The sequence below is a fragment of the Convolutriloba macropyga genome, chromosome 12 (assembly GCF_964194025.1).
Source record: "Convolutriloba macropyga chromosome 12, txConMacr16.3, whole genome shotgun sequence".
NCBI classification, from domain to species: Eukaryota; Metazoa; Xenacoelomorpha; order Acoela; family Convolutidae; genus Convolutriloba; species Convolutriloba macropyga.
The window spans coordinates 35,938,233-36,010,321 of NC_134479.1; the positions used below are offsets into that span (position 1 = coordinate 35,938,233).

At 34.8% G+C, this 72,089-nt stretch overlaps 4 protein-coding genes across 4 annotated transcripts; 1 reads left to right on the top strand and 3 right to left on the bottom strand.

The window, feature by feature from the left end:
- Nucleotides 1–15,553: 15,553 nt before the first annotated feature.
- On the top strand, nucleotides 15,554–23,158 carry LOC142351248 (putative transporter SVOPL). The gene is made up of 2 exons (XM_075403395.1): nucleotides 15,554–16,398; nucleotides 21,616–23,158. Exons 1-2 carry the CDS (start codon nucleotides 15,894–15,896, stop codon nucleotides 22,644–22,646), a joined length of 1,536 nt encoding a protein of 511 aa, XP_075259510.1. The 5' UTR covers nucleotides 15,554–15,893; the 3' UTR covers nucleotides 22,647–23,158.
- A 369-nt stretch (nucleotides 23,159–23,527) lies between these two features.
- Nucleotides 23,528–47,963, bottom strand: LOC142351132 (uncharacterized). The gene is made up of 6 exons (XM_075403227.1): nucleotides 47,637–47,963; nucleotides 47,300–47,455; nucleotides 45,397–45,522; nucleotides 36,651–36,931; nucleotides 36,011–36,316; nucleotides 23,528–24,044 (listed from the first exon to the last, which is right to left on the bottom strand). Exons 1-6 carry the CDS (start codon nucleotides 47,940–47,942, stop codon nucleotides 23,663–23,665), a joined length of 1,557 nt encoding a protein of 518 aa, XP_075259342.1. The 5' UTR covers nucleotides 47,943–47,963; the 3' UTR covers nucleotides 23,528–23,662.
- Nucleotides 47,964–61,525: 13,562 nt separating this feature from the next.
- On the bottom strand, nucleotides 61,526–61,966 carry LOC142351133 (uncharacterized). Its single transcript, XM_075403229.1, has one exon. The coding sequence runs from the start codon at nucleotides 61,953–61,955 to the stop codon at nucleotides 61,626–61,628; it is 330 nt and encodes a 109-aa protein (XP_075259344.1). The 5' UTR covers nucleotides 61,956–61,966; the 3' UTR covers nucleotides 61,526–61,625.
- An 85-nt stretch (nucleotides 61,967–62,051) lies between these two features.
- LOC142351024 (uncharacterized) lies at nucleotides 62,052–64,207 on the bottom strand. Its single transcript, XM_075403081.1, has one exon. It carries the CDS (start codon nucleotides 64,046–64,048, stop codon nucleotides 62,363–62,365), a length of 1,686 nt encoding a protein of 561 aa, XP_075259196.1. The 5' UTR covers nucleotides 64,049–64,207; the 3' UTR covers nucleotides 62,052–62,362.
- Between the last annotated feature and the right edge of the window lie 7,882 nt (nucleotides 64,208–72,089).

Genomic DNA, 72,089 nt, shown 5'->3' on the forward strand with positions numbered 1-72,089 from the left:
ATATACACAGTTTAATTAACACTGCTAATTAGATTTCTTCAACTTCGTAAATTTTCTCTGGACTGAAATATTAAAACCTCTCAAACAGATTGATTTTGTTTTGTCTTCTTGATTCAAATGAACTTGTTCGTATCCTACTTTGCACATCTGTGAACTTTGATGAACCGACTGTTCAATGATTAAATTTTTGTCGCCGTTTCAGGGTTAAAATATGTAACGAAAACGCCGATTTTTGATAATTTTGACAAAAATCTTCATTTTGGTTTTTTACAAAAATTTTTCAAACCACTTTATTTGAGGGGTAGTCTCCTTTTACCAATTATTGTAATCTCCCACTAAAAGTGATCTCAAATCGGCAACAATTGTAATATCGTAATTCTCGTGCATTTTTGGGCTGAGGGGTTAGGGCAAAAAATTTATTACTTTGAATAAGCTATTCAATGGTCTCTTTTGCGTTTATTTAGCTATTTATTTCTGTTATGCAGCATGCTATTAAGAACAAATGCTCATATTCTCCTCAAAACAATGTGTTGTTGCACCGAATTTTTGTGGTGCATGAATCTAAGTGTTTTCATTTTTCTAGTGATAAAAATCTTAATTTTAATTTGTTAAAATCACTTTTTTGAAATTCGTCTACTTCAAATGGCTTTTTTAAAAGAAATAGTCCTACCGATTTAAACGTTAGCTAGACAATCATGGAGAAAGTGCTAGACGGACAAAATCTCAGCATGAAAAAATATGTACATAACTTTAATGTGGAGCTTAGGTTAGTTAGTTAAATAATAATAATAACATAATGACAAAGTTTCAATGTTTTCTTTTTTGTTTAAATAAAATACAGTGTTATCTTGAAACAGGTCAAATCGATGAGATATAAATGTGGTTGACATTCAAAAATGCTAGTGGATTTATGTTTCAATTTTTAATTCGTTGAACTACTGCTCAAAGAGTGTTATAGAAAGGTGAGGTCAACTCTTGTTATTTTCTAGTCAAAGTTTACGTTTGAAAGCGTTTTAATTTTTTAACTTTTTCGTTTACATTTTTTATTGCTGCAAAATGAACTAATTGTGTCTGAACTTTTTGTCAATAGCCAAATTTCACTGTTATTTTCGAAGAACTTAGTTTGCAGCTGCTGAAATGAAATGATTCGTCATGGCGCCCCATTCTTGTTGTCATGATGGCTCAGACTAGTGGTAACTCGGTTACTGCTATAAACACACGTTAGACTCAGACAGATACCAGAAACTAGCTAGGGCAGAGTCAAGGTCCCCATCAATGTCTCACTGATAATGCGTATTTTTATCCTATAGATAACCACTTGATGCAAAACTCTCGGTTCAACTGTCTACTTTTCTCACCAATATTTCAATCCTAACATGGCGCTGCGAGCAGAAAAAAATGACGGGAGAAACTTAATAAATTCCCATTCTGTGAGGGCATGACGTAACGAGGCAGATTTAAATCTCAATGATGATAGGGAAAAAGAAATTGTAAATATGGCATTGACTTACCAAAATGAACCAGAAATAGTTAACTACAGATATAGAAAAGACAAACTCACGACAAATAGCAAAGGACCCAGGAAAATCCTTACGAACAGAAATACAGTTCCGTGGAAAGTTGTTTTGACAAAAAAATCATTCTCTATACTCTCTTTTCTAGGATTTAACTAGCTGCCCACCAGCTGACCACCGCGAGTTCGAGAAAACCTCTCTGGTGTTACTGTAAACTAAAATTTACAGTAGACGGGTTGATAATTTTAAATTTTAAAGCAATTTAAACTTTTTCGTTTACATTTTTTAATGCTGCAAAATGAACTAAACATATCTGAAATTTTTTCAATAGCCAAATTTCACTTTTATTTTCGAAGAACTTAGTTTGCAGCTGCTGAAATGAAATGATTTCTCATGACACACCGATCTTGTTATTGTCATGATGGCTCTGACTAGTGGTGGTTTGTTCAACGCTAAACACACATTAGAGTCTGACAGATACCAGAAATTAGCTAGGCGAGAGTCAAGGTCCTCATCAATGTTCCACTGATAATGCGTATTTTTATCCTATAGATAACTACTTGATGCAAAACTATCGGTTCAACTGTCTACTTTTCTTACCAAGATTTGAATCCTAACATGGCGCTGCGAGCAGAACAAAATGACGGGAGAACCTTAATAATTTCCCATTCTGTTAGGACATGACGTAATGAGGCAGATTTAAATCTCAACGATGATTGGGAAAAAGAAATTGTAAATTGGGCATTGACTTACCCAAAATAAACCAGAAATAGTTAACTACAGATATAGACCAGACAAACTCATGACAAATAAAAAAGAACCCAGGAAAAACCTTCGAACAGAAATACAATTCCGTGGAAGGTGTTTCTGTCAAAAAAAACCTTCTCTATACTCTCTTTTCTATGATTTAACTAGCTGCCCACCAGCTGACTACCGCGAGTCAGAGAAAACCTGTGTGGTGTTGCTGTAAACTAAATTTTACTTTAGGCGCGATGATAAAATTAAGTTTTAAAGCGTTTTAAACTTTTTCGTTTACATTTTTTAATGCTGCAAAATGAACTAAATTTGTCTGAATTCTTTTCAATAGCAAAATTTTACTTAGATTTTCGAAGAACTTAGTTTGCAAGTGCTGTAATGAAATGATTTGTCATGGCACTCCAATCGTATTATTGTCATGATGGCTCTGACTAGTGGTGACTTGTTCACCGCTAAACACATATTAGAGTCTGACAGATACCAGAAATTAGCTAGGGGAGAGTCAAGGCCCTCATCAATGTTTCACTGACATTACGTATTTTTATTCTATAGATAACTACTTGATGCAAAACTCTCGGTTCAACTGTCTACTTTTCCTAGCAAGATTTCAATCATAACATGGCGCCGCGAGCACAACAAAATGACGGGAGAAACTTAATAAATTCCCATTCTGTTATGACATGACGTAATGAGCCAGATTTAAATTTCAATGATGATTGGGGAAAAAAATTGTAAACTGGGCATTGACTTACCAAAATAAACCAGAAATAGTTAATTACAGATATGGACGAAACGATCTCACGACAAATAGTAGAAGACCCAGGAAAATCCTTGCGAACAGAAATACAGTTCCATGAAAATTTTTTCTGTCAAAAAATCTTTCTCTATACTCTCTTATCTAGGATTTAACTAGCTGCGCACGAGCTGACTACTGCGAGTCAGAGAGAAACTCTGTTGTGTTGCTGTAAACTAAAATTTACAGTAAACGGGTTGATAAATTTGTTTCTAAGTAGGGATCCTGAAAGTTTAATGTGCGTTCCCAGAACAAAAAGAAAAAGGTAACCGAAACAGATCCAAGGAAATTGTCTCGAAATATTTAATGATAAAAAGTCGTTTCCTCCATCCCATATTATTTCATTCTCAGTGTAAAATTTGACTTTTTTAGAACTATTAGAGGTTTGCGGGTTTTATTTGCGCGCACTTTTGTCACAAATTTTTACGGGCCGTCTTTTTTACTGAAAAATACACGTGTCTCGCAAATAACCAACCTCATCAAGATAGATCGGGCAACATCTTTGCAAATGGCGCTTATCTTGCAAGGATTCTACAAGATCATGCAAAATAGGCGTCAGAAAAGGTTAGACAAAAAGGTTCGGTCTTATAGACAGATTAATTTGAAGATCATTTTCTTTTATGAGTTCAACCTATTGACAAAAGGTCTTGGTTCAAAGCAAAGCTACATATCAACTTTTGTTTTGTTTTTGAAAACGCTTTTTGAAAGCGTTTTTGAAATTCTCATTTCAGGAAAAAAATGATAAATGATCATTTTAATGTTTTATTTGAAATTCTTTTTTTTTGAAACTCGTCAAATTCAAATGGCTTTTATTAAAGAAATAGTCGTACCGATTTAAACTTTAGCTAGACAATCATGGAGAAAATGCTAGATGGACAAAAAGTTCAGCATAAATATGTACATAACTTTAATGTGGAGCTTAGGTTAGTTAGTTACATAATAAAAATAACATAATGACAAAGTTTCAATGTTTTCTTTTTTGTTTAAATAAAATACAGTGTTATCTTGAAACAGGTCAAATCGATGAGATATAATTGTGGTTGACATTCAAAAATGCTAGCGGATTTATGTTTCAATTTTTAATTCGTTGAACTACTGCTCAAAGAGTGTTATAGAAAGGGGAGGTCAACTCTTGTTATTTTCTAGTCAAAGTTTACGGATGAAAGCGTTTTAATTCTTTAACTTTTTCGTTTACATTTTTTATTGCTGCAAAATGAACTAAGTGTGTCTGAATTTTTTGTCAATAGCCAAATTTCACTGTTATTTTCGAAGAACCTAGTTTGCAGCTGCTGAAATGAAATGATTTGTCATGGCACCCCAATCTTATTATTGTCATGGTGGCTCTGACTAGTCGTGGCTTGTTCACCGCTAAACACACATTAGAGTCTGACAGATACCAAAAACTAGCTTGGGGAGAGTCAAAGTCCACATCAATGTTTCACTGATAATGCGTATTTTTATCCTATAGATAACCACTTGATGCAAAACTTTCGGTTCAACTGTCTACTTTCCCTACCAAGATTTGAATCCTAACACGGCGCGGCGAGCAGAAGAAAATGACGGGAGAAACTTAATAAATTCCTATTCTGTTAGGGCGTGACGTAACGAGGTAGACTTAAATCTCAATGATGATTGGGAAAAAGAAATTGTAAATTTGGCATTGAATTACCAAAATGAACCACAAATAGTTAACTGCAGATATAGACAAGACAAACTCACGACAAATAGTAAATGACCCAGTAAAATCCTTACGAAGAGAAATACAGTTCTGCGGAAATTGGTTTTGACAAAAAATCTTTCTCTATACTCTCTTTTCTAGGATTTTACTAGCTACCCATCAGCTGATCACCGCGAGTCCGAGAAAACATCTCTGGTGTTACTGTAAACTAAAATTTACAGTAGACGGTTGATAAATTTAAATTTTAAAGCAATTTAAAATTTTTTGTTAACATTTTTTTAATGCTGAAAAATCAACTAAATTTGTCTGAATTTTTTTCAATAGCCAAATTTCACTTTTATTTTCGAAGAACTTAGTTTGCAGCTGCTGAAATGAAATGATTTGTCATGGCACCCCGATCTTATTATTGTCATGGTGGCTCTGACTAGTCGTGGCTTGTTCACCGCTAAACACACATTAGAGTCTGACAGATACCAAAAACTAGCTAGGGAAGAGTCAAGGTCCTCATCAATGTTTCACTGATAATAAGTATTTTTATCCATCAAAGCAAAGCTACATACCAACTTTTGTTTTTGAAAACGCTTTTTGAAAGCGTTTTTGAAATTCTCATTTCAGGAAAAAATTGATAAATGACCTTTTTAATGTTTTATTTGAAATTCTTTTTTTTTGAAACTCGTCAAATTCAAATGGCTTTAATTAAAGAAATAGTCCTACCGATTTAAACTTTAGCTAAACAGTCATGGAGAAAGTGCTAGACGGACAAAATTTCAGCATAAAAAATTATGTACATAACTTTAATGTGGAGCTTAGGTTAGTTAGTTACATAATAATAACATAATGACAAAGTTTCAATGTTTTCTTTTGTTGCTTATATAAAATACAATGTCATCTTGAAACAGGTCAAATCCATGAGATATAATTGTGGTTGACATTCAAAAATGCGAGTGGATTTAAGTTTCAATTTTTCATTTGATGAACTACTGCTAAAAGAGTGTTATAGAAAGGGGAGGTCAACTCTTGTTATTTTCTAGTCAAAGTTTACGGATGAAAGCGTTTTAATTCTTTAACTTTTTCGTTTACATTTTTTATTGCTGCAAAATGAACTAAGTGTGTCTGAATTTTTTGTCAATAGCCAAATTTCACTGTTATTTTCGAAGAACCTAGTTTGCAGCTGCTGAAATGAAATGATTTGTCATGGCACCCCAATCTTATTATTGTCATGGTGGCTCTGACTAGTCGTGGCTTGTTCACCGCTAAACACACATTAGAGTCTGACAGATACCAAAAACTAGCTTGGGGAGAGTCAAGGTCCACATCAATGTTTCACTGATAATGGGTATTTTTATCCTATAGATAACCACTTGATGCAAAACTTTCGGTTCAACTGTCTACTTTCCCTACCAAGATTTGAATCCTAACACGGCGCGGCGAGCAGAAGAAAATGACGGGAGAAACTTAATAAATTCCTATTCTGTTAGGGCGTGACGTAACGAGGTAGACTTAAATCTCAATGATGATTGGGAAAAAGAAATTGTAAATTTGGCATTGAATTACCAAAATGAACCACAAATAGTTAACTGCAGATATAGACAAGACAAACTCACGACAAATAGTAAATGACCCAGTAAAATCCTTACGAAGAGAAATACAGTTCTGCGGAAATTGGTTTTGACAAAAAATCTTTCTCTATACTCTCTTTTCTAGGATTTTACTAGCTACCCATCAGCTGATCACCGCGAGTCCGAGAAAACATCTCTGGTGTTACTGTAAACTAAAATTTACAGTAGACGGTTGATAAATTTAAATTTTAAAGCAATTTAAAATTTTTTGTTAACATTTTTTTAATGCTGCAAAATGAACTAAATTTGTCTGAATTTTTTTCAATAGCCAAATTTCACTTTTATTTTCGAAGAACTTAGTTTGCAGCTGCTGAAATGAAATGATTTGTCATGGCACCCCGATCTTATTATTGTCATGGTGGCTCTGACTAGTCGTGGCTTGTTCACCGCTAAACACACGTTAGACTCAGACAGATACCAGAAACTAGCTTGGGGAGAATCGAGGTCCCCATCAATGTTTCACTGATAATGCGTATTTTTATCCTATAGATAACCACTTGATGCAAAACTTTCGGTTCAACTGTCTACTTTCCCTACCAAGATTTGAATCCTAACACGGCGCGGCGAGCAGAAGAAAATGACGGGAGAAACTTAATAAATTCCTATTCTGTTAGGGCGTGACGTAACGAGGTAGACTTAAATCTCAATGATGATTGGGAAAAAAATGGTAAATTTGGCATTGAATTACCAAAATGAACCACAAATAGTTAACTACAGATATAGACAAGACAAACTCACGACAAACAGTAAATGACCCAGTAAAATCCTTACGAAGAGAAATACAGTTCTGCGGAAATTGGTTTTAACAAAAAATCTTTCTATATACTCTCTTTTCTAGGATTTTACTAGCTGCCCACCAGCTGATCACCGCGAGTTCGAGAAAACATCTCTGGTGTTACTGTAAACTAAAATTTACAGTAGACGGTTTGATAAATTTAAATTTTAAAGCAATTTAAAATTTTTTGTTAACATTTTTTTAATGCTGCAAAATGAACTAAATTTGTCTGAATTTTTTTCAATAGCCAAATTTCACTTTTATTTTCGAAGAACTTAGTTTGCAGCTGCTGAAATGAAATGATTTGTCATGGCACCCCGATCTTATTATTGTCATGGTGGCTCTGACTAGTCGTGGCTTGTTCACCGCTAAACACACATTAGAGTCTGACAGATACCAAAAACTAGCTAGGGAAGAGTCAAGGTCCTCATCAATGTTTCACTGATAATAAGTATTTTTATCCATCAAAGCAAAGCTACATATCAACTTTTGTTTTTGAAAACGCTTTTTGAAAGCGTTTTTGAAACTCTCATTTCAGGAAAAAATGATAAATGATCATTTTAATGTTTTATTTGAAATTCTTTTTTTTGGAAACTCGTCAAATTCAAATGGCTTTTATTAAAGAAATAGTCCTACCGATTTAAACTTTAGCTAGACAGTCATGGAGAAAGTGCTAGACGGACAAAATTTCAGCATAAAAAATATGTATATAACTTTAATGTGGAGCTTAGGTTAGTTAGTTACATAATAATAACATAATGACAAAGTTTCAATGTTTTCTTTTGTTTCTTATATAAAATACAATGTCATCTTGAAACCGGTCAAATCCATGAGATATAATTGTGGTTGACATTCAAAAATGCGAGTGGATTTAAGTTTCAATTTTTCATTCGATGAACTACTGCTCAAAGAGTGTTATAGAAAGGGGAGGTCAACTCTTGTTATAAACTAGTCAAAGTTTACGTTTGAAAGCGTTTTAGTTATTTAACTTTTTTGTTTACGTTTTTTTTATTGCTACAAAATCAACTAAATTTGTCTGAAATTTTTTGTCATTAGCCAAATTTCACTGTTGTTTTTGAAGAAATTAGTTTGCAGCTGCAGAAATGAAATGATTTGTCATGGCGCCCCGATCTTATTTTTGTCATGATGATTCTGACTAGTGGTGGCTTCTTCACCGCTAAACACACATTACAGTCTGACAGATACCAGAAACTAGCTAGGCGAGAGTCAAGGTCCTCATCAATGTTTCACTGATAATGCGTATTTTTATCCTATAGATAACTAATTGATGCTAAACTTTCGGTTCAACTGTCTACTTTCCTTACCAAGATTTGAATCCTAACACGGCGCGGCGAGCAGAACAAAATGACGGGAGAAACTTAATAAATTCCCATTCTGTTAGGGCGTGACGTAACGAGGTAGATTTGAATCTCAATGATGATTGGGAAAAAGAAATTGTAAATTTGGCATTGAATTACCAAAATGAACCACAAATAGTTAACTACAGATATAGACAAGACAAACTCACAACAAATAGTAAATGACCCAGTAAAATCCTTACGAACAGAAACACAGTTCCGCAGAAAGTTGTTTTGACAAAAAATCTTTCTCTATACTCTCTTTTCTAGGATTTTACTAGCTGCCCACCAGCTGATCACCGCGAGTTCGACAAAACCTCTCTGGTGTTACTGTAAACTAAAATTTACAGTAGACGGGTTAATAATTTTAAATTTTAAAGCAATTTAAACTTTTTCGTTTACATTTTTTAATGCTGCAAAATGAACTAAACATATCTGAATTTTTTTCAATAGCCAAATTTCACTTTTATTTTCGAAGAACTTAGTTTGCAGCTGCTGAAATGAAATGATTTCTCTTGACACACCGATCTTGTTATTGTCATGATGGCTCTGACTAGTCGTGGCTTGTTCACCGCTAAACACACATTAGAGTCTGACAGATACCAAAAACTAGCTTGGGGAGAGTCAAGGTCCTCATCAATGTTTCACTGATAATGCGTATTTTTATCCTATAGATAACTACTTGATGCAAAACTCTCGGTTTAACTGTCTACTTTTCTTACCAAGATTTCAATCATAACAAGGCGCGGCGAGCAGAACAAAATGACGGGAGAAAGTTAATAAATTCCCATTCTGTTAGGGCGTGACGTAACGAGGTAGATTTAAATCTCAATGATGATTGGGAAAAAGAAATTGTAAATTTGGCATTGAATTACCAAAATGAACCACAAATAGTTAACTACAGATATAGACAAGACAAACTCACAACAAATAGTAAATGACCCAGTAAAATCCTTACGAACAGAAACACAGTTCCGCAGAAAGTTGTTTTGACAAAAAATCTTTCTCTATACTCTCTTTTCTAGGATTTTACTAGCTGCCCACCAGCTGATCACCGCGAGTTCGAGAAAACCTCTCTGGTGTTACTGTAAACTAAAATTTACAGTAGACGGGTTGATAATTTTAAATTTTAAAGCAATTTAAACTTTTTCGTTTACATTTTTTAATGCTGCAAAATGAACTAAACATATCTGAATTTTTTTCAATAGCCAAATTTCACTTTTATTTTCGAAGAACTTAGTTTGCAGCTGCTGAAATGAAATGATTTCTCATGACACACCGATCTTGTTATTGTCATGATGGTTCTGACTAGTCGTGGCTTGTTCACCGCTAAACACACATTAGAGTCTGACAGATACCAAAAACTAGCTTGGGGAGAGTCAAGGTCCTCATCAATGTTTCACTGATAATGCGTATTTTTATCCTATAGATAACTACTTGATGCAAAACTCTCGGTTTAACTGTCTACTTTTCTTACCAAGATTTCAATCATAACAAGGCGCTGCGAGCAGAACAAAATGACGGGAGAAACTTAAAAAATTCCCATTCTGTTAGGGCATGACGTAACGAGGCAGATTTAAATCTCAATGATGATTGGGAAAAAGAAATCGTAAATTGGGCATTGACTTACCAAAATAAAGCAGAAATATTTAATTACAGATATAGACAAAACGAACTCACAACAAATAGTAAAAGACCCAGGAAAATCCTTGCGAACAGAAATACAGCTCCATGAAAAGTTTTTCTGTCAAAAAATCTTTCTCTATACTCTGTTTTCTAGGATTTAACTAGCTGCCCACAAGCTGACCACCGCGAGTCAGAGAGAAACTCTGTGGTGTTGCTGTAAACTAAAATTTACAGTAGACGGGTTGATAAATTTGTTTCTAAGTAGGGATCCTGAAAGTTTTATGTGCGTTCCCAGAACAAAAAGAAAAAGGTAACCGAATCAGATCCAAGGAAACTGTCTCGAAATATTTAATGATAAAAAGTCGTTTCCTCCATCCCATATCATTTCATTCTCAGTGTAAAATTTGACTTTTTTTAGAACTATTAGAGGTTTGCGGGTTTTTTTTTGCGCGCACTTTTGTCACAAATTTTTACGGGCCGTCTTTTTTTACTGAAAAAATTCACGTGTCTCGCAAATTCCTGTGCACCTTTCAAGAGATTTTGTTACCATACATTTTGAGAAAAATTTAAAATAAGCACAATTTTTTTGTTGAAAAGAAAATTAGCTCATAAATGTGTATAGATACTAAAATTGACCTGAAATTAAAAATCTTATTTTTGTGAACTTTTTGCTGCAATTGTTGTAAAAAACAGTGGTGACCAAACTTAGCTTATTATGTTCTATTGAGCTCTTCTGTCAGAGGGAATTGGTTGAATTGACAATAAATGTTAATTGTTTTTTTGTGTGCCAAGAATCCGCTCTTATTATTATTTGAAAACAGTAAAAAAACACCGAAATCATAATATTAAAAAAAATTTCCAAAAAAATCTGTGATCACAGATTGTTTTCCATCGTATAGACAATTGCACTTCTTTTTGCAAATGCGGTATGTTAATGAGTAAAGACAGTGAATGATAATGATTTACTGACGGTTCAAACGAGCATTAGGTTTCCATAGCATAATTGCACTCTAAAAAATATAAGATAAATTTACCTAACGGAGTTAAGGTAAACTGTTGTTAAATAAAACCCAAGGTAAAATATACTTTCACTTCACCTTAACTTGTGTTAAGGAAAAATAACCTTAAATTGCGTTAACTTTTTTGGCAACAATCTGCAGTACATAGCTGTGTATTTTTAGTAAAATTACCAAAGAAAATGTTGACCTTTGCCCAACAAAAACATACACGCTTCCGAATCTTCTCTTCAGGTCGTAAACATAGATGAAGGAGTCAAATTCCCATCCTCATCAAGATAGATCGGGCAACATTTTTGCAAATGGCGCTTATCTTGCAAGGATTTTACAAGATCATGCAAAATAGGCGTCAGAAAATGTTAGACAAAAAGGTTCGGTTTTATAGACAGATTAACTTATAGATCATTTTCTTTTATGAGTTCAACATATTGACAGAAGGTCTTGGTTCAAAGCAAAGCTACATATCATCCTTACCGTCCAAAGCGTTTTTGAAATTCTCATTTCAGGGAAAAAAATGATAAATGATCATTTTAATGTTTCATAAAAACCCTAACTTGCCTAATTTTAAGATAAATTTCTGGCTTGGTTAAGGCAAAGTTAAGGAAATTTTTAAGGTAATGTTAAGGTAATTAATTAAGGTAATTTTAAGGCTAGTTAGAGTAGTTAGAGTAAAATTTAGGGTTTTTTTTAATGTAGTGAGGCCTTAACTTTTCAGGTAAAGTAAAAGTAAATTTAGTGTTAGTTAAGGTGAGTTATGGAAAAGAACATCTACCTTAACAGTTGAGTAGAGTTAGGATATTTTTTAAAGTCAAATCACCTTAACTGTATTTGGTGCGGGCAATAAAGACAGTAAATTAAATTTAACGTGCTATAACAATGCGCTAAAAAGGCACAAATAGCTGAAGTAGCTCCGTGTGGGGTCGGCGGCGCTGGTCTTGGAGTGTTTTGAGGCTCTGCTCCAATAACCCACCAGTAATTACCGGATTACCCACAGTGAATCAGCATTCGAAGGGTGGTCCGCTATCGCGCTCAGCTGTTGTGATTAGCGAACCGGATAATATTAGCTTTTCTGAATTGTAGGCTAACGTGGACATATTTTCAACCAGGTAACGTGCTATTATCTGTTTTTGCATATAACGTTCCCACCCCGCTATTTCATATTCTTGGCGTATTTGTCTCCAAATGAAGCTGAGGTTGGAAACTTTTAATATAATACAGAGTAATGGGTTCTTAAAAGATTAGTTTCCTTATTTTAATTCGCTAGCATGAAAAAAAATGAACTGGGCCATACATTTCAAAAATAATGAAATCAAGCTGACACAATATTGGACGCTGAAAAAAAGCAATTTTCTCAAACTACAAAAAATGAGACTCTGAATTCAAATTCTATCCAATTCAACATTCGAAAAAGAATTGATTAATGAAATCCACAGATACACTTTTTGATATTAGCAGTTTTTTATTTTCAAGAAAGCTATGACCCTACATACGCGTAAATTAACATATAGACCAGGAAAAAGTTAAAAAACTCCATTTCCTTTGGAATCTAGTGAGGTTGAAGTAGATAATATTGTGTAGATGAATAGCGCAAAAATAGCTAATCCAATAAGAAACTAAAAAATCTTAAAAGAAACATTACACCCTCAGTAAAACAACAATAGAGAGTTTGAACTAGGGGAACGTAATTGATTTGAAAAATGATACAACATAGCCCCGACGAGACCTGCAATTAATGCAAAATGGGAAAACTGTTAGAAGTAAACTAAAAAACTGAAGAAAAAAACAGCTTTTGCTGCAAAACCGGTGGCACCTGTCATTAGGGGATAATGAACTCCGAAGCAACAGAAATTACAAAAAGAAAAAAAACCTAAAAAGTGGAAGCAGAGATCCTTTTACTGAGATAAATTGCTTCATCAAAAAATTTATCACACAAATTTAAAAAAATACACCAAAAAACAGTACAAAATAGTCTTGAGGCACACAAATTCAAATGATGAGTAGTAGAAGAAATCAACAAAAAGCCTTTTGATGTCTTGCCAAGTGATCAGATGTTTGTAGCATTTATCGAAGAAGACGATTTATAATAAAAACAAATCAAAAAAGCTTCACAAGTCCTGAATTACAACCCAAACAACCAACAAAAACTACGAAATTCAAATCAGGCTTTTGTACGGCAACAAAAATTATTGATTTTCAAAATAATTGTGACTATAAATGCACGCTGGACAAAACGCAGAAAAAAAACGCGGTGTTTTTTTAAAAAAAATCCGAACAATCACTAAGTTGTTTGAGAAATTGTCAGTTCATAACATTCGGTTAAAACTGAAGAAAAATGAATAAAATGAAATTGCAAAATTTTCAACCAGTTGCTACAGCAAGATTGAATTTGTACCCAAACTCAATTTTATTCATTAAAAAGCAGCAATGTCGAAAAAAAGGTAAGATTTAATGTAAATACCCTAAAGAAAATCAATTCCCTATATATTGAAACACAGCACATGAAACCTGTTTTTAAATAAACTTGATTAAAATATAGACTTATTCAGAACGACAAGTAAATCCGAAAAATAGAAAATTCTCAGTTTTTGAAATGCAAAAAATAATGTCATATATCTTTTTACTCTAAGCTGAAGTGATTGCATATGTAAACTTAAGCCTGTTCACAACAAAATGAAATCTATCAGCAATGAGAATGAAAAAAAAAAGACTACAGAAAGAATGAAAAGTACCGGTTATAATGAAAAGTAATGGTTATAATTTCAAGTTTATTGGGATCTATTAAAAGCATAAGCAATTTAAAGAACACAATTAATGAGCTTCAATCTTCCTATTTAGCACGTCAAGAGGACCTGCCTTGTATGAGACTACACGAGAAGACAATGAAAATGGAAAACGCGCTCAGATCATCACTCTTTACTTATATTTTTTCTAAATTAAAATACAGTGTTAAAGTAATTTAAACCAATAGAGGCTAATGGCAGCAAAAAAAACAAGCAGTGCAGTAAAATTGCCTACAACTGACAAAAAGTTCTCTAAATACAAAAATTTTGTCGAAACACCAACTTTTCGTTGAACTTCAGAAATTTCAAAAATTGCAGCTCTAGAACTATTCTTTGTGCTGTTTTGTTTACTGATCAACCATGATTAAATTTTAAACTTGAAATTCAGAAAGATGTGAAAATATCTTAATATAGAAGACAGTATCTCATATAAGTCATCATGCATTTTGGAATGTGTGATACACAAAATGGGGGTAAACTATCCTCATTTTTGTTTATCAAGATTCTTTGTGTAGGTTTCAGGGCAGTGTTCATGAGAATTAAAGACTATTTTAGCTTAAGTAACAGATTTGGCGCTAGTTGCTATAAAAGTTTAAGTTACCAGAAAAATGAGTCAAAATTTGTGCAAAAATATGACACCAACAGATTCAGAGCCCTGCCCCGCAGTGAAAAGTTTTTAAGGTCATTCATTATTTAATGAATCTTCATCATTTTTAGTATTTTGGCACACTTAATCACAGTTTCAGTCAACTTTCAAAATGCAAACAAAAATTAAGTCAATATTTTCTAAAAAGTGCTTCGCTTGACGCGCTTTCTCATGGTACCACCCAAAGCTCTGTGCGGAAAATTTATCGTGGGGCCAAAAATGACGCGGGGAACAATATATTTCAGCAAAGCTTATACTCCCCCCCCCCCCAATAAGGTGGGTCAGAAATAGTTTTGAATTATATTGAGCGGTAGGTTGTTTTCTTGGCTCCAAATAGTGAAGAAGGGGACATTTTGAACAATTTTTGTGTGGCATTCTATGTCGGAAGAATGCAGGATTATGCATCGTTTAGTACAGCAAAATTTAAACACTAAGATTGCTTGATCGAGAGTGAACTCAAAGGTCATCAAGAAACAAAATCCTGTCCAATATTATTCAATTAATTAGGTGAATTGATATCTGTTTTACTTGATCATTTTAAAATAACATTATTACTGCACCATTTACAAACGTTGAGAAAAAGTTAAGTTATTATGTTCATATATTTGATTGTTATCTGTTGCCTGATGATCATAAAATTACATAATAAAAGCGAAAATTAAAAACTGAGAAAAAGAGCCGAACCTCTACATTTACGAGAAACACAAATATGTTTTTTATGTATGGTTGTTATTGACATTCCAAAGCATGAAAAATAAATCGTGAGTTATTCTCCTAAATTCACAATATTTTAATGAAAAGAAGCTGTTGAAAATTGGGTGTCAAAACCATATGGTTATATTGGATTATATTTGCTTTTAATCAGTTATTTTTGAGATGATGGTAAAGACTTTACATGTAAGCAGTTGGCGCAGCGTCACACAGAAGCATAAGTATGAGCACGTTTTTGCATGTTTCTTGCGGCAAGTTATTAGTTATAAAGACTTATAAAATAATAAAACATTGTTAAACTATAACAATCTACGTTTGCGCATGCGATTAATTGAATTCTTTTTTCGTTAGCATAAAATTTTGGTTTTACAACTTTGCAGTTTTTACAGAGTTTTTTCTGACTTTCTAATTAAAAACAGGCTCAACAAATTAAATCGATCATTTTGATGAGTTTTTGGTGTTCGACTTATAATCCCTTACTCTTGTTTCTTGTTACGCGTGCATTCAAAACAAAAAATTTGAGTTGGAGGGAGAAAATGAACTAAATTTTGCACACTTAAACTTGTTTAACTTTTATCTTTGACCGCGTCAGTAATTTACTAACAATAATTACGACACAGAATGAGTAAAATCAAAGAAGAAAAAGACAATCTTATTTTACCGGAAGACCACAATTACGGTTCTGTCACTCAAAAAGAAGCGAAATTGCCGTCTCCAAAAAATCCACCAACAAATCCACCAGACAATCCACCTTTGCCACCGCAATGCACGACTTCCGACGTGATCAACTTCATTGGGTTTGGCAAATATCAGATTATCATTCTGTTTGTAATGTTTATGGGATTTTGCTGCGAACACGCTCTTCTGGACATGATTCCAGTTTTGTCGACCAGACTTTACGTAGAGCTTGATTTAACGCCCGAGCTGGAATCAACATTGGGAACGGTTACCTTTTTTGGCCTGACTTTCAGTATAATTATAAACGGTTTCTTGGCCAACAAGTTTGGACGCAAAACGAGCACCATTGCCAGTTCAGTCTGGATGATTTTTTGGAGTATTCTCTGCAGCGTTTCCTGGAATGACGCTTCGCTAATTGCGTTCAGGTTCATGTTTTCGTTCGGAGGCGGTAAGAAATTTGTTTCGCTATACTTAACTCTGATAATATTCATAATCTGGTTTATTTCATTTCTCCTGAGCGGTTATACAAAAAATAAGGGTAACATTCTAACATGAACTCAATGGTTATTTTTAATTCCAATTCTTTTAAGGCTATGAACACTGATTTCCTCTGTTAATCTTGGTTGAAGCGATTTCGTTCTTTTTGACCGAATGCTTTCTTTTTCTTTACCTGTTGTTAGACAATCAAGGCAACTAATTACAAACTGGTTTCTCAGTACTTCAATATTTTTTGAAGAAAACAAAAATACGACATTCCTCAACAGGGTAAATTTTTTTTACGTAGTAACCAAGTCCCATCCCATTTTAATATAAAATATCCCAAAGATCTGTTCTCATTTTAACCTAACAGAATCGAAAGTAGCTTTGCTGCTGGCCTCATATACTAAAAACCAGAGCTAATATTGGTTGGGTATAAACTTTGTACTTCGTTAAAATTTACTTTGTGTCGTTAAAATGGATCTCAGTTGATAGAAAAAGTGTTACCTGTCAGCCAAACAAGATTTCGTGAAAACATTGTACACAAAAGAGAGAATCTTCATTGTTCCGACCCACTTTAGTGGGGGAGGAACTATATACTCAAATGGGTTTTTTTTGTTCAGACAATTTTTGCCGGTCGATATAATCATCGTAGAGAATTGTGAGTGGTATCATTAGAAAGCCCGTCCAGCGTAGAATAAGGAATTAAAAAGATTTTTTGATTTTCAATTTTTAAAGGGAGTTACCGAGGTTCAAATTTTGTGAATAGCAGACAATATTACCTTGTTTTAATTCACATTTTCCGTATTTTTTCCCAAATTTTCGTTTTTTTTTTAGTAAAATATGTTAAAATTGTTAATGGTAGTGTACTTTATTTTGTCTCTAAAGATAGGGTAGGGTTGCTGAAATGTTCGATTTGTGTTTTTGACTAGAATAAAGGCTAATTTTTTTCATAGTTCTGACTTTTTTCCGTCAAAAATGGGAGCAAATACGCTTTTTAGCCAACTTTCTTCGATTTTGCTGAAAGTGGTCACCTTGAAATTAAATTCATATTCTTTGTATGCTCCAAAAAGAACTAGTGTTACTCCTGTCGGCCTTAACGGTCTTCTGGAATTATAATACTGCGAATTTTTGGCTATTTTGAACTCAATAAACATAAAAAGATCATGATTTCTTTTTGATATAATAGAAAATTCTGTTTAAAACTCAATCTATTTCGCCACCACTTGAACGTATGTGTGTATTTTTGGTCGCGCAGCAATATCAAGGCTGATCTTGATCTGACCATGGATCCTTACGGTTAAACAAGTCTTGGATTTTAATGAGGCGCTGCCTTTCTTTAAAAAAATATTTGCGCATTTATAGTTTTTTATATAAATTAAAGTCAATAATATTAAACCAGGACTCAATTATTGACAATCTTATTTACAAGAAACGCCCAATGATAGAGGACCTATGATTTCATAGTAAAGCTTTTCGTTTTTATGGCTGAACAGTTGTTTTCGTAAAATTTAATGGACTTCCTATGTTTTGCTGTCATTTGTTATGCTTTTTGCAGTCCAATAACTTAGTCTCTCCAATCAAAGAGCCAATTTTTTTTCAAGAAATACAATTGAACCTAGACATAGTTTTCAGTTGTTATCTAATGTCTCTTATGAATGTGAATTCATTTGTTTTTAAGAAAACGTCGTTGAATTTTTGAACTTTTGAACTAATTTATCTTACTTATCTCAACTTCAGGCGTATTCTCAGTAAAAACAGGAAAAACCCGTTTCCTCCGAGTTGTGTACTATTGTTTCTAAGGTTTTATAATTAACTGAAAGTTTCTTGGTTTTGATACATCGAGTTTTGAATTTTTTTAATTTGAGCATAATTGAATATTTTTAAGTTCATTTTCTTTCCTTGTCCAATTATCACATTGAGAAAGAATTATTCCCAATTAAAAGACAGGATAATTAGGAACAAAGCACAGGCGTTGAGAAAAGGCGTATCTGAAAATGTTAATTGTTTTTATTGAATATTTTATGCTTTTTGGCTGAGACACAGTTCTCTCGCAAAAGTTTGTGGATTTTTTTTTATATTTGCCTATGTTTGTCTTTCTTCTTGTTGTTGTACGACATATACCTGATAATGATAAGTCTCAATGGCATTCCCGGGACGTATAATTGAAACTTTTCAAAGACTTCGGTTTATAGCTATTTGTTTTGTTAATTTCAATTTAACTTTTTTTAAAAGAAATTTTTTCAACTCTCCCGTTTTTGCTTATTTTTGTCATCAAGCAATCAACCTCACTAATAAAAAGTCTCAACTACTTTTATTAATTGAAAGATTATTTTCCTGATTGGTTATATGTTCTGACTGATGACTTCGATCATTTAGTTTCATTAATAAATTTCGATATTTCCATACTGTTCAAATTTTGGGTCTGTTTTTGTTGTGATCTCTACGTAGTCCTTTCATAAGGAAGTACCGTTGATGCTAAGATGAAAAGCAGGTGATTATTTTCAGTTCTTGCAAATAACAACCGGAAATTATTGTGCCCTGAACACATTGATGTTGTAAAACTGTTTGTCAAGTTTGGGCATCTGCCTTTGTTTTGAATTTGTAGTCTTGTAACTTAGTCTCGTCAATATCCACCGCAATTGACTTTTTGAGGTGTTGCAAACTAATTAATGGAAATTTTGAATTCCTATGTCCGTTACGGCTTTTGAAATCTTTGTTTTCAAAAACATGTTTGGACTTTTGAGCTTCGCTTTTTTTTAAATCAATTTTTGGTCGATTTGAAGCTTGGTCTCTGTAAAGACAGATAAGAACGCGTTTCCAGTGAGCGATACTTTATTCTTTTACGGCTTTAGTTTCAATCGTTTGTTTCTTGGCTCTGTAATTACTCTTACTAAAAGATTTTATGAAATGTTTGAGATTATAAATTTGTACATTTTAAAGGATTTTTGTTTTCTTTTTAAATTAAAACATTAGTGGTAGGTCGCACTGGCTTTGGACTATTGTGTAATATGAAAATTTTGATGCTCTTAGTGACAGATTTATGGTTTTAACTGCTTCACAGCAATTTTTGCGCAAAATTTGCTTAAAAGTTTTTGTTTTGACGGTATTTTTTCTTCTTTTTGTAGTGGTATGACCTATACTGGATAATGACAGGTCTCAATGGCTTTCCATGAAGACATAAATGACCACGTCATTGTTTTCAGTTATTTTTTTTTTATATTAATCACTTTGTGTAGTTTGTTTTCAAAAATGGAAACGTATTTTTGAACTTCGCACCTTTTTCCTTTTTGCTCTTTTTTGTCGACCTGCTCCCCGCATTGAGGACAGGTAAAAAAAGCTATACCTGTCAAAAAAACTATACTTCAATAGAAAAGATTTTGGACCTGTCCTCAATGCAACCTATACCTGTCAAAAAGCCGTGTAACAGGTCGACCAAAAGGAGCAAAAAGGTGCGAAGTTCAAAAATAAGTTTCCTTTTTTAAAAACAAGTTATACAAAGTGATTAATATAAAAAAACAATAACTACAAACAATGATGTGTTCATTTAACTGAAAACAAGGGAGTGTTCAATGAAGTGTTCATTTTTGTTGCATTGAGGACAGGTCCAAAATCTTTCTAATGAAGTATAGCTTTTTGTTGTTTTGTTTAGGTTTTATCTGATGTGAGTTTGATTTGGTTGTTAATTTTTTAATATAGAGATCGAACATTGAGGACAGGTCCAAAGTCTTTTCTAATGAAGTATAGCTTTTTAAATTTTTTTACGTTTTATCTGATGTGAATTTGATTTTGTTGTTAATTTTTTAATATAGCGATCGAGTTTTGGTCGTAATTAATGTTTGTTAATTGACTTTTTTATTGTATTTTCTAGAAGTCCTATTAACAACAGCTCCATCGGCCCTCTAGCATGGCTTTATGGTATCGCATTTGTGGTTTATTGAACGATATGTATGTTTTTCAAGTTCTCGCTTTCATTTGGTAGCCAATTAAGCCAAGAGTGTGGATGAGCGGGGTCGGAACATTATGTGCGTACGCACATTAACGAGCCTCCTTGTTTAGATAAACAATCAAACGGAGTCACGCTTTGGACAAAAATAATTTGATAATTAAAATGATTTAAGTTCACTTCCGCTATTGAAAAATTATCTATCAGCCAAATTAACAAGCAGTGGAAAACAAAGCACTAACAACTAACTTCTGGCAAAGTGCTCTCAAGCGGCAAGCAAGCGGTTGGCTTCGGTAGAAGCCAGTTGGGGCTTAGGGATTCTAGCATCAGAGGGTGGGGTGGAGCAGAGTGGGCTTGGGGTTAAGCAAGGAGGTATGGTTTGGAGGGTCTGATAAGAGGGGGTACAAATGGCTAGAGTCGTACAAAATCATGATGAAGAAGAGGGTGGTCTGGGCAATGAATAGCATTTTTAGAGACTAGTAAGGATCTAAAAGAGCTGCTCAGCCACCCAATGCGTTCCCCAAATTAGCTGTTTTTGATGAAGAAGGGTCAGACAAAATCGCTCCAGCAAAAAATCATTTTCAAAGACTAAAATATTTGCTACAAACTTCGTTTGCGTGCAATTTAACAAGAAAGGCGAAATGATAACCCTTCATCAATGTTAACATGGATATATAATCCGTTTTGCATCAAATTTTTCGGGCGTATTTTTATACAAGAAGAATTAAATAAATTTCCTCATCTAACTTACGCAATTACTGGTGCATTTCCGAAGCAACGAAGTTTTAAGTCTTTTTCAGGCATTACATTTTCGAAAGTGATGCAAGCCTAGGAACCAAATCAGAATTATTATAATTTATCAAGAACAGTATATTGACGGTAATTTGGTAAGGTGGATACAGGCATTCCTCAACAGTCAAAGACTTCTATCAATGTCATAGAAGTAAATTTTTTGGCAAAATAACCTGATAGATCTTACCAGGAGTGTTAGTATTTAATAAAACATCTTAAAAGTACGTAATGTTTCTGGTACCAAAGTATATTGGCACGTACCAAAGAGGCATGGACGTCAATTGCGGTTGGCAATCATGTTAGCTTAATATCGGAAGTTAACTACGCCATTATGATTATAAGCATAGCTAAGAGTTAGCATACTACGAAGTTGGAAATGATAGTTTGTCTGAAGTAAAACACGGTAGTAGATATTGTACTGTTTTTTTAAGTACTGCCTTCTATTTGCAGGTTGTATGCACGTGTTCCAACCTCACATATATGAAGCATTCCCTCCAAATTTGATCTGGGTTGCTTTACTGATCTCACATTACATCGGAGAAGGCTCCGGACGACTGCTCACATACATTCTGGGATTAGCCATTTTCTCGACAAACGATCACGAAAACACCTGGAGGCTCTATATAATTATTCTTTCCCTACCGGCTGCTGTTTTCATAGTTTCAGCTTTATTATTTTTGGACGAATCGCCGAGGTATTTAGTATCTAAAGGACAAAATGAAAAGGCTTTGGCGGTTTTGCATAAAATTGCCAAAACGAACAGCAAGCAACTTCCAGAAATCGAAAAACTGGAGCTTGAACCCGAGCTTGGTGCGTTGCAAGAGGATAAAACTTCATTTTGGGAAAAATTGAAAAGCGTCGTTCAAACTTGGGATATTCTTAGAGGAATGACTTGTATTGTTATGATCGGAATCTCTTGTAAATATATTACAAATCAGATGGGACTGGTGGCCACTGAACTGGTTTTTATGAGTGGTCAGAGTGACACAACGTATTGCGACGGAACTGAAGAAAATACTTACTTTTTGGACACTCAAGATTATTTCATCCTCAGTATTTTCACGCTAGTTACTATTCTAGCCCAAACCCTGGCTATAATTCCAACGTATAGAATTAATTTCGATTTCAAAATATCTACTGTAATCTTTTTGGCAGTTTCAATTTGCCTGGTAGCGTTTTTGTACGCGTGTCCCGAAGTTTGGGTGGCTTTGTTAATTTTTTCAATTGTTCAGGTTATAAGTGTAGTTCTTGAACTGAACATGAGCATTCACTTATCTGGGTTACTGCCTACTAATACTAGGAGTGCTGTTTATGGAATGACAACGTTCATTATGTACTTACCACTTTCAGCGAGTCCCTATCTGATTCAGGTTTTGTCGAAAGAATCTCAGCACTACGTAACAACTACGACTATTTCGTTCATCGGTTTTGGATTCATCGGAGCGTTGCTACTACCGCGGAAGATATATCACAATAAATGACCCCATGCACAATTAGTTAAAATTTTGTGAAATATAATCGGTAATAAATTAGCATCAACTTGTCGTTTTATCAATTCAGAATTTATTTTCATTTTGAGTACAAATAATTTCTCCGATAACGTAGGCAAAAGTAAAATGACTATGCGAAAAGCTCTAGGCAAAACTCTATACAAAACAAAATTTCCGTCGACGTACTTTGCGTTAAATGCCAGACGACTTTTTAGCTTCAAAAAAGTGAAGCATTTGAGGTGATGTTAATTGCTTCATCATGTCACTTAAACCGTACACTTCAAAGAACCATAGAGGTCCAAATACATTCAGAAATGTCAATTGTTCAAGATTTCTAGCAAGTCAAAACAACGAATTGTTGGTCCTTTACAGCCGGTAAAAATATGGTCAAAACAAAAATGAATTAAAACAGAGGTACATTACACGTAAAACAGTTCCGGGAAGAAAAGAACAAAATCTAGGAGATCGATTTTTGGACACAGTTGTAAGATTTTACAAAGTAATTTTCCTTTTTAATATACCACATTAGGCTTATTTTGGTGATATAATTACAAATTATTGATATAGTTAAACATGATATAGTTAGTCAATGAGTTGTTATTTTTACAACTGTTGTCCTAGAATTTAATCTCGTTTCAATTAATAAGATTCTTTAAATCGTTTCCCTGTTTAATAAAAAAGCAAGATAATTCTGTTCGAATTCTAAGGACACTGCGCCTAATAGTCGCCTTGCTCAACTGCAAAGTTAAAGCTGAAAGAATCAAATTCAATGATTCCTTTTCAGTAAATTTATACAATTCAAAGTGTGTCCAAAGTACTGATTTGCAACTTTCCGATTAAATAAGGTTGTTTAGAGAGCCGAGTAACTCGGGATCTTAATATATTTAAATTATTAAATTTTACCTGGTTGCTCGTCAAATAAAAGTCTGACCAAAAATGGTTTAAAAATAAAGGGAAATGATTTCAAACAAAGACATCTTTGTAGCATAAATAGGAGTTCAATTAGCTCAAGCAGTGTTTAATCTTTCTTGCCCAATACCCAAACCATTTGAACTTGGAACCATCAAACTCTCCTGGGGTAAGTCGACACCTTCACGGATTATTTTGGGTAAATCAGAATCTTGTTTCTTATCTTGAAAACTTTCCACTGCTTTACTTTCATCTTCGTTTTTCGTAAGCTCGGATTGCGCTTTACTATCAGCTTTAAATGTGTGATCTGAAGGGCTTTCGGCTTTGTTTGCTGATTTCGTTTGTTTTTCGTCGCGAGCATCTCTTGACTTTTCGGGAGAAGTGTGAGCAGAAGACGTTGATCTCTTGCGACTTTTCTTACTCTTATGCTTGCTTGACTTCTTGTGATCGCTGCTTTTAGACCTCGAGCGCTTTCGTTCTCTGAAAAAAAATTGTTCTTGGAGAGGCTAGTAGTGAAACAGAACAGCTACAATTTGTGAAATTCTCGGTACAATCCCTTTTAATATTTAAAAACGGGCACTAAAACATTTATCCAGCTTACAAATCAACTAGGCAAGCTGGAAACAGGAACACATAATTAATCAGAAAATGTATGTAAACATCTTTGGACACGGAACGCATCAGGACAGTTGCAAAAAACAAACGCAAAGGTCATCTACACCAAGCCCCGTTGTCAAAAGTTTTTCTGCTCTTAAAACATGGTCAAAAAAGCCAAACAATTAGCTTAAAAATCAACCAGAACTTAAATGCACGAGAACAGGAATAACTTAACAAACATATCCAACTAAATGATGGAGAGTCATTGGCTTTGCTAGTAGTTCGGTTAAGATTAAGGAAGCGAGCCTCACTGCATGTCGGGCAAGAAAATGGGGGGAAGTTCCCATATACATAGCCATAGCTTGATTTCCATAAACTTTCCGCATTTTCAAACTTGCAGGTTTTTTCAAGCAACGTTACGTGACTCTTCAGAAGTCACTTTGAAATTCTGGTCTAACATCTCGAACCGTTAGACGCTTCTGGATAAACGCCAGAAGTTTTCAGTGAATGCAAGCAGAGTCACGGAACCTATACAATGTCACTTATCAAAACTGAGTTCAATTCCAAAACCTCTCTGCTTTTCAAACACAGCTGTCAAACAGCAAAAACATAACTGGGAGGGAGCAATGACAGAAAATCAATCTCAACATCATGAACTTATGTCACTGGTTAGCAACTTAATCCCCTCCGTCCTTTGCCGGTTTATCCCTTTTTGAGGATACCCGTTGTTTAATCGTTCTTAGTATCAAAGGGCCGATAGTACAAAAAAATTGCATCGAAACAAAGCAACAGGACTTACATAACTGACACAACGCGCTCAATTATCAATCCTCTTATCCGTAAGAGTGTAGTAATGTCCTCTGAACAATCAGAAAAATAAAAGTTCATTTTTTTCAGCTAAAAATTACTTCAAAGCACAGAACAAAAGGGGTTGAAGGAACAGAAAAACGATGACAAAATTTGATGTTGTACAAAATGGAACTATTTTGATTGGATTCCGTAATTATGCATGCCTCTGTTTCTCGATGAGAGGATGCAGAGGCTCGCATCAATGTCAAAACCTATTAGAGTATGTTAAATAGGACTTATAAGAAAAAGTTTCAAGTAGCGGGCATCTAAAATTGGGCTTTATCCCGTTCGCAATTTTATAAACTTTTTAAAAGCACTTTGAGCAGAACTTAGCCTACAGAAGTCAAAGATTTCATGCAAGAAGTTGAACAAGCTGTGAACCAAGGTACAGCGAAACAATTTTTTGTTCAACAAAGTAAAAAAAAACATAGCAGGACAAGTCCTGAAATACAATTCAACGAATTGTATTAATGTATGCCCTGAAAATCATTTATTCCACTTTAAAAGGCAAATGAGAGCTGTTAGTAATGAGACTAAGCAATAAAAGAACGCAAGAACAACAAAAACAAGCATGACTAAAAAATCAACTTTTATTTTTTGAACAAACAGTATCAACATCAAAACAACTGCTATAATCTGAAACTGCCAACTATATTCCTCTATTTCTCATTGTCATTAAATGTCGATGAGTCCTCTCACTGATATTAAATGATAAGACAAAAATAACCAAAAATCGCAACAGAACTTGCTTGTAATTTTTGAAAACACTTAGTATAAAAAACACAAAACGCAACAACTAATGAGAATACAATTTCCCAAATTAACTGAATCTTCAATGACTACCGTTGAGACGTGTCATCAATGAGATTAAGTGATAAGACAGCAAAAAGTACAATAAATACTAGGAAAACTAAAAAAATCTCTAAGAACAAGCGTATAAGTCACAAAAAGCAATAGCTATGAACTGAATTAACTTGCTTTAATCGAAGAGTTTTAGCAACCAAGGAGACCTGTCAATAAAGAGTTAAGATGACAAAGTTGAAAAGCAAAACTCGCAAAACTCAAAAAAAATTCGATAATTATTATTGAAAACAATTAGTTTCAAATTCACAGAAAGCACTAGCTTTGAACAAACGATTAAATTGGTAAACCTAACCTCTATAAGCAGCATCAGAGACCTGTCCCCAACGAGGTTAAATGATAACACAAAAAAAGAGTACAGTATATACTTGCAGAACTCAAAAACTCACTAAAAATTTTTGAGAAAAAGTAGTGTGAAAGCCAGGAAAAACACTAGCTATTAACTCAAGCCATTAATTAGGTTCTTTTATGCCCTATTAGCAACCAATCAGACCTGTCATTGATGATACTAGGTGATGAGACAAAAGATAATTTTAGAAAGGGGGCAAAATCTAAAATTCACTAATATTTTATGACAACAAATAGTGGCAAAGTCATTAAAACTTTTAGCTGTCCTTTAATGAATACCAGCAAAGGCAAATAGGCACAATTAGAACACGTATGTACCGTCTTTAAAGCACTGAAGGAGAGGAAACTCAAGTCAAATTTACGCACCTGAAAAAATGCATCTCAAAAACAGCCAAATTGTTCAAACACCAATTTCTCACTCCACTTAAAACGTATTTTAAAAGTCACGCCTCAAACCTACTCGATTTTTCACTCCCTTTACTACTTCAGTGTGACCAAAATCAACACTAATTTAAATTCTCACTGACGTGAAAAAGCCGAAAAAAGCTTGAACAGATCTTAAAAAAAAGACAGCGCACCAAAACAATTCAAATTCATTGAATCGTAAAAAACATAGAAGGACAAGTCCTGTAACAATGTAAAAAATTGAACAAAAAAACAACTGTACCTGAGCAGCAGAAAAAGTGAACAATGCCAGCCAAACAAATAGACGTAGTTACTCAAATTCAGAGAAATAAATAATAGCATTCAAAGTGCATATACTGATAGGATCAGCGTGTTGAAACCCAAGGTTTGTTGAAGCGTGTTGAAAGCCAAATAGAAAACTGTTTTAATTGTGCTGTTTTAATTGTATTTCGTAGTAAGGCACACTGCTGTTTCTTATTGAGAGGATAAAGGGAATAGTATTAACACCAATCACGAAAATTGAACCTGTGAACCAAGACCAATTGGAACAAAGCGCAGATACCGGTTATCTAAAACTGGGCGCATCCCGTTTCTATTTTTGATTTCGTTTCATGTTCGTTTTAGATTGCTCCGCTGAGCAACTGCTGCTTAAAAGCTTTTCCAACGGGATGAGAGAAAAGAAACTAGCCTAGAGGATATGATGACTCGCAGTAGGATGAGAAAAAATTAGCCTAAAGGATATGGCGACTATAACTGCGTCTATCTTCATAAATGGAGAGCTTTGAGGCTAACGCTTTGTTGAAATGGAAGAATGATAAATAACAGCAATATCCATAAATGAGCTGCACAATTTGAAAGAAAAATTCTCGAATAAAGTTACTGGTCAAGATGGCTGTTTTAACCTTCTGAAGTGTAAACATAGCCGACAGATTGCCGGAATAGCTTCGAAAAAAAATGAAAACCGTAAAATACAGATAGAAACAGAAATGAGCCGGAAAGTTATTGCGGCCAACTTAAACTTCAAAGAAGTTGTATTAAAAATTCAAAGGGGGTGTATCATTGAGAACATTTTCTGGTGCAAAAAGTTTTGACAACGCAGAGGTTCGAACCCCAATCTCGGGCTTTCGTATCGGCAGCAAAAATCACTAGGCTATCAGTCCCTTATCATCGCTTAGCGTAAAGTCAAGTTTGAAGCGCGATAAAGTCACTTAAAATGTAAAGCGAAAGAATGTTCTGGAATAAATTTAAAACAAAGCATCCGACTACGAAAAAAAATTAAACCTGACAGATATTTTGCTGAGCAATTTTAAATCAACTTTTTAACAGCACTTTCAGCAGAATGAGCGAAGAGATAAACAGGCCTAGAGAAGTCAAAGAATTCCAGAAAGAAGTTGAGTAAGCTGTGAACTAAGGTAAAGCGAAACAAATTTTTGTTCGACGAAATAAAAAAACATAAAAAAACGAGGCCTGGAACACAATCCAAAAAAAGAATGGAACAATTAAAACTACTGTAGCTGACCAGCAGAGTAATTGAACAACGCCAGTCAAGAATATAAACGTAGTTACTCAAATTCAGAGAAACAAATAATTGCATTCAAAGTACATATACTGATAGGATCAGCGCATTGAAAGCCAAAGTGTTGAATAACAAGATCCGCTAGAGCTTCTGGCGTCACAATTTTTAATAATAAACAGTAATATTAAAATCCATATATTGACACGCCAGCAAGCTCAGCAAAATAATGCTTACTTGAGCTCAGAAAATTCAACAAAAATATCGCAAGAAGAAAAACAAAAATCATCGCAAATTTGTCTAATTCATAATTCTTCATAATTATTTCTCCAAAATTTATCTTTTTTGCTTCAAGCTGTAATCGGTTAACCGTTAATCTCACAATCGATTGTGTTTTAGAGATAAAACTGGGCGCATCCCGTTTCTATTTTTGATTTCGTTTCATGTTCGTTTTAGATTGCTCCGCTGAGCAACTGCTGCTTAAAAGCTTTTCCAACGGGATGAGAGAAAAGAAACTAGCCTAGAGGATATGATGACTCGCAGTAGGATGAGAAAAAATTAGCCTAAAGGATATGGCGACTATAACTGCGTCTATCTTCATAAATGGAGAGCTTTGAGGCTAACGCTTTGTTGAAATGGAAGAATGATAAATAACAGCAATATCCATAAATGAGCTGCACAATTTGAAAGAAAAATTCTCGAATAAAGTTACTGGTCAAGATGGCTGTTTTAACCTTCTGAAGTGTAAACATAGCCGACAGATTGCCGGAATAGCTTCGAAAAAAAATGAAAACCGTAAAATACAGATAGAAACAGAAATGAGCCGGAAAGTTATTGCGGCCAACTTAAACTTCAAAGAAGTTGTATTAAAAATTCAAAGGGGGTGTATCATTGAGAACATTTTCTGGTGCAAAAAGTTTTGACAACGCAGAGGTTCGAACCCCAATCTCGGGCTTTCGTATCGGCAGCAAAAATCACTAGGCTATCAGTCCCTTATCATCGCTTAGCGTAAAGTCAAGTTTGAAGCGCGATAAAGTCACTTAAAATGTAAAGCGAAAGAATGTTCTGGAATAAATTTAAAACAAAGCATCCGACTACGAAAAAAAATTAAACCTGACAGATATTTTGCTGAGCAATTTTAAATCAACTTTTTAACAGCACTTTCAGCAGAATGAGCGAAGAGATAAACAGGCCTAGAGAAGTCAAAGAATTCCAGAAAGAAGTTGAGTAAGCTGTGAACTAAGGTAAAGCGAAACAAATTTTTGTTCGACGAAATAAAAAAACATAAAAAAACGAGGCCTGGAACACAATCCAAAAAAAGAATGGAACAATTAAAACTACTGTAGCTGACCAGCAGAGTAATTGAACAACGCCAGTCAAGAATATAAACGTAGTTACTCAAATTCAGAGAAACAAATAATTGCATTCAAAGTACATACACTGATAGGATCAGCGCATTGAAAGCCAAAGTGTTGAATAACAAGATCCGCTAGAGCTTCTGGCGTCACAATTTTTAATAATAAACAGTAATATTAAAATCCATATATTGACACGCCAGCAAGCTCAGCAAAATAATGCTTACTTGAGCTCAGAAAATTCAACAAAAATATCGCAAGAAGAAAAACAAAAATCATCGCAAATTTGTCTAATTCATAATTCTTCATAATTATTTCTCCAAAATTTATCTTTTTTGCTTCAAGCTGTAATCGGTTAACCGTTAATCTCACAATCGATTGTGTTTTAGAGATAAAACTGGGCGCATCCCGTTTCTATTTTTGATTTCGTTTCATGTTCGTTTTAGATTGCTCCGCTGAGCAACTGCTGCTTAAAAGCTTTTCCAACGGGATGAGAGAAAAAAGAAACTAGCCTAGAAGATATAATGACTCGCAGTAGGATGAGCAAAAGAAACTAGCCTAAAGGATATGGCGACTATAACTGCGTGTTTCTTCATAAATGGAGAGCTTTGAGGCTAACGCTTTGTTGAAAAGGAAGAATGATAAATAACAGCAATATCCTTAAATGAGCTGCACAATTTGAAGGTAAAATTCTCGAATAAAGTTACTGGTCAAGATGGCTGTTTTAACCTTCTGAAGTGTAAACATAGCCGACAGATTGCCGGAATAGCTGCAAAATAGAACTGAAAACCGTAAAAAACAGATAGAAACAGAAATGAGCCGGAAAGTTATTGCGGCCAACTTAAACTTCAAAGAAGTTGTATTAAAAATTCAAAGGGGTGTATCATTGAGAACATTTTCTGGTGCAAAAAGTTTTGACAACGCAGAGGTTCGAACCCCAATCTCGGGCTTTAGAATCGGCAGCAAAAATCACTAGGCTATCAGTCCCTTATCATCGCTTAGCGTAAAGTCAAGTTTGAAGCGCGATAAAGTCACTTAAAATGTAAAGCGAAAGAATGTTCTGGAATAAACTTAAAACAAAGCATCCGACTACGAAAAAAATCAAACCTGACAGATATTTTGCTGAGCAATTTTAAATCAACTTTTTAACAGCACTTTCAGCAGAATGAGCGAAGAGATAAACAGTCCTAGAGAAGTCAAAGAATTCCAGAAAGAAGTTGAGTAAGCTGTGAACTAAGGTAAAGCGAAACAAATTTTTGTTCGACGAAATAAAAAAAACATAAAAAAACAAGGCCTGGAACACAATCCAAAAAAAGAATGGAACAATTAAAACTACTGTAGCTGACCAGCAGAGTAATTGAACAATGCCAGTCAAGAATATAAACGTAGTTACTCAAATTCAGAGAAACAAATAATTGCATTCAAAGTACATATACTGATAGGATCAGCGCATTGAAAGCCAAAGTGTTGAATAACAAGATCCGCTAGAGCTGGCGTCACAATTTTTAATAATAAACAGTAATATTAAAATCCATATATTGACACGCCAGCAAGCTCAGCAAAATAATGCTTACTTGAGCTCAGAAAATTCAACAAAAATATCGCAAGAAGAAAAACAAAAATCATCGCAAATTTGTCAAATTCATAATTCTTCATAATTATTTCTCCAAAATTTATCTTTTTTGCTTCAAGCTGTAATCGGTTAACCGTTAATCTTACAATCGATTGTGTTTTAGAGATAAAACTGGGCGCATCCCGTTTCTATTTTTGATTTCGTTTCATGTTCGTTTTAGATTGCTCCGTTGAGCAACTGCTGCTTAAAAGCTTTTCCAACGGGATGAGAGAAAAAAGAAACTAGCCTAGAAGATATAATGACTCGCAGTAGGATGAGCAAAAGAAACTAGCCTAAAGGATATGGCGACTATAACTGCGTGTTTCTTCATAAATGGAGAGCTTTGAGGCTAACGCTTTGTTGAAATGGAAGAATGATAAATAACAGCAATATCCTTAAATGAGCTGCACAATTTGAAAGTAAAATTCTCGAATAAAGTTACTGGTCAAGATGGCTGTTTTAACCTTCTGAAGTGTAAACATAGCCGACAGATTGCCGGAATAGCTGCAAAATAGAACTGAAAACCGTAAAAAACAGATAGAAACAGAAATGAGCCGGAAAGTTATTGCGGCCAACTTAAACTTCAAAGAAGTTGTATTAAAAATTCAAAGGGGTGTATCATTGAGAACATTTTCTGGTGCAAAAAGTTTTGACAACGCAGAGGTTCGAACCCCAATCTCGGGCTTTAGAATCGGCAGCAAAAATCACTAGGCTATCAGTCCCTTATCATCGCTTAGCGCAAAACCAAGTTTGAAGCGGGATAAAGTCACTTGAAATGTAAAGCGAAAGAATGTTCTGGAATAAATTTAAAACAAAGCATCCGACTACGAAAAAAATCAAACCTGACAGATATTTTGCTGAGCAATTTTAAATCAACTTTTTAACAGCACTTTCAGCAGAATGAGCGAAGAGACAAACTAGCCTAGAGAAGTCAAAGAATTCGAGAAAGAAGTTGAGTAAGCTGTGAACTAAGGTAAAGCGAAACAAATTTTTGTTCGACGAAATAAAAAAACATAAAAAACAAGGCCTGGAACACAACCCAAAAAAAGAATGGAACAATTAAAACTACTGTAGCTGACCAGCAGAGTAATTGAACAATGCCAGTCAAGAATATAAACGTAGTTACTCAAATTCAGAGAAACAAATAATTGCATTCAAAGTACATATACTGATAGGATCAGCGCATTGAAAGCCAAAGTGTTGAACAACAAGATCCGCTAGAGCTTCTGGCGTCACAATTTTTAATAATAAACACTACTATTAAAATCCATATATTGACACGCCAGCAAGCTCAGCAAAATAATGCCTCCTTGAGCTCAGAAAATTCAACAAAAATATCGCAAGAAAAACAAAAATCATCGCAAATTTGTCTAATTCCTAATTCTTTATAATTATTTCTCCAAAATTTATCTTTTTTGCTTCAAGCTGTAATCGGTTAACCGTTAATCTTACAATCGATTGTGTTTTAGAGATAAAACAGGGCGCATCCCGTTTCTATTTTTGATTTCGTTTCATGTTCGTTTTAGATTGCTCCGCTGAGCAACTGCTGCTTAAAAGCTTTTCCAACGGGATGAGAGAAAAAAGAAACTAGCCTAAAAGATATAATGACTCGCAGTAGGATGAGCAAAAGAAACTAGCCTAAAGGATATGGCGACTATAACTGCGTGTTTCTTCATAAATGGAGAGCTTTGAGGCTAACGCTTTGTTGAAAAGGAAGAATGATAAATAACAGCAATATCCTTAAATGAGCTGCACAATTTGAAAGTAAAATTCTCGAATAAAGTTACTGGTCAAGATGGCTGTTTTAACCTTCTGAAGTGTAAACATAGCCGACAGATTGCCGGAATAGCTGAAAAATAGAACTGAAAACCGTAAAATACAGATGAAACAGAAATGAGCCGGAAAGTTATTGCGGCCAACTTAAACTTCAAAGAAGTTGTATTAAAAATTCAACGGGGTGTATCATTGAGAACAATTTCTGGTGCAAAAAGTTTTGACAACGCAGAGGTTCGAACCCCAATCTCGGGCTTTAGAATCGGCAGCAAAATTCACTAGGCTATCAGTCCCTTATCATCGCTTAGCGTAAAGTCAAGTTTGAAGCGCGATAAAGTCACTTAAAATGTAAAGCGAAAGAATGTTCTGGAACAAATTTAAAACAAAGCATCCGACTACGAAAAAAATCAAACCTGACAGATATTTTGCTGAGCAATTTTAAATCAACTTTTTAACAGCACTTTCAGCAGAATGAGCGAAGAGATAAACTAGCCTAGAGAAGTCAAAGAATTCAAGAAAGAAGTTGAGTAAGCTGTGAACTAAGGTAAAGCAAAACAAATTTTTGTTCGACGAAATAAAAAAACATAAAAAAACAAGGCCTGGAACACAATCCAAAAAAAATGGAACAATTAAAACTACTGTAGCTGACCAGCAGAGTAATTGAACAATGCCAGCCAAGAATATAAACGTAGTTACTCAAATTCAGAGAAACAAATAATTGCATTCAAAGTACATATACTGATAGGATCAGCGCATTGAAAGCCAAAGTGTTGAATAACAAGATCCGCTAGAGCTTCTGGCGTCACAATTTTTAATAATAAACTGTAATATTAAAATCCATATATTGACACGCCAGCAAGATCAGCAAGATAATGCCTACTTGAGCTCAGAAAATTTAACAGAAATATCACAAGAAGAAAAACAAAAATCATCGCAAATTTGTCTAATTCCTAATTCTTCATAATTCTTTCTCCAAAATATATCTTTTTTGCTTCAAGCTGTAATCGGTTAACCGTTAATCTTACAATCGATTGTGTTTTAGAGATAAAACTGGGCGCATCCCATTTCTATTTTTGATTTCGTTTCATGTTCGTTTTAGATTGCTCCGCTGAGCAACTGCTGCTTAAAAGCTTTTCCAACGGGATGAGAGAAAAAAGAAAGTAGCCTAAAAGATATAATGACTCGCAGTAGGATGAGCAAAAGAAACTAGCCTAAAGGATATGGCGACTATAACTGCGTGTTTCTTCATAAATGGAGAGCTTTGAGGCTAACGCTTTGTTGAAAAGGAAGAATGATAAATAACAGCAATATCCTTAAATGAGCTGCACAATTTGAAAGTAAAATTCTCGAATAAAGTTACTGGTCAAGATGGCTGTTTTAACCTTCTGAAGTGTAAACATAGCCGACAGATTGCCGGAATAGCTGCAACATAGAACTGAAAACCGTAAAATACAGATAGAAACAGAAATGAGCCGGAAAGTTATTGCGGCCAACTTAAACTTCAAAGAAGTTGTATTAAAAAATCAAAGGGGGTGTATCATTGAGAGTATTTTCTGGTGCAAAAAGTTTTGACAACGCAGAGATTCGAACCCCAATCTCGAGCTTTAGAATCGTCAGCAAAAATCACTAGGCTATCAGTCCCTTATCATCGCTTAGCGTAAAGTCAAGTTTGAAGCGCGATAAAGTCACTTAAAATGTAAAGCGAAAGAATGTTCTGGAATAAATTTAAAACAAAGCATCCGACTACGAAAAAAATCAAACCTGACAGATATTTTGCTGAGCAATTTTAAATCAACTTTTTAACAGCACTTTCAGCAGAATGAGCGAAGAGATAAACTAGCCTAGAGAAGTCAAAGAATTCAAGAAAGAAGTTGAGTAAGCTGTGAACTAAGGTAAAGCGAAAAAATTTTTGTTCGACGAAATAAAAAAAAACATAAAAAAACAAGGCCTGGAACACCATCCAAAAAAAGAATGGAACAATTAAAACTACTGTAGCTGACCAGCAGAGTAATTGAACGATGCCAGCCAAGAAAATAAACGTAAGTACTCAAATTCAGAGAAACAAATAATTGCATTCAAAGTACATATACTGATAGGATCAGCGCATTGAAAGCCAAAGTGTTGAATAACAAGATCCGCTAGAGCTTCTGGCGTCACAATTTTTAATAATAAACTGTAATATTAAAATCCATATATTGACACGCCAGCAAGATCAGCAAGATAATGCCTACTTGAGCTCAGAAAATTTAACAAAAATATCGCAAGAAGAAAAACAAAAATCATCGCAAATTTGTCTAATTCCTAATTTTTCATACTTATTTCTCCAAAATTTATCTTTTTTGCTTCAAGCTGTAATCGGCTAACCGTTAATCTTACAATCGATTGTGTTTTAGAGATAAAATTTCTGAATGCGATCAATCTAGGTTGCTAAAAAGCTAGAAATCAAGCGTGAAAAAGTCAAGCAATAGAATGTTCCAGAGTTGAAGTAAACAAAAAATCTTCAGACGACCAACCAAAAAAAAACAGGAGCACCGCAATACAGCTACGCTCAGCTAATAGCTTTGCAGCAAAAATGAATAAACTTTCGGTGAATCGCATAATTAGAGTCTTGAAATACTTGAGGCTATATTTTAATACCCTCCGGGCTATAACTGTTCATCCCGTTTTCGAGGAAGAAAATCAAATGGCCAGAAGAAAAAAAACAGACACACGAAAAGTTGGTAGTGCGCATAAATAAAGACAAGCAGGACTAATACAAATACCTAAAAACTTCATTTGAGAGCAATTTAAAAACCATATATCACAAAAAAATCGCATAAAAACAATCCGAGTATTTTCCTGATGTCAGCAGGAGCCTTACTACCAACAAAATCCAAACCACTGGTAATGTTCATCCCGTTTTTGAGGACTAAAATCAAATGGTCCGAAAAAAACAGAGACGAAAAGTTGGTAGTTCGCATAAATAAAGGCCAGCAGGACTAAAATAATTCCTAAAAACTTCATTTGAGAGCAATTTAAAAACCATATATCACAAGAAAATCGCATAAAGACAATCCGAGTATTTTCCTGATTTCAGCAGGAGCCTAACTACCAACAAAATCAATGATAAAAACTTAATTTGACAGTAACTCACTTATCATGCTGCTTCTTATCAGCAGACCGCGATCGTTTCCGACTGGGCGACGTTGACGATTTCTTCTTCCTATCTGAATCGTGTCCTGATTTCTTCTTCTTTGAATCGCGATCTTTAGATGACTTTCGCTTTTTATCAGATCTAGATCTAGAACGAGATCGATTGTGTTTGGACCTATCTTTTGACCTAGATCTGTGCTTGCTTTTACCAGATTTCGAGGAAGACTTTTTCTTTTTCTCATTGCTTCGCGACCGACTCTTGCTGCGACTTCGTTTCTTCTCGGGAGAATCTTTCGACTTGACAGACCTGCAACCAAGAACTTTATTTTCATTATGTTCAGTTCAAAATGATGATATCCAAAAGGGCTCTTCTACTATTTTTAGTTTCTCTCTTCCATACTGCAAATCCATATTTCCTTTTATCCAAACAGCCAGCTTTTTGGGTGAGAAGTTCATTCTTATCTTTGAAAAACGACGGCAGAAACATAATTCAGGACTGATTCAACAAATTGTCCACAGATTAATCATCAAATTTTGGCAATTTTGTCTCATACTTCAGACGAGGAGATTCAAAATAACAGAAAAGCCCGAAACTCAGAGAAAATGAAAAGAAGCAGTGTTGTTACCTTCTTTACACGTACCTCGAAGATTCCTTCGATTTTTCCTGATCTTGGATATGTTTTGACATCAACTGATCATACGTCTGACCAGCGGACTGCACATTATGACCTTGACTTTCAGAATTCTCCTCTTCGTTTGCTTTTTTCAACTTATAACTCTTCATTTTCTCGTCAATTTCTTTACAATACTTGACAGGTATTCTGGGAAACATTGTTTGGTACCAGTCCAGTTTGCGTAACAAGCGTCGCGCCATTTCGCCGATAGTTATTGCCTCGCCACCTCCGGATCTTGGATCAATTTCCTGTAAACATACCCAGAGTTTAAATCCAAAATAATGATAACTGCTATCAGACAAAGTACGAATGATCCACTTATCAAACTAATTCCTTTCTTCAGAAATGCGAATAGTTAGTTAGTTTACGCCACTTACTAAAATAAACAAACTAACTAACGTCGAAAGAATTGCTCTCGAACAACTAGCTTCACTCGGGAGGGAGGAGTAACTAAATTTACTAAGGAGGGTTTCAAATAACGTCATTAGAGTTTATTATATACCACAAAAATCACTAATAAAATTCAAAGTGAAAAAATGACACCAAATTGTTCAGCTGAAAAAATGACACTTGAGTTGGTCAGCTGCTGACACTTGATTGAAAAACTGTAAATTGATCTGGATTCTGGATGACGCAAAACAAAAAAATTGAAGGGCGTAAAAGGCACCCGAAAAGTCAAATGGTCGAGCAAAAATTTTGCAGGATCTATTCTGCCCCCCCACCCCCCCCCCCCCCCAGCGTGAGGATGTATGTTTAATGACCCCCCTCATAAGGGTCATAAAAACACTGGGGGTCAAAAAATAAGACCAATACGATTATAATAATTGCTTCAAACTTCGTCATCTGCAGTAAGAATCTATTCTGTTTCGTTTCCCAAGTGTTTTTATCCCCCCTACTATATACTATGATGTGCTGTCATAGAGCACTTTACTATGTAAAAATAAGCACCACAAGAAGGCGTACAAGTTATATGCCCACTAAACTGCGGTGGAGAATAGATCTCCTAGGGTTTGCAGTCTAAGCAGTACAAAAATTACGAAAACATTCCGTTACAAAGCTTTGATATCAACCAACTAGCGAAGGGCGAAATGCTCTGCAATGACAGACAGGCGCTTGGATTCTATTGCACCCCGCTTTGACAAGGGTGGTGAAATGTCGCTAATTCAACTCAGCAGCTTAAAAATGTGAATGAGAGAACAATTTTGATCACTCAAAAAGTTGAGGACGTAAAAGAAGTCTAAATGAAAATGACCAAAAAATCTTGTCCTGTCCTCAAATAATGACTTTGTCAATACGTAAGATCTAATGAATTTCACTGACTATTTTTTAAACTTGAGTTACTATTGTAGGAGTCATTTTTAGTGAAGTAAATCACGCGTGCTAAAAAAAAGCATACAAGGCAGATTGCCGGAAAATATCCGCGATAGACCTTGACCTTCATTGGAACTGAAAAAAGCATAAGAATATATATTGGATAGAACTCTAGGGTTTTATTTGAGGTGTAATTTACATATGTAGAAAGCTATAAACGAAGAGAGTTCTGTTGAAATAAGATTTTCGAGATGAAAATTTCAAAATCAAATTAGAACACTTAAATTTTTTGCGCCATTAAAGTGACTGAGCTAAGTCTAAAACCTATCATACAATTTACCTAAAACGGACGCAAAAAAGAGGTCACAGAAAATTAAGTCAAATGGTCGCAAGAATCATAAAAAAAAACAGCGGAACGGACAAGTCCTGAAGTACACTGCAACAAATTATATGAAAATAAAAACTCCTGTACCTAACCGGCAGATCAATTGAAAATTTCCAGCCAACCAGTTTCACAATATTAGGAAAAACAAAAATGAACAAAAAACGACTAACGTGGGACAAATTGCTCTCGAACGCCAGACAGGAAAAATTAGTTTAAAAGGACTGTTGCTTAAATTTTTGTGTAGTTTCAAAAAAACCGACCTTCAAATACGCAACCTCTAGGATAACAATCCGACGTCTCAACCTCTAAGCCATAGCGTCTTTGAAAACTCAAAGCTAAAATTCGCCTCGGAAGGTAAACAATTGAGATCACGCAAAAAAAAAGCGAAGTCAAGCGTGAAAAATTCAGTTAAGAATGTTCAAGAACAGAAACGCAAAAAGGATAATCAAGTTACATGCTTACAATAATTGCCTCACACTTCGTTCGAGAGCAAAGTGTATATACTTTTACTAATTTTTATACTTTTAGTATCAGCGTGCTGAACAGCAAGGAGTTTAAGCCAAAAAGATAAAAACATAGCCGGCAGATTGCCGGAAAATAGCCGCCGTCGACGCGCTTGATGCACATCGGATTGAATAAGAAAAAGAAAAGAAATAAATTGACCGAATTTCTCTTTTTTTTCCAGTGTCAGAAAGTGTTCTAATTAGGCGTGCAATTTCAGTTGAAATCTAAAACTATTCTTAATTCAGCTTCTAAACTGAAAGCTAATAGGCTTAATACTAATGTCAGCTAGCATGCACTCTAATGAACTTTGATAACCTAATTCTCAAAGACTCAATGACCGGGCTTTATCGGTTTATCCTGTCTCTTTTGACTTTGATGGTATTTACCACATTGCGTAATTCAATGCCTGGAAGAATTTAAAATCCATTCAGTTGAAACAGTGAGTGAAGTAAGTCAGAAGTCAAACGTGAAAATCGTGACTTATGTGAAACGAAAAACGTGATCAAAAGGAAGAAGCGAATTAAAATAATAGCCATTGAGAGGCTGACGGCGGCTATTCACAAAAACTAATTACTTGGCCTACAAGAAAATGCTTGATACATAAGAGGCAATCAGGAAAAAATAGTATATGAAAAACACTCAAGATAAAGGGAAAAAGTACATAAAAAACACTGAAGATTCACAAGACATTCTTGGTGCCAGTATCTTCAAAACCAAAATCTTAACGTTTACGGATAGACGCAGGAATAAGTTAAAAACAGTTTTTTGGCAACTTGAGCCCAGAAAATTGGGTAATGAATTTGGGGCTATTCAATTTAAGGGTGTAGCTTAGAAATTGTTTGGGCGTATTCCGACCTCAGAGACCGCGCCCTCCAGGATTGCAGTTAGTCATCTTAACCAATCAACTACAACAGATTTGATCCCCAAAGACTCACAATCTCTTTATATTAGCAAAAACAATGCGAGCAAATAATATCACTCAAAAAAGAACAAGTGGAGCCTGAAAAATTCACGAGGTCAAAAATGTTGTAAAACAAAAGGGCAAAAACGGTCAAGCAAAAACTTTGCCTAAAAAAGCAAGTTTATAATAATCACATCAAATTTCGTTCATGAGCAATAAAAACGAAGCAAGAACGACACAAACGACGCAAAAAAACTAGCCAAAATTACTGAAATCTTTTTTTTTAAGATTCTGGAAGCTGATGGCCTCAAAACCAATATTATGAGACAGAAATACCCATTGACCCACACACTAGCTTTCTAAAGGTCTTCATTGGCCCCTAAAATAACTCACACCCAGGCCCTAACAAAGTTCCATGTGACCTTAAAGATAAAAAACATGAAAAATTTCAAAAAAACAAAAAATTCTTTTGTGTTTAAGTTTGCATTACCAAGACATCTACCTCAAAAAGCCGAAACAAAAAGCAGATGAACTGCAGAAAATTTTCATGAAATACAGCCGATGTTAACTTGAGACCCATCCAACAAAAAACGAACGACAAAAATCCAGTTTTGAAAGCCCGATAATACCTTTGAGAAAACATCGAGTATTTGAGGAAAAATACACTGAGATCAATAATAGCCTCATTATCAATTTGCAACAATTAAAACATCTTTCCTTAGGTTAAATGCGCGATGAAATTGGACCTTGTAAAAACAACCCGAAGAAATCCGAAAACAACGAGTAGTCGGTATATGCATAATTAATCAACAATTTATGGAGATGAGTATTGGCGTGAAGCCAGAACAAATTACACGAATTGATAGTATCAAAACAAATTGACAGAAAAGAGTACCCAGTGCCAATTGAAGTTAAAAAAAGCGAAACGTATTTATGGCCGTCAAAAATTATCAATTTCATAACCTCCACATATTTTGATTCTTACCAACCTCAACAACTAAAAAATAAACGACAGTAAAAAATTAAAAACCATCGTTGCCATCACTGCATTAGATAAATACTGCAAAAAAACAACACGCAAATACGCCAAGAAACTAAGACCAGGACATCAAACAAACAAATTACACGTTGTTAGACGTATTATAGGGACGAAATTTTCAAGACTTTGCAGGAAAACGCACATAGCCGATTTGAACTTGAAATCACGAAAACAAAAAAAACATACCCAGCAGATTGCCGGAAAATTGCCGCCGTTGATTCCCATTAACAAGATTACCAAGATTGGGATTGAAAGAAGAGAAAAACTAGTTCGGAAATGATTTTCGTACAAAAAATTTTAAAGTGCGAACTATTTTGATGTCATTTTGGAGCTGAACATACTCCTGTTTTGTAGTGAGACGACACAGGGGCTAGTATCAATACCAATAAGCATTAGAGATGCTAACTAAGAACAAAGCTCGAGTAACGGGCATCCAATAACGGGCTTTATGGGTTTATCCCGTTTCTATTTCTGATTTCGTTTTTTAATACTGACTGTGTTCATTTTGAATTGCTTTGAGCAACTGCTGTCTAAAAGCACTTTGAGCAGAATGACAGCAGAGTGAAACTAGCCTACAGAAGTCAAAAAGATTTCACGCAAAATGTTGAACAAGCAGTGAACTAAGGTAAAGCATTCGACGAAGTAAAAAACATAGCAGGACAAGTCCTGACGTACAGTTCAAAGAATTTTCATTGACTAAACAGAAAAACTAGACCTAGAATGGACTATGAGTGAATTGAGAAAACCATTTTTAAAAAATCAGATCAAAAAATAAGAAAAAAAAACAAAAATCAATGTCAAAATGCCGCATGTGAACAAAAAAACCACTAGCGAGAAATGAAAATTTAATTCAAACAAAAAACTAGGCCTAGAATGAGCAGTGAATGGATTGGGAAAACCACTTAGCAAAAAATCCGATCCAAAAATCGAAAAAAAACCAGTAAAAATCAGAGTGAAATTGCCGCATGTGAACAAAAAACCACTACCGAGAAACCGAATTTTTGTTCAAACACCATTTTCGCACTCTACTTTAAAATTAGAGCGAAAAAAAATCACGCCGCAAAACCACTCGCTTTTTGGCTCCATTTCCTGTTTCGGCCTGACCAAAATCACTACTCCAATTTGACTTCAAAAATCAAGAAAATGTGTGAACAGATCTTAAAAAAAAGACAGCGCCCAAATACAATTCAAATTCTTTGAATTGTAAAAAACATAGCCGGACAAGTCCTGACATACAGTTCAAAGAATTTTCATTCACTAAACAAAAACCTACAACGGACTATGAGTGAGTTGGGAAAACCATTTCGAAAAAATCAGAAAACTTCTTAGAAAAAACCTTGGAAATCAGTGTCAAAATGCCGCATGTGAACAAAAACCACAGGAGAGAAAATGAAAACTTGGTCCAAACAATAAAATAGGCCTAGAATGAACTATGCATTGATAAGGAAAACCATTTAGAAATAAAAAATCCGATCCAAATATCGAAAAAACAGTAAAAATCAAAGTGAAATTGCCGCATGTGAACAAAAAACCACTAGCGAGAAAGCGAATTTTTGTTCACACACCGTTTTCTCAGTCTACTTTAAAATTAGAGTACAAAAATTCAAGGTGCAAAACCACTCGCTGCAGAGAAAACAACAACCTTAAGTCAAAGAAAAAACAAAAATTTGGGCTAAATAAAAAAAAATAGGAAATTTCAATATTATTCATGTAGTACAAGTAGACATACGAACGAAAACCGTTGTTTCATGCTACGATAACTAGTTATACAACCACAAAATATCAGCCAAGCCCTAATGAGCTCACGAAAATCTTTTTGAAAACGGATAAAAATAGGAAACAAAATTGTGTAGAATTTCTCAATTTTTGTCAAAGTGCATAGGAAGAGACAATTTTTTAGCAAAAGAACTTTGTATTGTTACATTAAAAAACACCTACTGTCATGAGGTTTTAATTTAATTGACAATAAATTCAATAAGAAGATAATGGGCCAAAAATCGCAAAAAAAGACTTGGCAATCAGCAAAGTAAGCAAAAATTTACAAATTAATCGCCAAAAAGACAAAAGAAAAAGGATATACAAGCAAAAAACATTCAAAAATCTAAGACCCAAACATTATTCCTAGACACTAAACACAAGCCAAAATTATTAAACCGCATTTTAAGCAAATTCTCAGTGCCGCATTATGGCAAAGGAAATGAATTGCAAACAAAGAAATCTAAAAAAAAGGCTATAACCCTATTTTTAAACAACTGATAAAAGAACAGCTGATTAGAACTATAGGTCTCAAGAAAATGACAGACTGGTTCATGCTAGAATTCGGAGAATAAGGACAGAAACAAGCACCAAAAGCTATTCTTGATTTTGAAAATTAAAGAAATTGATAAAAATACGATAAACAGATGGATAAAAATACGAAGACGAAAAAGAATCAGATTTTCTTATGTAGCATGAAATTATGTAGCTATCCTCCTTTATAGATTAAAGTAGAAACATAGTTTAAAGATTGGAACCAATAAAAAAATTCAATTAAAATTCAAAAAAATTTTTCAATATTGCACTTATGAAAAAAAACTTGCTGAATTGCATATGTTAAACGCCACGAAATAAATCGATTAGTAAAAAAACATGATCCATGAAGGTGCACACAAAGACCTTTTTTTAGTAATTAAATCCAAAAAACATACAAAAAAAGAAAAATTGGACAAAAAACTGCCAAAAAGGGGCAAGCATATGTACAATTCTTTAAAACAAAAATACTTCATGTTATAAAGATGTATTCAAGGCATGAAACATCAAAGTTAAATTGCCATATGCACTAATCTTTGGGGAAAAAATCCGCTTTAAGATCTAAAATTGAAATGAATTTTAAAAAGCCTAAAATGAATTTCAAAAAATTAGGAAATATAAGCTCATTTAGAATTTAAAACGCATTATCAGACTTTCAAAAACACAGCGGTATCAATTTCAGTGGTTCACATATTAATACAGCTTTAAGTAAAATCTATTTCTACAAAAAAAACTAAATTATAAACAAAATAATGTGCCAATTGGGCAAAAAACGGCTAAAATGGTCATCTATATGCTGCATTCTGTCAAAAAATACTTTTTAAAGTCGAAAAGTCATTCACTGATCGAAGCGCATGATCAAAAAGCATCTCTCGCTCAGAAAAAAATAGTTCACACGGCAATTTTACTCTTTCGCTTTTAGGTCAAAACGTTGTCTGAACAAATAGTACTTCCGGTTAAAAAAACCTTAAGAAAACCAATACTCCTCTTCGAGTCGTAAAAAGACAGCGCCCCAATACAACTCAAACTCTTTGAATTGTAAAAAAATTAGGAGCGCTATAATAGCCGGTTGGGAAGCTAAGGCGGCTATTAATAATTGAACCACGTAACCTAGTTTCAAAAATCATCTATACTATCATTATCGGAACTAACAACATCCAGGACACCATTAAAACACAAAAACCACTAGCAAAAGAGTTGGAGAAAAGATGTCTCTACTCGTAAAAGGTAACACCGACCAGAATCAAAACTTTTAATTCCAGACGCTGTATAATGAAAATGGAAACGAAGCAGTGAAAAACTATTGCCAATAGAGACTACCGGCTTAAACACCAAACTGCAAACATCAACTAACTATTTAATGCAGTTGAAAAACAGCTCATAAACAATTGAATTAATTATCAACTAGACAAACGGCTAGTCTATAAAATATGATCAAAAACCTTCTAATAAATAAATCACATTCAACAGAAAAGGAAGAAAACCTGGCCTGAAAAGAGTACAAAATCGAATTAACGCATGCACAATTTTAATTAGAAAGCGCACGTGAAATTCAGAAAACGGGAGCCAAAATTAGGGCGGGTAAGTGGGGGTCAAAAGGTAAAGAACTGCTCTTAATACCATTTATTTTGTCACCTCAACAGTTTCCGTTATCGCATACTTAGGGACTAGTAGAGCGTAAGGCTCTGAGAGCTGCTCCGTGACTAGATTTTCTCCGGGTTAATCCCGTTTTTCAGGACAAAAGGAAACAGTCCAACGAAAAGTCGATTGTAAGAAAAATCGGAATTAAAAAAGACAAGAAGCAAACAATCCGACGAAAAGTCGATTGTAAGAAAAATCGCAATTAAAAAAGACCAGACAAATCGTTTGCGATCAATTAATGATTCTCTCGCTCAGCAAGAATTTAGTTACTCTAGCTTATAGTTCAAAATGTCACCTGACCAAATAGCACTTGCGGTGGAGGCCAACACTCGTCTTCGGTTCGTAAGAGATTCACAAACCACTACCATAGCTTCAAACATCGTTCGAGAGTAATTAAAAGTTGAAATTCGTATTACTGATATACATAATTATTTCTAAGAACCCAAACAAGATCATACATGACCCAGATATGAAATCTAGCAGATGCGAGCCTTTTCAATGAAAGAGCTACGAGTAGTAGCTTACATAGGCATGTCATCAAAGTCATATGAGGTAATGACACCCCTTTTTTACAAGTGGTTAAAAGTGACACCCTGTTAATTAGATGAGTGGCATTGTCAAATGGCACTATACCTTCACGTACCTCCTCGTCGTCTAGAAAGGGTTCGAACCACGTGAATAGATCCTCGGGAGCCTGAGTATAGCGTATGTAGAGCAGACCAACCCCGCGAATGTAGGGCGAGTCTTGATGGTACAGCAGAACGTTCAGCTAAAAAAATCAGTTTCGGATTACCACTGTTTATCAACTTGTGCTTGCTGAAATGTCCGGAATCTTCGGTAATAAACAATAATAGGGAAATACTAGATAACGAATTCCAATTACTTTGACCACATATTCTTTAACTACTTGGAACACGATCAACAAATTCTGCTCTAAAATTGATTGCCGCACTATTGTGGTTGAAACAGAGAGGGAAATCAAAAACTATTTAGAATAATTGAAAACAGGAAAATATCCCATTTGACTGATTTTGATTAGATTGATGCGCTAAACAAACCGAGGATAAATTGAAGAATTATAAGTTTAATACTATTTGCTATAAGTATTCGCTCGAATTAACTTTTGGAGTTAAATTCATTAGATCTAAATGAACCAACTTTATCAAAATCTAAATGCTTTAAAATTTGTGCTTCAAAAATTCCCGATGATAATACAAATCGCGTAGTACATAAGAAGGAATTCACATTTTAATCAGATGTCAAGTAAAATGAACTTAACAAACGTCGAACGAATTGCTCTCAAATGCAGGTGAGGCTTTCGACTGAGGCTTGCAAAGGAGTGCGGACTTAATTGGGAGCGCTTAAATAAAATTTATAGCAGATTGAAATTATGTAACTTCAGGCATAAATTTTGGAACTTAAGAATTAAACTGAGTTCCAGAAAACTCAGAGAAATGTGAAGTAATTCAGAATAGATCAAAATTTTATTTTTTTGCTATTTTATCTCGGAAATAGGTGAAATCATTTTATGAGCAGGCAGCATATCAAATCTTTTATGTAGACTCAACTGGCAAATTGCTGTTTTTTTTTTCAAAATCTATGAAAAAAAATGCATTTTTATTAAATATCTGTTTTTTTGGAAAACAATAAAATCAAAAATTATAAATTTTTAGTATTCAGTTGCATAACCTCGACCAATAAATTGGTGTCAAATTTACGGAAAATATCAACTTTTGCGCGATAAAATTTTACCAATACAATCACCCTCAAATTTCTGCTCCGAAAAAAAATTGTCTTCGAACTAAAACATTTAATGAAAACATTTCCTCCACTGTCCATTAGGTTTTGAAATGATCACAAATACTTCGGAACACTAAAATTCGGTGTATCAATGACATTCAAAAACCCTGTCACGTCACCAATAAGCTCTTCGGTTGCAACTCATTTCGTGGCCCCTGAAAAAGTGAAAAATAATAGCGATGAGAGCAGCTGACATGGTTATAAAGGACACCGCAAGTGCTCTCCTTGTTATTTTCCTCTAATCTTTTGTGGGCGTAAATTAGCAATTGCATAAAATTCTGTTAATGCGTTGACCCGTTTTCAGTTTATAAAAAACATTGAAAAACAAACAGACTAGCTTCGGACGAAATGCTCCCGAACGTCAGGCTATTGCTCAAGTCAGCTCGGGGTGGTGTCTTGGATATCTTCACTAAGAGCCTTCAAATGTTGTAATTAGGCTTATTTTAGACGACTAGCCAGATTTAGGGTGAAAAACTAAAACCCATTTTGCCACACTTTTCGTTAGATTTCCCAATTTCTTAACTACATTGAAATAAGTTAGGGACTTAAATTATAAATGACCGCAATTTCGATCACGCAAAAATCAATCGTGAAGTCAATCAAAAAGTCGGGCTAAAAAATGTTCTAGAATAAAAACGGTTATGCGAAAAATTTGCATAAAAAAGACACAGCTACGATAATTGAGACCTTCTTTAGACAGGTTCTTAAGAGAGCAGTTAAGTTCTTAAGTTCGAAAACTAACCAACCTGTCGCCTGGTGATTCTCATTGTGAATAGCTTGAACATGATACAGTAAGCTGTCGATGCAACTCCCCCCGCCCCCACTCCTCTCACACCTCCACACATACCAACCTGTCCCGACGTCTTGCGACTTCCACGCTCCCACGGTTCCAAATGGTCAACCTGAACTTGCGAATCAAGATCAGAATCAAACATTTTTCATAGAAATTATAATTAATATTGATATCATGGTTTTTGACACTGCAGATCAGAATGCGGTTTTCAAGATTTAAACAAGGTTTTATAAGCAGACGTTCAAACTTTTCTGCAATGTCATTAACCTATAACCAAATATGGAACCCACCTTATAATAAATCTCGTCGACGACTTCGTGGAACGTCTTCAGTGCGTAGAGGCCTTTCTTGAAGTATGGAGAGCCCTGAATGTTAGTAAGAATGAGAGGATTAATGTTCATAGTTGCCTGATTACCATGTAAACTTAAAGTATTGGGCAAATTTTCTTGTTTACTGGTTAAGGTCGAATTATAATCAGACTTTTGAGCGTCTGAGGCGGCTTGATCTCCGGTAGAGGATGCATCCATGTTGTTTCCAGCAACCCTGGCCTCCAGACCAGCCATTAGAGCCGCTACTTTGGCGGATTGGTAGTCCATGTATTCTTATTTATCACAAAATGATCTGAAATTAAAATTACGGTTGATTACAGTAACTATATGACTCACACAATTAACACATAGTAACAGCAATCAATAAAAGTAAACATCAAATTTTCTGCAGCGATTGTTTTTGTTTTCTCATTGCAAATTTCGCTTCAAACCCTCATTTGGAAAAATTCTCAATTCTCATTATTCGTATACCAATCAATTTCCTGACGAGAAAATTAATTTTTAATGTTTAAAATCTCCTTTATTTTCCAAAAAATATATTGATAACGCGTAGGGAAATACATCTAAAATGAAGGCTAATAAGCTTAATACATTGATAACGCGTAGGGAAATACATCTAAAATGAAGGCTAATAAGCTTAATACCAGTGTCAGCTAGCAAACACTAATGAACTTTGATAACCTAATTCTCAATGACTTAATGACCGGGCTTTAACGGTTTATTCTGTCTCTTTTGACTTTGACAGAATTCACCATATTGTGTTACTCAATGCGTGGCAGAATTTAAGATGCATTCAGTTGAAACAGTGAGCGAAGTAAGTCAGAAGTCAAACGTGAAAATCGTGACTTATGTAAAACGAAAACGTGATCAAAAGGTAGAGCGAATTAAAAAACATAGCAGGACAAGTCTTGAGGTACAATTCAAAGAAATTTCATTGACTAAACAAAAAACTAGACCTCGAACGGACTACTAGTGAATTGGGAAAATCATTTCTAAAAAATCAGATAAAAAAACAGAAAATCAATGTCAAAATGCCGCATGTGGACAAAAAAACCACTAGCGAGAAATGGAAACTTGGTTGAAACAAAAAACTACGACTCGAACTATGAATGGATTGGGAAAAACATTTAGAAAAAATCCGATCCAATAAATAGAAAAAAACCATAAAAAATCAAAGAAATTGCCGCATGTGAACAAAAAAAAACCACTAGCGAGAAAACGAATTATTGTTCAAACACCGTTTTCTCACTCTGCTTCGAAATTAGAGCAAAAAAATTTTCATTCCGCAAAACCACTCGTTTTTTCGCTCCACTTCCTGTTTCAGCGTGATCGAAATCACTTATCCAAATTGACTTCAAAAATCATGAAAATGTGTGAACAGATCTAAAAAAAAGACAGCACCCCAATACAATTCAAATTCTTTGAATTGTAAAAAAAACATAGCAGGACAAGTCCTGATGTACACGTCAAAGAATTCTCAAAGACTGAACAAAACACTTGGGATAACCATTTCCAAAAATCAGATAAAAAATAAAAGTTAAAATGCTGCATGTGAATTAAAACTTTTAGCGAGAAAGGAAAAATTGGTTTAAACAAAAAAAAACTAGGCCTAGAACGAACTATGAATGGATTGCGAAACCCATCAAGAAGAAAATCTGATCCGAAAAATCGAAAAAACCAGTAAAAATCTCAAAAAATTAAACCTCGATATCTCCCTGTCACAAAACGAAAATCAAAAAAATCTTTTAAATTTCATATTCTACGGTGGACAAGCTTTCTAATGATACCAGTCTCAACTCTGTACGATGAATATATCGATCGGCCAAAATTGACTGAACAAAAAAAAAATAGCAGGACAAGTCCTGACGTACAATTCAAAGAACGGACTATGAATGGATTGGGAAAACCATTTAGAAAAAAATCCAATCCAAAAAATTGAAAAAAACAGTAAAAATCAAAGTGAAATTGTCGCATGTGAACAAATAATCATTAGCGAAAAAGCGAATTTTTGTTCAAACACCGTTTTCGCACGCTACTTTAAAATTAAAGTGAAGATACTTGCAGGAACCAAATCACTCGTTTTTTCGCTCCACTTCCTGTTTCGGCGTGACCAAAATCTCTACTCCAATTTCATGAACTTCAAAAATCATGAAGTTCAAAAATCATGAAAATGTGTAAACAGATCTTAAAAAAACATAGCCCCAAGAACTCCGGAAAACTCGAATTTACCTTCACCAAGAATCAGCCTGTCGAATATCAATTTTCTGATCGCAGTGAGAATCCAAGAAGAGAGAAGACTGTCTTAATTGAACAAAAAAGCAAAATTTAACTAAAAAGTAATTAAACCAAAAAAAATCAAATAATTTTTCAATTTGTACAAGTACAAATACACAGAGAAAACAATATTTCAAGTTGTCAAGACAATTTAATTGCTCGCACAAATTCGGAGACAGAAAAGACAAAAACATCTCAAATTTTGAGAAAAAGCGAAAAACTAGGAAACTTAGAAAAACTAGGAAACTTAGAAATTAGAGCAAAAAAATTTTCATTCCGCAAAACCACTCATTTTTTCGCTCCACTTCCTGTTTCAGCGTGATCGAAATCACTAATCCAAATTGACTTCAAAAATCATGAAAATGTGTGAACAGATCTTAAAAAAAAAGACAGCACCCCAATACAATTCAAATTCTTTGAATTGTAAAAAAAATATAGCAGGACAAGTCCTGATGTACACGTCAAAGAATTCTCAAAGACTGAACAAAAAACTTGGGATAACCATTTCTGATCGCAGTGAGAATCCAAGAAGAGAGAAGACTGTCTTAATCGAACAAAAAAGCAAAATTTAACTAAAAAGTAATTAAACCAAAAAAAATCAAATAATTTTTCAATTTGTACAAATACAAATACACAGAGAAAACAATATTTCAAGTTGTCAAGACAATTTAATTGCTCGCACAAATTCGGAGACAGAAAAGACAAAAACATCTCAAATTTTGAGAAAAAGCGAAAAACTAGGAAACTTAGAAAAACTAGGAAACTTAGAAATTAGAGCAAAAAAATTTTCATTCCGCAAAACCACTCATTTTTTCGCTCCACTTCCTGTTTCAGCGTGATCGAAATCACTAATCCAAATTGACTTCAAAAATCATGAAAATGTGTGAACAGATCTTAAAAAAAAGACAGCACCCCAATACAATTCAAATTCTTTGAATTGTAAAAAAAACATAGCAGGACAAGTCCTGATGTACACGTCAAAGAATTCTCAAAGACTGAACAAAAAACTTGGGAGAACCATTTCCAAAAATCAGATAAAAAATAAAAGTTAAAATGCTGCATGTGAATTAAAACTTTTAGCGAGAAAGAAAAAATTGGTTTAAACAAAAAAAAAAACTAGGCCTAGAACGAACTATGAATGGATTGCGAAACCCATCAAGAAGAAAATCTGATCCGAAAAATCGAAAAAAAACCAGTACAAATCTCAAAAGTTTAAACCTCGATATCTCCCTGTCACAAAACGAAAATCAAAAAAATCTTTTTAATTTCATATTCTACGGTGGACAAGCTTTCTAATGATACCAGTCTCAACTCTGTACGAAGAATATATCGATCGGTCAAAATTGACTGAACAAAAAAAAATAGCAGGACAAGTCCTGACGTACAATTCAAAGAACGGACTATGAATGGATTGGGAAAACCATTTAGAAAAAAATCCTATCCAAAAAATTGAAAAAAACAGTAAAAATCAAAGTGAAATTGTCGCATGTGAACAAAAAATCATTAGCGAGAAAGCGAATTTTTGTTCAAACACCGTTTTCGCACGCTACTTTAAAATTAAAGTGAAGATACTTGCAGGAACCAAATCACTCGTTTTTTCGCTCCACTTCCTGTTTCGGCGTGACCAAAATCTCTACTCCAATTTCATGAACTTCAAAAATCATGAAGTTCAAAAATCATGAAAATGTGTAAACAGATCTTAAAAAAACATAGCCAGAAGAACTCCGGAAAACTCGAATTTACCTTCACCAAGAATCAGCCTGTCGAATATCAATTTTCTGATCGCAGTGAGAATCCAAGAAGAGAGAAGACTGTCTTAATTGAACAAAAAAGCAAAATTTAACTAAAAAGTAATTAAACCAAAAAAAATCAAATAATTTTTCAATTTGTACAAGTACAAATACACAGAGAAAACAATATTTCAAGTTGTCAAGACAATTTAATTGCTCGCACAAATTCGGAGACAGAAAAGACAAAAACATCTCAAATTTTGAGAAAAAGCGAAAAACTAGGAAACTTAGAAATTAGAGCAAAAAAATTTTCATTCCGCAAAACCACTCATTTTTTCGCTCCACTTCCTGTTTCAGCGTGATCGAAATCACTAATCCAAATTGACTTCAAAAATCATGAAAATGTGTGAACAGATCTTAAAAAAAAAGACAGCACCCCAATACAATTCAAATTCTTTGAATTGTAAAAAAAATATAGCAGGACAAGTCCTGATGTACACGTCAAAGAATTCTCAAAGACTAAACAAAAAACTTGGGATAACCATTTCTGATCGCAGTGAGAATCCAAGAAGAGAGAAGACTGTCTTAATCGAACAAAAAAGCAAAATTTAACTAAAAAGTAATTAAACCAAAAAAAATCAAATAATTTTTCAATTTGTACAAGTACAAATACACAGAGAAAACAATATTTCAAGTTGTCAAGACATTTTAATTGCTCGCACAAATTCGGAGACAGAAAGGACAAAAACATCTCAAATTTTGAGAAAATGCGAAAAACTAGGAAACTTAGAAAAAATTGAACAATTTTTTGCAAATTTTCGGTCAAAATTGAAAGAAATAAATTGATTGGTACCAAAGAATCTGTAGTTAATTTGTAATAGAAATTAAATGCCCGCGAGCATGAAGCTTACATTCAGTGACAAGTAAAAATGATGCAATAATAGGCCAGAAACCGCTAAAATAGCTTTAAAACCGGGAAATTAGATGAAAAACCTTCAAATTACTGTAGTATTCCCTTTAATTAACAAAAACCCTTCGAAACATTATCAAAAAAACCTTAAAACTATAACTTTACCCTGAAATAACCTCTTACACAATATAGAAGATTCAAAAAAAACAAAAAAACGTTTGAAAAAGGCCGCACGTGAATTTTGCTTGCTTAGCGAACATTTTTTCACACCTACATAGCTCGCTCTGTTCAAAAGAAGGCATGAACAAAAGAACCACTCTCTTTTCTCTGCTCTTCGAATTTGTTCACTGAAACAACTCTTACAAACTTTATTCACTCCCTGAACTTCCGATTTTCTTGCTCGCTCACTTATCAAAAAACAGAAAACCATAAAGCCTCTTCGAGTCTTCAAAAGACAGCGCCCCAATACAACAAATTCTTTGAATTGTAAAATTCTTTCAATTGTAAAAAAAGGACAGCGCCTAAATAAAATCCGTTGAGAGGCTGACGGCGGTTATTAAACAAAAACTAAATCTAACTAATTATCTGCGAGGGTTATTATTCTGTTTGAAAGACATACTAGGCAGGGGACAAATCGCGGGCTTGGGAGTAGATGTTGAAACTAATTTGGATTAAAAGTGAACGTTGAAAACGTTAAAATGTCCCCCTTCACCAGGAAATTATGACTACTTAGCAGCAGCGGTGCGATGTCAATTTCAGAGTGTGTAAAACTATCAAACATCGACAGAATACCTGTGGGCCAGTTTATATCAAGTCTTTTGCCGAAAGTCAAACCAATTAGAAGAGTCAAAAAAGGCATTACTAATAATTGATTTAAAAAAACTGTTAGAAGAAAAATTGAACACTGAATTAATTATTTCAAAAAAAGTCAAGTTATATAAAATAAACTGTAGTCAAGATTCAACTCTTAGATCATATTTGGATCTCAATTTGAAACAAAAACATTGCCGAATAACGGCGGGCAAAAAGCTCTCAAGTGACTGCCGATCGGTTGGCTACGTCAGTAGATAACTGCAACTTAGGGGCGCTAGCTAAAGATTAATTGAAAGGGATGGAGCTGGAGAGTATTGGGGGCGGGGTTACGGGTGGAATAAGTGGATAGGGGTGTGTTAACCTTTACGTCAAAAATTACATGGAAATTGAAGTCGATCACAAATCAAGCCACAGAAGATTTGCAATGCAGAAAACTTGCAGATGAAGGAGGGTCAGTCAAACTTAAAAACCACCAATCATGCCATAATTTTATGTCTCCAAAATAATTTCGGTAAATCTAGAGGCTAGTAAGCCGAAGGCTCTAAGAGAATTCAATGTTCAATCACCTCCGTGCGTTTCCTGTTCATTCAGTTTTGCAGGACGATAAGTCAAAAAGGTCACACTCTCTATCTCTTTTTGGTCAAGCAACAAATCGTATAACAAAACACCACCGGCCTAACATAATTTCTAAAAACTTCGTTTGAGAGAAATTAAACATAACCAGTATTATAGCAAAGTTAAAAACAAACAAAAATCAAAGGTTAATTGAACGATTACAATTTTTGTTTATCAAGATAAAGACAAAGTTATCTCACTTTTCAATATTAATACCAATTCTGGAGAGGGTAGGTGCGGGTGTGATGGGGTATTTTTTTGCGCTGGGGGAGAGTAAGAAATGCTGGGGAGATGTGTCTGGGCGTGGAGCTGTGTCAGGGCAGATAGATTGCTGGGGTAGGCGGTAGTGTGAGCTCAGGTAGGCGCGGGAAGGGGGGGTAAAGTTACAGTAAATTGGGACTGTTATAGGGTAAAAATGTTGACGGAGGAGTGTTTGTCTAGGAGGAATGTACGGGGGTCAAAATTGCCCGTAGGAGGAGAGTGCACTGGGGAGTGGGGGTGACTGAGGGATTAAACATTTACTTCAAGGTTAAGAACCCTCCTTCGTAACCATGAATACATGCCTCCTCAGAACTGTTTTGATGAATAGCCAGCCTACTTAGAGACTAGAAATGCATAACGCTATAAAAGAGCTGATCATTCTCTTAAGGACCCGGGATTTACCAATTTATCCTATCCTGTTTTTGACAAAAAAATCGGTTAAGTGCTACACATAATACATATAACTGCTACAAATTTTGTCCCTGATTAATCGGCAATGTTTTTAGCAATGATCAAAATAAGGGCATGAAAAAATCTGCTTCAGCTTAAAAACCATAGACTACCAATACTACTCTTCGAGTCGTTAAAAAAGAAAGCACCAAAATAATAGCATTTGGGCGGCTGCCCGTGCTCATAAAAAAGAGGACTTTTGATCATCATGTATTGTTGATTGATTTATGGTTGTGTAAATTATTTTCCCATTGTGAAATCATAGTATTTAGTAATAGCAGCATTCCTGAAACGTGAAGCTGGCAATTATTAATGCAAACTCTTAAAATTGTACATTGAGTGGATTTTAAAAAATCTGTTAGGGGCACTCAAACAACAGGGCACTCTCCATAATGTCTAGCAGTTAATTTTCATCAAATAGAGCCCAGCAATTTAAAAGAATTAGAGATACATAAGTCAGGCTAAAATGAAGAATCACGGTTCAGAAACGTCACTTAAAAGAATGTCAGGCGAAACAACTGGATTATTAATGGCGAAACGTGGCGAAAAATTTGATATAAGTTTAGTACGGGGGCCAAAATACATCGCAAAATACACTATGGTACCAAAAAGCTACGTACAGCATGATTTCTGCTTTCAAAGCATGATTCGTGCTTCATAAGCATTATTTGCGCTAAGGCGTGAAAAAAAGTGTGAAATTTAGAAGTTTTAAGAGAAATTTCATTCTCACTTTCTCCGCTTAAACAGAAAAGATGGTTAAACCGCTTTGTTCTTTTACCGTTTGCCAAGTTGTTACGCTACGAGATGTCGGTTTTTCATGGTCTAAAATACAAAAGTAACTCAAATTGAAATCAAGATCCAGTGCACAGTATGCATACAAACGTTACCTGAAAAACAACAGTTTCGAGGCCCAAAAATCGAGCGGAATACCCCTCAAATTGTCAAAAAAATCAGAAAAAAAGTTAGTTGCCGATGTTTTGAAAGATACCAAAACCTCAATGGAGCGCATTCGAGTGGCTCATAACGCTTTCTCTTGCTACGAGACAATTTCCAGGGGTACAGTAAGACGAGTTCTCAAAAAATATGGCGTTTTTCCAAGAAATGCTGCAAAAAAAGTCAGTTTGAAGAAAAGCAAGTGTTTTCGTTCAAAATGGTGTATCAATATGCTCAAAAAGCCGTTCTGACAGAATGTTGTTTTTACTAATGAAACAAGGATGCGCATCTTGAGCGACGGAATTGTTAAGAGTTTTTCGAAGAAATGGAACAAGATTTCTTGAAAAAAACACAAAAAATTTGACACAAACGATCACGTATGTTTTGGGGTGCAATACGATCGAATGGACGCAAATTGCTTGTTAAGTGTCCAAACAAGCTAAACGCTGTCGGTTATTTGGAAATTTTACAACTTACGAAGAAAAAATGCAGCAAGATAATGCTCCTGTGCACAAATCGAAGACTATCGGCAGTTTCTTCCAAGAAAACGAGTGGAAGGTACTGGAATGGCCAGCAATTTTGATGCAACGACTACGAAAACAGAGTTTTTTGGGAAAATTTAGACAAAGTGTATGAAATTTGGAATGAAATTGACGCAGACGTCGTGAGAAACCTGTATGAAAACTATGCAAACCGTCTACTAGACGTTAAAAAAGCTAAAGGTGTAATGACGCGTTATTAGAGAACAAATTTGAACTCAAAATGTTATATTATTTGTTGTTTGTTTTGCTTTTAAAAAAATCTTTAGGTGTACGTAGCTTTTTGGTACCATAGTGTACCAGAAACCACTAAAATATTTAACACTTTGTCCCCCGTTTGTTTAATTGTACAGAGTATGTTAAAGCGTTATATTTGCGTGACCTACAGGATAGAAAAATCATGTGAGGCTTTGTGTTGACACCGAAGGTTGATAGCAAAGCTTAGGATACGCAAATGTTTTAAACCGAGTCTGAAACTTACGAGTAAAAAAAAGTCGTTTCACATTTCTTCTTGACAGAAAATGGTTTTGATCCCAATGTGCATAAGCTCAGTCTAGTAGGAGACAAAAGAAAAACTTTCAGTTGATTCAGTGCATATTTCAATGCAAAATAAAAACCGAAGGATTCACGCATTTTTGCAGAATTATCGACTCTAACCGAAGAGATTTAAGAATTTTCACTCACCGAGCTATACATTCTGTTAATGTAGCCAAAGATGCCAACAAAATTACACTCCATCCTTGCAGCACAGACCGAACTAAAGAAAAAAATTTAACATAGCTGGCAGATTGCCAGAAAATAGCCGCATTAGCTTTGTAGATCTGAAATCTCAAAAAAGTATACGAAAAAAAAACAATTTTATTGAATGCTGAGATAAATTTTGATTCATAATCTGTTTAAGTTATTGCTGCTTCCATTAGCTGCTCTCAAATAATCTTCAATTAGGGTGACACGCACTCACTTGACCTTATCTCTTTGAATTAAAAAAAGTCAATTTCAGAGTGAGGAAGTCATTTTTGAGAGTGAGGTAAGTCACGTGCGACCAAAAACTTATTCACGCAAATTAACAAAAAAACTCGCCCAACTAAGAGTGAAAAATGACGTCACACAGGTAATTCATGAAATTGAACGAAGTTGAATTTGCATAAACGAATGAACAAAAAGCACAATTGAAGTGATTGTGACGTCATATGACCGTAACAAAAATCATGACGACGAAATAAAAAACGTAGCAGGATAAGTCCTGACGTACAATTCAAAAAATTTTCATTGACTGGACAAAAAACTAGACCTAGAACGGACTATGAGTGAATTGGGAACATCATTTCTAAAAAAACAAAATCATTGTCAAAATGCCGCTAGCGAGAACAAAAAAACCACTAGCGAGAAATGTAAATGCGAGTCTAACAAAAAACTAGGCCTACAAACTGGAATGAACTATGAATAGATTGGGAAACAACCTAGAAAAATCCCATCCAAAAAATTGAAAAACAGTAAAAACCAAAGTAAAATTGCCGCATGTGAACAAAAACCACTAGCGAGAAAGCGAAATTTTGTTCAAACACCGTTTTCTCACTCTACTTAAAAATTAGAGCGAAAAAACTTCACGCCGCAAAACCACTCGCATTTTCGCTCCATTTCCTGTTTCGGCGTGACCAACTACTCCAATTTGAAAAAACCATGAAAATGTGTGAACGGATCTAAACAAAAAAGACAGCGTCTCAATACAATTCAAATTCTTTGGGCAAATAAGAGCCTCGGCTATCGCTTCGCGGCTGTTAATAAAAATGATCTTTGGAATATTTAAAGACTCAGCAATCAGAATTCGGCAATCTTGAATGCACGATTTCCAGCATTTAAAATCTACATGAAAACTAACACATCCTTTGGGAATATGATCGCAAGACGCTCATTTCTAATGTTAAAAATAGTTTATACTGGTGTTAAGAAAATTAGCCGATAAGGAAAAACTGAAAAACTTAGCCGTCAGTTTTATCATTATTCGTCACAAAACCTCATTGTTCGATAAATCAGTAGTTCGGTGACCGTTATCAGTAGTCGGGTGCCGCTCCACTCGGCCTATCCGTGGCCGCACCCCCTAGTTGTCATTTAGGGAAACCGCGAGACAGTATCATATGATTTCCCCGAAAACATCTAACAAGGCTTGACCTTGCTTTACTTTAGCCATACCCTTAAATAGTATTGTCCGTATATTTCCCCGCTTGCGAAATACCGTTTTAAATTGGCCAATCAGAGCTTCAGAATTAATCAACTAACGCCTTTTCCGTGAATTGTCGGCCAAATTTCTTCTTTTTTTTGGTTGTCAGCTAAACGCCATGTCGGCCAATACGGCGGCAACCGTTTATACTTTCATTTTTTAACAGTTGAGAAATCAAATTTTATAGCATTTTGCTCAGAGGAAAGAATTGAAATCCTTAAGAGAGCAAAATAGCTAAGCAGTCAGTGTTATTTTTCGAGACGAAAATGTAGCAGCCTCAATTTTCAGAAATTTAGATCAAAAATAACCTTTTATTTTTGAGCGAATGATTTCTGAAAACAAAAAGACACAATCATCAAAATGTGACCTGAAAGCTCGCTACTTGATTTTCTAACGTTTATTTCAATACCCAATGACGACTCGAAAACGACTCGAATATGCGGAAAACACGAAAACGATTACAATACAACACATTGACACACTTTTCATTTAGAGACACCACATTTCGTTGAGACATTGAAAACACATTGAGACAACTTTTCATTGTTAAAACAAAATTGTTCACTATTTAGAGACACGCAATCGAGTGGATCAAAGAAACCCGTCAAATAAAAAATTTCCTCTTATACAAATTTGTAAAACGAAAAAAGGAACAACTATCTCGCTTGAGCTGAACTCACGCAATTAAAGTGAGTCCAAAAACACACAATAGACAACACCAATCAGCATAAAATGAAGTAACGTAAACATTTACTTGATAGCTGTGAATAAACAACTATAACCGACTAACGTCGGGCGAATTGCTCTCAAACAACCGGCGAGCGGTTGGCTTCGCCAGTAGCTAGGCACGCTTTAATGAGGCTAGCTTTAGCTTAATTGAAGGGGCGTATGTGAGCGCAGAGGGGGGGGGTCCACGGGGGGGGGGGGGGGTGATGAGGTGGCAAAAGTGGGGGGGGGGGACAGTGGCGGAGTCAATCTGTAAGAACCGCCCTTCGCACCATAAGTATAAGTCTCCAAAACCGATTCTGTGAATCGCGTACTCCAAGACTAGTGAGCTAAAAGGTTCTAAGAGCACTTAATGCCCGCTGGGCGCTACCTGTTTATCCCGTTTTTGAGGACAAAAAGTCAAATGCGTCAGACAAAAAATTGGTCAAGTGAAAAATTTCATAAAAAAGACCGACAGGACTAATATAATTGCTAAAAACTTAGTTTGAGAGCAATTAAAAAGCTGCTTTGAAGGGGGACAAACAATAGGTCTTCAAAACACTTATAACAAAAAATGACATTGACGGATCACTAAAGCTGTCCATCAAAAAAGCCAATAAATTGCTAGCCCATTATTGACCCCTTTTGACTTGAAATCAAAATTACACCGTTGTTTTCAAAATCGAAGAGCAAAATTGAGGTTGCAAATAAGCCCCTTCAAATAAAACACTGCAGAACAGAAAATCTTACCGCTAATCAGTAGTTCTGCTAATGATAGGTAACTTGATCTTCTTATACGGAAAAAAATTAGGTGATTTCATCTTTAACTAAAAAATCAGTAGAATAATTGTCATTTGGTTTCACGAAAATATTGAAACTTCTGAAATATCACTTCAAAATAATTTGTAATTTTCATCGCTAATTTTTTTAATAGCTTGGCTATTCACTTGAGCAATCCAGCTCAGTTCCAAAAAAGAGTAAGTATCATGGTTTTCAGCTGAAACTTAAAAAATGAGGAAAGAATTGCAAATTTCTTACGGTGAGTACATCAATTTACAGTTACCTACACAAACAAAAATTTTCATCCAAAAATTTCCGGAATGTTTTGGCAATTTGACCAAAACAATCGTGCTTGTGAGAGAAATTGCAAAGTTTTATCCGCACTTTTGCCGCTATTTTTTTTTTTACAATTAACTAAAGAGAACAACGTTTAATGAACAGAATACTACGATCGCGAAATCATGCAAAACAAGTAACTTTTCAACGTTTTGTAACTTTTGGTAAGGCAACTTGCATTTATAAGCAGTACCACTTCAGAAAACCAATATTGCTTGCTATATTATGGAACTCGCCACATCGTTTTCCGCTCGAAGAAAGTCGTTCTTTTTGAAGCATTCTTGCACAAATAAGAGTGTTCTCGGTCCAAGTGGCATTTGAGTTACAGACATCGACAAATTGACCCTTGCCAGGATTAAATATAACAACCTTCAAAAATGTCATCCCGCACAATTTTTTCACGAACTTTGAAAAAAATAGTGCCAGGCAGATAATAGCTGGCTGAACCATCACAGCTATTAATACAATTGTGTTAAAAAAGTTCTAAGTTTGAAACAAAAACAGTATTTTTATTTTAATTCGTAGTATCCAACAGATAAACCCAGTTTAATCTATCCTTGTGCAAATAGAGCTGCATGTCTTAATTTCTTGTAAGTTTTGTAGCATAGTAGAAACAATCAAAGCCCAAACTGAATATGACTAACCAACCAGAGTTTCTAAGAGTCAACTCTAAAAAGTATAATCAACATTATTAATACATTTTGTCCTCTTATGATTCACCAAGAGTTATTGGGAGTCCCATGTTTTCATTCATTCAACGATGTCATGTTAATACGCAAAAATTATGGCTGGCTCAAAACGAAAATTGATAAATTTGCGCAGTCAAAATTTGACAGTCCTGGTTTCTTTACCTTAGCTTCTTTTGCCTTTCAGCTTCTCTATTTTTTTGATGGACCTTTTAATTGCCAACATTTTTGATATTACCATTTTTGCTTGAAGTAATTGGTCTACGCTTTTGAAACCAATATTTTTGAAAATCACAAATGAAACAATTTTGACAACCATGAAGAAGCATTATGAAAGATGTAGCAATTGGTAAAGCCAGTTTGGCAATAGTAGCAGTGATAAGGAACCAACGAAAGATGAAAATGATCATGCCGGCGGATGCCTAAACTGCCTTTTCTAAAAAAAAACATTGGCACACTTTTATGTTTAATTTATGTACTTGATAATTTGGTCTCCTTTTCCGAACGGTCTGTATTCTCATTGAAGTGTTAGAGACATATCACTGGTGTTATGTTTCTCACTCTACTCAAACATTTGCAACATCGTGTCGTCAAAAAATATAGATCACACTTGTAAATTCAAAATTGAGCCATATTCAAACAATGTGTAACAGCTGCAAACTTTGAATCAAGATTCCAAAATTGTCGTCTACTTCCAACTTCACTGCGTCATGGTCTTGATGATGTCCGAATCTCCTGGGTCCAAGATAGTTGCAACACCAACTCGGAAGTACTTTCCAAAAGCAGTTCCCAAAGCAGCGCTGTTTCCGTCGTAATGATGGACGCCAACTTTTCCCAACATTGCCAAAAACTCTATTTCGGATTTAACCAATGGAGGCATGTTGTTCGCAACAATCACAAGTTTAGCCTTGGCGAATTTGAGTTGCTTTCGGGTGGCTTTTTCTCCGAGACAATACTTTCCACTCTTGGCAACAAGCTGAAGACGGCTGTTGATATTTTCGCCGGACTTCTTTCCTTTTTTAGACACCATTTTGCACAAAGGATCTGAAATCAATCATTGGAATAATTACATCTTAGCTAAACATAGAACTCGTGCCCTTTCTTACAAGATTGCAGCTCAAAAATATTGCAGAGTTAAATCAATTTGTGAGAAATCTAAATTTCAATCCGAAAATATCTGATAGACATAATAATTTGAAGCCCGAAAACTGCGATCAATTTCTGTCCGAAAACTGCGATAATTCATTTTAACATTTTCTGTCAACTAACAAAATTTTACGGTACAAATTGCACTCTTTACATATTTACTTTTTACAAGTACACTTCCTCAAAACAGCAAACATCAAAACTTTTCCAAGCAACGAGCATCAATTTACAACAAGCATACATTTTTATTCTTCAGGTTTGCCATCATAAGACGAATTTATGAATTTAAATTTAATCAGCTTCAGTTTTGCGATCAAAAGACGAATTTCTGGAAAGATTTTCTTTGTCGACCCCCGCCGCCAGGGGAACTTTCAGGGCGCTAGAAGTTTCCATAAACAGCGCCTCGATTCTCGCTTTTTGTTCATTTAAAGATGATGGCATCATTAGGAGACTTGAATCAACAGCAGCTCTTGCAGATTGGTCGATTGCTTGAGTATCAATGTTTGAGGGGCTTGTAACAAGATCACCGTTCAGAGCTTTTGATGTCTGAGTACAACTAGCCAAATTATGAGTACCTCCAGTTTCACGATGTGCGCCGGATCCATTTATCTCAAACCCGTTTGCTTCCATACTGCTTGGTATAATCTCCTCAAAATTTCTATTCAAAATCTGGCTGCTGCTACTGGTATTTTGAAGTTCCAGGTTTTCTTTGGAACCCCGCAGCACTTCCGATCGAAGCACGGTCGACTGGTCGCCTTGATCAGACAATTGCGAGAACGAATGATCACCGCGTCCATTGACAACTGCAGTGTCAAGCCCACTGTTAGTCAAAACTCCAGCTCTGAGAGACGTATCGTGAATGTGTTTGAAGCTACTAGTGTCAGCAGTTTTAGAGGTAATTCTGTCAGTATTGTAAGTAGTAGACTCTTCAAGCAGCTGAAGTTTTGTTTCCAACAAAGAAGTTCGGGCGCTGAGGTTATCCAAAGTTCTTGTGCTCCCGCTCTTCGAACTGCTCGATTGCAGCAACTGGTCGACTTTTTTCTCCAGTCCCATCTGTCGGGTAGCCGATGACTCCATTAGTGAGCATAATCGCTCCAGTTTAAGAGCAATATTTGAAAAACTATTGGTCAAGGTATCGATTACTTCAGTGAAGTTCTCCGTTTGCTTTTCCAGGTCAAGGCACTTCTGACATCCGTGATCTGGCAAAGTAGACTTTGGTAATGTACTGCTTATATTCGCACTGCTTAATTGGTCAGATCTACAGAGGTCCTGATTACCTTGCGCCAAAGTTTCAGAACTTTGTTCGGGTACTTTTATATGATGTTGCGCAAAGCTGGGTGGGTACTGACTTTCAATATTGCTTGGAAGCACAGGAGCAGCAAAACCCCTCCGAAGCGCTGGTTGTGGAAAACTGCTCAAAATTTTCTCATCATGGATGTTTCTTATCAATGCAGGGTCACTTAACATCAAGGGAAGAGTCCGTTCTACCTTTCCCATGTTAGGAGGCGCCGATTTGTTTGGTGGAAATACCCGACTAGCAGCAACAACTTTTGCTTTTGCCTTGGTAGGATATTTGGACAAAATTACGTGAATAATGTCAGCGACCAGGGAAATTTTCTTTTCGGCAAAACCCGAGCTTGATAGAAATTGAGTTTGCTTAACTTTCGGTTGATAATTAAAAATGTCCCTCATTATTCGGTAAAATCCTTCCACAAACTTTGCATCAGATACTCCATATAACTCCACTCCGATATTTGATATCTCAAGGGCTAAATTTGGAGAATAATTTAACAATGCAAAATTACAAATAGGTAATAAACAGTAACTGTCACCAACGCGCATTCTATCGGCATCGAACTCCCCAGTATACTTTAGTTTGCTAGTCAAGGTATGCAGTCTTCTGAGAGTAGAGTTAACGTTTTCCATCATTTGAACTTCTGAAACATTGTATAGGGCAAATGTAAAACTGCAATACATGAGCAGACTCAATTGCTCCAAAAAGGGATTATGAAGTCATTTTAACGAGGTTATTGAGGTCTCTTCAACTCGCAATTATTTTTTCTAGATTTTATGTCATAATCCCAATAAGTCCGAAAACACTAAAACTTCACAACTTTTGGAACTCAAATTGAGATAAATAGTTTCGCACTCCCACACAGCGCAATTATCATCATAGGCTGCCGTGTTACTAAACGTGTAACTGTAGTGTCGTTTTACGGGAGATGAGGGTAGACAAGTAATTGGCATGGTGAAATTTCCACTTTTTGACTCGGCTCCTCGAGTTCAACTTTTTTCGGCTCTTTCCTCTGAAAACCCATTAACACATACCAAAAACTACTAGAAGCCACACAGTTGTCGTTAAGTGTTTGTAAGAGTAAGCTAAAAAGTGTTATAAGTCGATATAAAATTGTTAAATTACTCGAACGTTTTCGCAATAACTTGCACCGTCAGGAGCTTAAAACTTGTTAGGTAAATATTTACAGATATGCATATATACAACAGCGTGTCTTGTTTATCTGTTTACATTTTCGATTTTTAAAAAAATTTTTTCAGGTTTCAACCTTAAAGTTTGGTAAAATGTTAAAAGAACTTTAAATCTTGAGATGAGTCTTTTTGCGTATGAGTTTTGAATAGGAGATTTTCGTTTGAATCCACAAAATAACGTTGCTCGAATGGCAATTCGAAAATTTTTAGTGAGAACATGCATTCAGCACTTAATAATTTAGTGTTAGTTCCCTACTTTTGTACTCGTCGCGCGTATTCAGTTGTGGCTTGCGTTTACTTATGTGTAGAGCTTCTATGGTCATAAGTTTTTCGCTATCCTGGCATTGATCAATAATCTTATAATTAAAGGCCGTTAGAGCCGCACAGCATTACACTACATGTTGATCCACCGGTGAATCGGTATTTGATGCTCAGAAATTGTCGTTGCCAAATGTCGACACGTCCAAATGCATCCACAACAACTGAGTTGAGTTCGTAGACCACATGAGATCTCAGATTGCTATCAAAACTAGATTTCAGGGATGGTAGGCAAGTACATGAGGCTTTTTGCAAGAGTAAGAGTAAGGGTTTTTGATTCGTATATTCTGCTATTGCTGTGTAACTTGATACAGTCTGATGCTAAGACGCGTTTCCATCTTCTTCTCTGGGGATTGGTATTAAAGATGCTCTGTACATACAAATTAAAGGTTGCCGATCCAGTCTCCCAGGGAACTAATAACCTAAGAATCTTTCCTGAATTGAGAGTAGCAACATTGGTCAGTGTCTTTGTCACATAACACGCAAGGATTTGGTTGGTCAAAAATCAATCATTGGTCAGTCCGTTTGGTGAATCCGAGATAATGCTACTTTTAGAAGACTTGATTAACACCGATTGCTGTAGTAAGGACATCAGGACAGCACTACGAGCCATTGAAGTCAACAATTTGAGCAGTTTTGGTTTTTGATCGTTAGCAGAAATTCTATGATTTCAAAGATCATTACTAATTGGAAGCAAAGAATTTTTAATTTTTTGCACTTGTAGCATTTCAACACCTGCATAAAACTATTGATAACGAGATATTAGGCAGATGCTGTATATTTGTTCAACAAATTAATAGCGGTACTTAAAATTTGGTTGTAGTTTTCCGTATTTCTTGAAGATGTGTTTGAGATTTTTGTATATCTTTCAATTGCGACGCCACTAGTGAAAATTTTTCATTTGCATTCGGTCCAGCCAAAAATTGTTTATATTCTGCTTAACTACGGGTTGGCATCCCGCAATTTCCAAAAATTTATCCCAATTAAAGTGCTATATCTCCCCCTGAAGTCGGCGAAGTTAGTGCTACCAGTGCAATTAAACAAGCTCCTCCTTATTTGAATACTTAAATAAATGATAACCGAATTGATTTTGTCAATGCGTTTAATTAGTAATTACATTGCATTGGTTATCTGACGCAACTAATGGCTTTTGTAGGTGTTGCGAAACAATTTCGAAGTTAAGTGGTGTTTCACTGGTGATCTTCTTTGACAAATCAGATCCTTGATCGTGCCAAGCCAAGCATTGAAACTTTTTTAATTTCAATTTTTTGATTTTTTGAGCAATTGAGTAATTTAGTATTGGTGACAGGAACAAAATTTGAACAACCTAACACACTAATTCATCCTTTGTTTAGTTAGACCAATTTTACAAAAAAAAAGAAATATGGTTATTAATTTTATTTGATTAAGAGAAACCGTTTTAAGGAAGGAAACGCATAATTGGGGTATTGTTTTGTCTTAAATTTAGTTGGCCAATTGAAGGTTAGTTTTACAGCTAATGATTTTTTCATCACGTCATTTGAATTGGAAACAATATATTAACCGTTGAGACTCACTTAATTGATTTCTTCTGGCTCCCGTTAATAAAATTCAAAAAGGTGTCAGGTTTAATGGATATCTTGCAGTAATGACCTTGTTTTCAAAGTATCTTGAAGTTTTCCCTCCGAATGCCGAAAACCGTCTACTTTGAATGTTGCTTGTAATTTGTTGTTTTGTCGTAGATGTTTTATTGCTTTAATTTGTATTTAAAACTCTAAGTCTGAAAAAGAGTTTTTTCTAGAAGAGAATCCCTCTTTGAGCATGTTTTATGTTGTACAATTTCTGCAAACTAATGATAGTTTTTGGATCAGTGATGGGAATAGTTTCTTTTTTCAGTGTCTCATGTACTGTCGTTTAGTGAACGAAATAAATTTATTTCTTTGCTCATTGGATTACGTTTTACGTTAGAATATGTTTTACTTCGTTCTGATCTTTTTTATGTTGCTTTGGGTTCTTTTGAAATTAATGGTCTTGAGAAATTAAACGTCTTGTGTTGTTCAGATGTTTCTTTATTCACGGAGTATTTAGTCATCGTCTTCAACTCTGAAAGTGTGGAGTATCTCTGCGTGTTTGTGGAACGGGAGGCTTGTGTCTAACATTATTGACTATTAGATTCTGTGCCCTGCCCTCTTTGTTGCTGATGCTGACCATGCTTAATTGCGGAATTTTTGTTGTACTTTAGGTGAGTACGTTTGAATACTGAAATTTAAGTTCTCAGTGTAACTCAATTGTTCAATGTTTGCAAAGGTCAATAAATTTTGCTATCATGTAACGACGTAAACCTTTCCAGATAAAAATGCCAAAGAAAAGAAGTTCTTCAATGTTGATGTTTGAGGATGTTAATCCAATTGTTCATAATTTTTTTTTAAATATTGTCAGCAAAGACAGCGGTTTGGTAAATGAAAATTCCAGTAATGATTTTTCACGGCGCTCTGCCACCCTGTGTCATGCCTGGTAACTTCCACAACTGCTTCTTGTTTTATTTCGGGAGGAAAACAACATATGCAATTCTAGGTCGGTGCAGGAATCGCTTAGCAATTATCGTAATGGCTTGCAAAATAACACTTGTAAATGTCTGCTGAGCATTCATGAAGTCAAAAACTGTTGAAAGGAGTAATCCATGTGGTACACACATGGAAGAAAATTTAAATAATGGAACATTTTCAAATTTTTGCTTGTCAGTGGCAGGAAATTACAATTTAACATATTTGAAATAGTTGAGACTGCTAAACTCTGCCAGGTAAGAGAGTCAAATATGAAGAGAAGCGGAATAAAGGCATAGATAAATTTTTTAAGATATATTTTATAACACAGGAATATTTACAAGAATACTATTTCGTTTTCGTTATTTAGGATTTAGTAAAAAAACTGCAATTTGGTGTTGAAAGTGATGGTTTGGCGTTGTATGATCGCGTTAAATTGAAGGCATTGTAATCTTAAGTTGATAGCATTAAGAGTTCTGATGATACGAGTAGTTTCAAAGAACGCAGAAAAAACTAAAGCACAACGTATTTAATCAGATTTATTCATTTTTAGTTTCAAATGGAGGTAACTTCTCTCTCTTGCATTTTTTGTTGAAAGTAATATTAGAAACATGGATAAATTGAAATATTCTTTTCTGTTTCCTCTACTATGTCCAGTGGGAAGCGTAGTTTTGCACAAGATGCAAATTTTGTATGGTTGTTCGTCATTCTTACGTAAGATCCATACAGCTATGATAATTGTTTTTTCTCATCATAATTCATTTTTGTCTTAAAAATGATATTTTACGGAGACTTAATTAGTAATGAGAGATGATTAAAAAAGCAAATTTTATTATAAAAGAAATTTTCTAACAATACTGAAAGTTTTGTATCTGCTTCCGGACTCAACAGTTTTGTTAAACCCCAGTTGTTACTTGTGATGATGATTGGTCCGTGTTCACTTTTCATATGGGATTTTCAGTTGTGATTACGGGGATTTGGGCGGTTGAACCATTTGGGAGGTTGAACCATTGTTTTCTGAGTGTTTTGCCATTGCAGCTCTTTTCTCTGTAATTAATATTGCTCGATTTATTACTGATGCTTTATGTTCAGACAGTGTAGTGTATCTTTTCTAATCTTGTTTTCTTGGATGAAAAAATTCTGTACTTGATGTTGAGTGTGCTTGTGTATTTGCGACTGACTTCGTACTTTTGAAGACAGAATTGGATGATTCTGTGCTTGATTGTATTTGGCTGTTGAAACTCACCTCTTCCGCACTTTTTCTTTCGGGCGTGGAGTCGATCAATTGATTGTTTGGCTTCAACTTTAGTAATTTTATAGGTACACTGTAGGTGCTGGTTTTAAAAACCACGGATTAAAAAGCTTTCCTTCCTTTTCATTGTCGAAGATTTTGGGTTCCCGTAGAGCGTTGTGTATAATCTAAGGTCTACTCTCAACAATTTTCTCTGGCTTATTTCAAATTTTGTAATGCGGTATTATAGATTAAGACAATCCCTGTTGACTAATGGCGTGTGCTTTCTATTAAGCTTCCTGGATAAGTAATTGCTTCTTGAAAGATATTTCTCAATTCTGTACAAGCCGCTCGCTTTACATTGCAGATTGCTAATTTGTTTGTGTTGATATGACATATTGATGCTTGACAAAACACAGTATTCATGTACTTTCAATGGCGCGACGACTGCTTTTCTGTCATAGTAGTTTTTGTACTTTTAAAAGGATTTATTCAATATTTCCTTAGTTGTAAAACAATAGTGTTGCAATTTTCTCTGTATGCCTGTTACTTAATCGTCTTTAATGGCACAATGGCAGACATTTCTGTTCTTAAATCTGATATCGATGGGATTCATTGGTATGCGTCCGCCGAAAAGTTTTGGGGTTGGTCAAACCAAGTGTGGAATGATCGCTAACGTTTTGTTGGAATACTTCCAAGACTATTTGCTCATGTCAATGATGTTGCAATTGATTTCAATACACTGTTCGATAGCATATCAGTGTTCGATGAGAGTAATATTTAATCCAACAGTTCGCGCAAGCTTTAAAGTAGCATACTCATGTTGAATTTTTTTTTGAGTTTTTTGTATAGTTTTGACAAAATTTGTGTGTCTTGGTCTAATACTCTTAGAAGTGGTAATTACAAATAAACAAAGGAACTAAAGACAAGGTCTTTTGCTACCCTTTCTACAATATAGATGAAAGTGGAAGGTCCATTACAGCTAATATCTTTTAAAGACGGCCACAGTTTTTCCACTATATCTATTTGCAGCATAATTTCTGGAAGTTGTGTGCTGAGCTTGAATGATTTAACGGCGTTATTAAACATTTGAGTTGTGAAGACATTGTTGGACAGTGTCATGAAGCTATCGATATAAACAACCAGATGATAATCGGAACCCGGAAAGTATTAATTGGTTTTTGAATTTGCGAAGTGTTTTCTGTGTTCCCAAATGCCACTTTATTCTCTTGCTGTTATTAATTGTGTATAGTAGTTCTGATATTAAATGTGCAAAAACAAATTAGTTTTTCAGATATCTTAACCCTTAAATCAAAGAAATTCCTGTATAATACTCAATTTGCTATTGTTAATCTGTTGAAGAAATTATGAAGTTTATTCGGATACTAAGACGAACATGAAGTTTTGGAATAAGTCTTTTTATTTAACCAAACTTTATATTTTGCTATGACACGATGTTGCTCTTTTTCAATAATAAAAGTTTGAGGCTGTCACTGAGGTTTAATTTATCTAGCGTTTTGCTTCCAAAATTAAAACAGTTGCTTGCTGTCTGGAAAGTTTAATTTGGGTTTCGATTTCATTTTTTCTTCAGATTCATTATAAGTTTTATCAATGTTTTGTGAAGTGTCAATGCTGTTATGAATGTTAACCGAGCTTAGTAATTTATCTGGAGTAAATAATAAGACGTCGATTAGTATTTTTTTATTGGTATTTGGTTTGCAAACTTCAGTTTCGTTTTCGTGGATGGATTGATATATATTCCGGACAAGTAATCAGCAGCTGCATTTGTTTAGCCGGATATTTGACCCCAGACAAAATAAATTACAAGAAGACAGTATGCAGCAGTTTTGTTAATCAATTTTTGGTAATCGTTTTGCTTGGACGAAACAAGCCACACATTTCTTGTCGATGAATTTTATTCAAGTTTTTGCATATTTCTATTAATAATTTAAATCCTAATACCTTTAAGTTTGTGAAATTCAGTTCATAATTTTATTTTGTGCACAGTGATAGAAATTGTCTTTCCCTGTAAATTTCTGCTGGCATCAGCTGTCGTTGATAATATTCCATTAGCCCTCATTAGTTTTGATAAGTTTTCTCAAACAAGCTTGAGTAGGTACAGTCTCAATGTTTTTATTATTATAGCCCAATTTCAGTAATTTATCTTTTGTTTTTAATAGGATGTCTCTAAGTATTTTTTCATTGGTAATTGGTCGTCAAGTTTCAGTTTCATGTTTTTGGTTGGATTTAAGGGTACTCTGAATAAAAAAACCGCAGCTGCATTTGTTTCTCCGCTATATGACCCACAAAAAAAATCAAAAGCAAGCAAATAGAATAATACATAGCAGTTTATGATTTTTATGGTAGTCGTTTTGCTCGGAAGAAAAAAGGCACACATTTGTTGTCTGTGAATACTATTGAATTTTTATTCGAGATTCACGAAGCTGGATTTTAAAGTATTGGAAGGCAATTTGTTTGCTAAAAAATTCTTTTGCACAACAAAGTGCATTGGTTGTGCTGGAGGGAATAGGTGAAATACTAATGCTCTTGGAGCGTAGGTCCTCTCTAAAACGCTAATTCATTGAGCAGAATTATTTTCAATGAATACCACAAATCCTGCAGCATAGAAGTTGGCGTCAGATAGAAATACATTTGAGCAATTTGGTTTTCTTTTTTCAGTGAAGATGAACATGCATTTTGTGCGTTTAATTGAAGCTCTTGAGACTTTCGTGATTATGTGAACTCAAATAATGGGGTCAATCTATCTGGCCAATTTGGAAAAGGTTTTTAAAAAGACTGATGTAAACGATTTAATGTTCTGGTTTGCATTAATTTTCTTGCCAGTTTTTATTAGCAATTTTTCCAATATAATTCTATTCGATTAGATGCCATCTCCTATCTCCCTCCTGTTCCCAAAGAAGTTTATATCAATTATGCGAAATTCGCCTATTTCTATCTAACATATAAGTTTTATTCTCTGTTAAATTCGTTAAACTCTGTTGAAAATATGTGCACGCCGATTAGTTGCTCCTAATCTCATATCTTCGAAGTAAAATGAAAATCCATGGCCTTATTCTGCTACACACGCACAACTATAGTTAAGTCATCTGTTATTAGCCTCAAAAAACCTGGCCGCAATCATCTCTTGTAAAAACTAAGCATAGTAATTTATCTGAAGTATTTAATAAGATGTCGATTAGTTTTTTGTTTATTTAGTTTTCAAATTTTAGTTTTATTTTCGTGGCTGGATTGATTTGTACTACGGACAAGTAATGAGCAGCTGCATTTGTTTTGCCGGGTATGTGACCCAAAACAAAATTAGTTGCCAGAAAATAGTATACAGCAGTTTAGTTAATCAGCGTTTTGATAATCGTTTTGTTTGGACGAAACAAGCCGCTTATTTCTTGTCGATGATTACTATTATAGTTTTCGCATATTTCTATTAAAACTTTAAATCCTAATC

Excerpts from the sequence above, each read along its gene's own strand:
- LOC142351248 (XM_075403395.1), top strand. The coding sequence starts at position 15,894 with ATGAGTAAAATCAAAGAAGAAAAAGACAATCTTATTTTACCGGAAGAC. Across the intron at positions 16,399-21,615 it reads CATGTTTTCGTTCGGAGGCG|GTTGTATGCACGTGTTCCAA; the intron begins GTAAGAAATTTG and ends TTCTATTTGCAG.
- LOC142351132 (XM_075403227.1), bottom strand. The coding sequence starts at position 47,942 with ATGGACTACCAATCCGCCAAAGTAGCGGCTCTAATGGCTGGTCTGGAG. Across the intron at positions 45,523-47,299 it reads TGAGAATCACCAGGCGACAG|CTGAACGTTCTGCTGTACCA; the intron begins GTTGGTTAGTTT and ends TGATTTTTTTAG. Across the intron at positions 24,045-36,010 it reads GATAAGAAGCAGCATGATAA|AGAACGAAAGCGCTCGAGGT; the intron begins GTGAGTTACTGT and ends ATTTTTTTTCAG.
- LOC142351133 (XM_075403229.1), bottom strand. The coding sequence starts at position 61,955 with ATGGTGTCTAAAAAAGGAAAGAAGTCCGGCGAAAATATCAACAGCCGT.
- LOC142351024 (XM_075403081.1), bottom strand. The coding sequence starts at position 64,048 with ATGTATTGCAGTTTTACATTTGCCCTATACAATGTTTCAGAAGTTCAA.